This window comes from Spermophilus citellus (assembly GCF_964194105.1).
Source record: "Spermophilus citellus genome assembly, chromosome: 2".
Classification (NCBI taxonomy): domain Eukaryota; kingdom Metazoa; phylum Chordata; class Mammalia; order Rodentia; family Sciuridae; genus Spermophilus; species Spermophilus citellus.
This window is the reverse complement of record NC_138183.1, coordinates 122,710,372-122,782,460: the sequence shown is the minus strand read 5'-3', so window position 1 is coordinate 122,782,460 and position 72,089 is coordinate 122,710,372.

Here is a 72,089-nt window from a genome sequence, read left to right as displayed (position 1 = left end):
TAAATGATCTCATACTTCATCTCAAAATCCTAGAAAAAGAAGAGCAAAATAACAGCAAAAGAAGTAGAAAGCAAGAAATAATTAAAATCAGAGCTGAAATTAATGAAATTGAAACAAAAGAAACAATTGAAAAAATTGACAAAACCAAAAGTTGGTTCTTTGAAAAAATAAATAAAATTGACAGACCCTTAGCCATGCTAATGAAGAGAAGAAGAGAGAGAACCCAAATTACTAGCATACGGGATGAAAAAGGCAATATCACAACAGACACTTCAGAAATACAGAAGATAATCAGAAATTACTTTGAATCCTTATACTCCAATAAAATAGAAGATAGTGAAGGCATCAATAAATTTCTTAAGTCATATGATCTGCCCAGATTGAGTCAGGAAGATATAGACAACCTAAACAGACCAATAACAATAGAGGAAATAGAAGAAACCATCAAAAGACTACCAACCAAGAAAAGCCCAGGACCGGATGGGTATACAGCAGAATTTTACAAAACCTTTAAAGAGGAACTAACACCAATACTTTTCAAGTTATTTCAGGAAATAGAAAAAGAGGGAGAACTTCCAAATACATTCTACGAGGCCAACATCACCCTGATTCCTGAACCAGACAAAGACACTTCAAAGAAAGAAAACTACAGACCAATATCTCTAATGAACCTAGATGCAAAAATCCTCAATAAAATTCTGGCGAATCGGATTCAAAAACATATCAAAAAAATTATACACCATGATCAAGTAGGATTCATCCCTGGGATGCAAGGCTGGTTCAATATACGGAAATCAATAAATGTTATTCACCACATCAATAGACTTAAAAATAAGAACCATATGATCATCTCGATAGATGCAGAAAAGGCATTCGACAAAGTACAGCATCCCTTTATGTTCAAAACTCTAGAAAAATTAGGGATAACAGGATCATTCCTCAACATTGTTAAAGCAATCTATGATAAGCCACAGGCCAGCATCATCCTGAATGGAGAAAAATTGAAGGCATTCCCTCTAAGATCTGGTACAAGACAGGGATGCCCTCTCTCACCACTTCTGTTCAACATAGTCCTCGAAACACTGGCCAGAGCAATTAGACAGACGAAAGAAATTAAAGGCATAAAAATAGGAAAAGAAGAACTTAAATTATCACTATTTGCAGACGATATGATTCTATACCTAACAGACCCAAAAGGGTCTACAAAGAAACTATTAGAGTTAATAAATGAATTCAGCAAAGTGGCGGGATATAAAATCAACACGCATAAATCAAATGCATTCTTGTATATCAGCGACAAATCCTCTGAAACAGAAATGAGGACAACTACTCCATTCACAATATCCCCCCAAAAAATAAAATACATGGAAATCAATCTAACAAAAGAGGTGAAAGACCTATACAATGAAAACTACAGAACCCTAAAAAGAGACATAGAAGAAGACCTCAGAAGATGGAAAAATATACCCTGCTCATGGATAGGCAGAACTAACATCATCAAAATGGCGATATTACCAAAAGTTCTCTATAAGTTCAATGCTATCCCAATCAAAATCCCAACAGCATTTCTTGTAGAAATAGATAAAACAATCAGGAAATTCATATGGAATAATAAAAGACCCAGAATAGCAAAAACAATGCTAAGCAGGAAGTGTGAATCAGGCGGTATAGCGATACCAGACTTCAAACTATACTACAGAGCAATAGTAACAAAAACAGCATGGTACTGGTACCAAAACAGGCGAGTGGACCAATGGTACAGAAAAGAAGACACAGTAACCAATCCGCAAAACTACAACTATCTTATATTTGATAAAGGGGCTAAAAGCATGCAATGGAGGAAGGATAGCATCTTCAACAAATGGTGCTGGGAAAACTGGAAATCCATTTGCATCAAAATGAAACTGAATCCCTTTCTCTCGCCATGCACAAAAGTTAACTCAAAATGGATCAAGGAGCTCGATATTAAATCAGAGACACGGCGTCTGATAGAAGAAAAAGTCGGCTATGATCTACATACTGTGGGGTCAGGCCCCAAATTCCTCAATAGGACACCCCAAGCGCAAGAGTTAACAACCAGAATCAACAAATGGGACTTACTCAAACTAAGAAGTTTTCTCTCAACAAAAGAAACAATAAGAGAGATAAACAGGGAGCCTACATCCTGGGAACAAATCTTTACCCCACACACTTCAGATAGAGCCCTAATATCCAGAGTATACAAAGAACTCAAAAAATTAGATAATAAGATAACAAATAACCCAATCAACAAATGGGCCAAGGACCTGAACAGACACTTCTCAGAGGAGGACATACAATCAATCAACAAGTACATGAAAAAATGCTCAACATCGCTAGCAGTCAGAGAAATGCAAATCAAAACCACCCTAAGATACCATCTCACTCCAGTAAGATTGGCAGCCATTAAGAAATCCAACAACCACAAGTGCTGGCGAGGATGCGGGGAAATGGGTACACTTGTTCATTGTTGGTGGGACTGCAAATTGGTGCAGCCAATTTGGAAAGCAGTATGGAGATTTCTTGGAAAGTTGGGAATGGAACCACCATTTGACCCAGCTATTCCCCTCCTCGGTCTATTCCCTAAAGACCTAACAAGAGCATGCTACAGGGACACTGCTATATCGATGTTCATAGCAGCACAATTCACGATAGCAAGATTGTGGAACCAACCTAGAAGCCCTTCAATAGATGAATGGATTAAAAAAATGTGGCATTTATACACAATGGAGTATTACTCTGCAATAAGAAATGACAAAATCATAGAATTTGGAGGGAAATGGATGGCATTAGAGCAGATTATGCTAAGCGAAGCTAGCCAATCCTTAAAAAATAAATGTCAAATGTCTTCTTTGATATAAGGGGAGTAACCAAGGACAGGGTAGAGACGAAGAGCTGGAGAAGAAGAATAACATTAAACAGGGATTATAGGCGGGAGGGAAAGTGAGAGTTAAGGGAAATTGCATGGAACTGGAAGGTGAGCCTCAGGGTTATACACAATTACATATAAGAGGAAAGGAGGAGTAGGAGAAAAATTATATAAGTGGAAGAAACGATTTATAGTAGAGGGGATGGAGAGAGAGAAGGGGAGGGGAGGGGAGGGGAGGGGAGGGGAGGGGTGAGGGGACAGTGGAGAATGGGATAGACAGCAGAATACATCAGTCACTAGAAAGCCAATTTGTAAATCAATGGAAATGTAACTGATGTGACACAGCAATCTGTATACGGGGTAAAAATGGGAGTTCAAAACCCACTTGAATCAATCTGTGAAATATGGTATAATAAGAACTATGTAATGTTTTGAACAACCAACAATAAAATAATTAAAAAAAAAAAACGAGTCATAGTCCTAACCCTTATCTAAACCAAACCCTAACCCTACACCTAGCCCTAACCCTATCTCTAATTATAGTCTAACCCTAACCCGAAAACTAACCCTGATCCTGACTCTGACCCTAACACTAACCCTGGCTCTAAACATCATCATCACTGTAAACCTAACCTTAACACTAGACCTAGACCTAACTCTAACCCTATAACTAGCTGTAATAATAAACCTACTTCATATATTAACAGTAGCCTTAATCCTAGCCCTAAACTAACCCAAAACCTGCCCTTAATTCGAGTCCTAAACTTAGTTTTAACCCTAAACTTAAAACACTAACCCAAACACTAGCACTAATACTATACATAACCCTAGCCCTAACCTTAGGGCTAACCCCATCCATTACCCTAATGATAACCCTAACCCTTCTGATAACCCTAGACCTAAACCTAACCCTATACATTACACTAAACCAAACCTAAACCCCAAACCTAACCCTGTCATTACCCTAACCCAAAATCTAATACTAATTCGAGCCCTGCACCTAAACACTAACTTAACCCAAACCCTAATCCTGACCCTGATTCTAAAAATAAACCTAGATCTAAACCTGACCCTAACCATAAACCTAACCCTTACACTGGACCAAGTCATAAACCTAACACTAAATCTATCCCTAACTGTAACCCTAGACCTGACATTAGCCATAGCCCTAAAACTATTCCTAACCCTAAAACAAATCCTAGTCCTCATCGTAGCCCTAAACATAGCTTTAATCATAACCCTAAACCTAACCCCAGTTCTAACCCTATACTAACCTTCAACCTTGCCCTAAACCTAGCTATAACGACATCCTTACCCTAAACTAAAACCTAACTCTAACCCTAACCCTAATGATAACTCTTACTTATTCTTAGCCCTAGCACTAACCCTAGATTGAAATCTAACTCTAAATCTAACCCTAACTTGATGCCTAAGCCTAATCCTAAAACTAGCCCTAACCCTAGCCCTAACATAACCCTAGCTGTAATTTAGCCCTATCCCTAACCCTAACCCTAACTCTAGGCCTAAGAATAACTATAACTCTCACACTAGCCCTATCACTTGTTCTATCCCTGTCCCTTAACATAATCCTAAACCTAGGCCTAACCTCAGCCCTAACCCTAGTACTAAACCTTGCCCTATCCTTATCCCTAGCACTAACCTTAGGCAAAATGTAACTCTAAATCTAGCCCTAACCCGAAGCTTAAGCCTACCCCTAACACTAGCCCAAATCATAACACTAATTCTAAAACGAGCCCTAACCCTAGCCCTATAACAAAACCGAGCCATAGCTCTAACCCTAACCATTAACCTAAATCAAACCCTAACCTTACACCTAGACCTAACCCTAGTCCTAATTTGAGTTGGAAGCTGAACCCTAAAACTAACACTGAACCTGACACTGACCCTAACACTTCTAGCTCTAAACATCACCCTAACCCTAACCCTAACCTTAACAATAAACCTAGGACTAAAACCCTAAAACTAGTCCTAATTCTAAACCTAGTACTTACATTAGGTGTAACCCTAACCCTAGTCCTAACATAACCCAAAACCTAGCCCTAATCCAAGCCCTAACCCTAGCTTTAAACCTAACCTAACCCTAACACTAGCCCTAATTGTAACCATAACTCTAGCCTTAAACTGATCCCTTACTCTAACACTAAACCTAACCTGAATCATAAATCTAATCCTATCATAAGCCTAACCCTAATCCTGAAACTAATTGAAGCCCAAATATGAAACCTTAACCTATCCCAAACCCTAACCCAGATCTTGACACTAATAATACCCCTACTCTAAACCTGACCGTAACCCAACACTTAACCCTTAGTCAAGACGTAGCCATAAACCTGATCCTAAAACTATCTTTAACCATAATTCTGGACCTGAAATTAGCTCTAGCTGTAATTTTAGCCCTAACCATAAACACACACCTAGCCCTCATACTAGCCCTAAACCTAGCCTTATTCATAATCCTAACTCTAGCCCTAAACCTAACCCTAATTCTAACCTTCACCCTACCTCTAAACCTAGCTATAATGTCATCCCTTACACTAAATTTAAACCTAACCCTAACCCTAGGCTTAAGATAAACACAAAACCTAGCCCTAACCCTAGCCCTAATTTAGCTCTATCTCTAACCCTATCCTAACCATAGCCCTAAGACTACTCTAAATCTTGCCCTAGCCCTATCCCTAGTTCTATCCCTATCCGCTACCATAAACCTAACACTAGCCCTAACACTTGCCAAAAAGTTAGTCCCAGCCCTAACCCTAACTCTAAATCTTACCTTAAACCTAAGCCTAAGCCTAACACTAACACTAGCCCTAACCCTAATTATAATCATAAAACTAGCCCTAACCATAATCCTAGCAGTAAACCAAAACAGAGTAATAATAGCCCTAACCGTAAACCTTAACTTAAACCAAACGCTAACACTACACCTAGACCTAAACCTAGCCCTAATTCAAGTCCTAAGCCTCACCTTAAAACTAATCCTGACCCTGACTCATATTCTAACACTCACCCTAGCTCTAAACACTGCCTTAAACTCAAACCAAACACTAACATTAACAATATACCTAATTTGAGTCTTAATGCTAACCCTACAACTAACCCTGGCTCTGACTCCTATCCTAACAAGAACCGTAGCTATAAATATCACCCTAACAATAAACCTAACCCTAGCACTCAAACTACCCCTAACCTTAACCCTAAAAATAACCCTAATGGTAACCCTAGTTCTTACATTAGTCATTACCCTAATCCTAGCCCTATAGCTAACACAAAAACTAGCCCTAAAATGAGCCCTAAAGCGAGCCCTAAACCTAGTTTTAACTCTAATTCTAACCCTCACCATAGCCCTAACCCTAGATCTAAATTAACCTGTTACCCTAAATCTAAGAGTAAACCTAGACCTATCTCTAGTCTTTAGATTAACTAAAACCCTAACCCTATAAATAGTCCTAACCCTAGCCTTCATTTTAGTTCTAACACTATCCCAAACCCTAACCCTAATACTGACCCTTATTCTGACCCTAACACTAAACCTAGGTCTAACCCTAACCCCAATCCTAACCTAAAATTTACCATAATCCTTCCCTAGACCTAACTCTGAACCTAACTCTCAGGCTAGAACTAGCCATAGCTCAGAATCTAACCCTTATGCTAAACATAACCCTAAACCTAATCCTAGTTCTAACCTCACCTTAACCCTAACACAAGACTAATCCTAACCATAACCCTAGCCCTAACCTTATCTCTAACTATCCATTACCCTAAACATAACCCTTACCATCATGCTAACTCTAGGCTTAAACCTAACCCTATCACTTTCCCCAAACCTATCAATTACCCTAAACCTAACCCTATCATTATGCTAATCTTAACTCTAATGTTAATTCGAACCCTGAACCTAACCTCAAACCTAAACCAACCCTAACACTGATTGTGACCCTAATAATTCCCCTAGCTATAAACCTCTTACCTTACCAGCCCTTCCACTAGACCTAGCCATAAACTTAACCCTAAAACTATTCTAACCTTAACCCTAAACCTGATATTAACCCTAGCCATAATCCTAGCCCTAACCCTAACACAAATCCTAACCCTTATCCTATCCCTAAACATAGCCTTAATTTTATCTCTAACCCAAACCCTAGGCCTGAACCTCCCACTAATCCTAGCTCTAATCTTAGCCCTAATTTAGCCCTATCCCCAACCATAACCCTAACCCTAGCCCAAAGACTAACTCTAACTCTCACCCTAACCCTAAATCTAGTTCTAAACCTATCCCTTACTAGAACCATAATCCCAGCCCTAACCCTTGGTCTAACCCTAGCCCTATTTATAGCCCTGGTCATATCCCTAGAAATAACACTAACTCTAAATCTAACCCTAACCCGAATCCTAAAACTAAACCTAACACTAGCCCTAACACTAATGCTAATCCTAAAACAAGCTCTAACCCTAGCTCTAGCCCTAAAACAAAACCGAGTCACAGCCATAACCCTAACCCTTAAAGTAAACCAATCCCTAACCCTACACCTAGCCCTAAACATATCCCTAAGTCTAGTCCTAAGCCTAACCCAAAAACTAACCCTGACCCTGACTCTTACCCTAACACTAACCCTGGCTCTAAACATCATCATCACCATAAACCTCAACCTAACACTATACCTAGCCCTAACTCTAACCCTATAACTAGGGCTAATCATAACTCTACTTCATACATTAGCCATAGCCTTAATCATAGTCCTAACCTAACCCAAAACCTAACCTTAATCCGAGTCCTAAACCAATCTTTAACCCTAAATTTAAACCTAACCCTAACCCAAAATTAATGCAAATCCTATACATAACCCTAGCCCTAACCTTAGGTCTAAACCTATTTATTACCCTAACAATAACCCTAACACTTAAGCTAACCCTAGGCCTAACCCTAACCCTATCCATTACACTAAATCAAACCTAAACCCTAATACTAACCCTGTCATTACCCTAAACCTAAACACTAACCTAACCCAAACCCTAACACTGACCCTGACCCTAAAAATAACCCTAGATATAAACCTGAATCTTACCCTAAACCTAATACTTACACTGGAACAAGCCATAAACCTAACACTAAATCTAGCCCTAACTATAACTCTAGACCTGACATTAGCCCTAGCTCTAATACTATTCCTAACCCTAACACAAACCCTAAACCTCATCCTAGCTATAAACCTAGCCTAAATCATAACCCTAACCGTAACTAAGCCCTAGCCCTAATACTAACCCTTACCCTAGCCATAAATCTAGCCAAAACCACATCCCTTAACCTAAACGTAACCCTAACTTTTACCCTAACCCTTGTCATCACAATTGCCCTATCCTTAGCGCTAGCTTTAACACTAGATTGAAACCTAACTTTAAATCAAATCCTAACTTGATGCCTAAGCATAAAACTAGCCCTAACCCTGATGCTAATTCTAAAAATAGCCTTAACTCTAGCCCTAACACTAACCCTAGCTGTAATTTACCCTATCCCTAACCCTAACCCTAACCCTAGCACTAAGAATAACTCTAACTCTCACACGGGCCCTATGGCTCGTTCTAATCCTATCCCTTCCCATAAACCTAAACCTATCCCAAATCCTAGTCCTAACCCTTGCCCTATCCATAGCCATAGCACTAACCTTAGATAAAACCCTAATTCTAAATTTAACCCTAAACTGAAGCCTAAGCCTAAATCTGACTAGCCCTAACCCTAACACTAATCATAAAAATTTCACTAACCCTAACCCTAGGCCTAAAACCAAACTGAGCCAAAGCTCTAACCCTAACACATAACTTAAATCAAGCCCTAATCCTACACCTAAACCTAACCCAGCCCTATTTCGATTTTTAAGACAAACCCTAAAACTAACCCAGACCCTTACTTTGACCATAACACTAACCTGAGGTCTAAACATCACCCTAACCCTAAACATAAACCTAACAGTAAACCTAGCCCTAAAACACTAAAATTAGCCATAATCAAAAGCCTAGTACTTACATTAGCTGTAATCCTAACCCTAGCACTAACTTAACCCCACACCTAGTCCTAATGATAACCATAACCCTAGCCCTAAAACTGATTTCTAACTCTATCCATTACGATAACCATAACCCTAATCCTAATGCTAATTCAAGCCCTAACTTTAAACCTTAACCCACCCCAAACCCTACCCCAGAATTTGACCCTAATAATACCCCTAGCTCTAAACCTGACACTAATCCTAAACCTAACTTTACACTAGGTGTACCCATAATCTTAAACCTAAAATAATATTTTACCATAATCCTGGACCTGAAATTAGCCCTAGAACTAATCCTAGCTCTAACCCTAAAAGAAAAAAACAACCCTAGCCCTCATCCTAGGACTAAACCTAGCTTTAATCATAACCCTAACCCTAACCACAGCCCTAACCCTAATTATAACCCTCAACCTACTTCTAAACCTAGCTGTAAAGACATCCCTTACCCAAAACTTTGGCTGAACTCTAAATCCAAACTGTAAACTCTAAATATAAACTCTAACCCTCACCCTAACCCTAACCCTACCACTAACCTAACCCTAGGCGTACACTAAACACTAAACCTAACCCAAATCTTAGCCCTAATTTAGCCCTATCTCTAACTCTAACCCTAAACCTAGGCTTACACTAAATACTAAACTGAGCCCTAATCATAGCCCTAATTTAGCCCTATCTCTAACCCTAACACTAACCCTAGCTCTAAGACTAACTGTTGCCCTAGCCCTATCCCTAGTTCTAACCCTATCCCTTACCATAACCCTAAACCTAGCAATAACCCTTGCCATATCCTTAGTTCTAGTTCTAACCCTAGATCAACCCCTAATTCCAAATTTAACCCTAAACCTAAGTCTAAGCATAACACTAACACTAGTGCTAACCCTAACACTAGGACTAAAATAAAACCTAGTATGAGCCCTAACCCTAAACCTTAACTTAATCCAAATCCTAACACTATAACTAGACCTAACCCTAGCCCTAATTCGACTCCTAAACCTAACCTTAAAACCAACCCTGACCCTGACTCATATCCTAACACTCACCCTGGCTCTAAAGACTGCCCTCACCTTAAACTGAATCCTAACAGTTACCTTAGACCTAATTCGAGTCCTAAATCTAACCCTAAAACTAAGCCTGACCCTGACTCCTATCCTAACATGAACCCTAACTATAAATATCACCCTAACCTTAAACCCAATTCTAACACTAAAACTAACCCATACCTAACACTAAAAGTAACCCTAATGGTAACCCTAGTTCTTACATTAGCCATTGCCCTAACCCTAGCCCTAACCCTAACACAAAACCTAGGCCTAATCTGAGCCCTAAACCTAGCTTTAACCTTAACTCTAACCATAACCATAGCCATAACCCTAGCTCTAAACCAATCCCTTACCTAAGCAAAACCCTAAACCTAAGGGTAACCCTAGACCTATCCCTAATCCTTAGGCTAACCAAAACACTAACCCTATTAATAGCCCATACCCTTGCCCTCATTCTAGATCTAACCCTATCCAAAACCCTAAGAACAACCCTGACCCTTTTACTGACACTACCACTAATCCTAGGTCTAATCCTAACCCAAAATATACCGTAATCCTATCCCTAGACTTAATCCTGAACCTAAATCTCAGCCAAGCACAAACCATACCTCAGAACCTAACCCTTACACTAAACATAATCCTAACCTAACCCTAGTTCTAACTCTCACCCTAACCCTAAATCAAGACCCAATCCTAACCATAACCCTACCCCTAACCTTAAGTCTAACTGTATCATTACCGTAAACATAACCTTTACCCTAATGCTAACCCTAGGCCTAACCCTAAATATATCACTATCCCCAAACTCATCAATTACCCTAAACCTACCCTGAATCCTAGATCTAATCCAATCATTACCCTAACCCTAACCCTAATGCTGATTTAAGCCCTAACACTAAACTCAAAACTAAACCAAACCCTAACACTGACCCTAATAATTCCGCTACCTCTAAACCTCACTCTTACCCTATACCTAACCCTTACACTAGTCCTAGCCATAAAACTAACCCTAAAACTATCCATAAGCATAACCCTAGACCTGATATTAGCCCTAGCCATGATACTAACCCTAAGCCTAACACAAACCCTAGACCTTATCCTAGCCCTAAACATAGCCTCAATTATAACCCTAACCATAACCCTAGGCCTAACCCTAACACTAACCGTAGACCTAATCTTAGATCTAATTTAGCCCTATCCATAACCTTAACCCTAACCTAGTCCAAAGACTAACTCTAAGTCTCACCTTAGTCCTAACCCTAGTTCTAGCCCTATACTTTACTAGAAACCTAATCATAGCCCAAACCATAGGTCTAACGCTAGCCCTATTCATAGCCCTAGCAGCAACCATAGATCTAACCCTAACACTAAATCTAACTCTAACCCTTATCCTAAACCTAAACCTAACACTAGCCATAACCCTAAGGCTAGTCCTAAAACTAGAACTAACCCTAGCCCTAAAATAAAACCAAGCCATAGACCTAATCCTAACCCTTAATATAAAGTAAGCCCTAACCTTACACTTAGCCATAACTCTAGCCCTAATTCGAGATTTAAGCCAAACCCTAAAACTAACCCTGACCCTGACTCTGACTTTAACACTAACCCTAGCTCCAAACATCTCCCTAACTCTATACCTAAACCTAACAATAGACCTAGTCCTAAACATAACCCTTAAATTAGCCCTAATCACAACCCTGGTACTTACATTAGCCATAACCCTAAACTTAGCCTTAACTTAACCCAAAACCTAGCCTTATTCAGAGCACTATCCCTCGATTTAGCCCTAACCCTAACCCTATCACTAATTGTAACTATAACCCTAGCCGTAACCCTAGATTTAACTGTAACTCTAACCCAAAACCTAACCCTATCAATAATCCTAACATTGACCCTAGCTGTACCCCTATCTCTAACCCTATCCATTATCCTAAACATAACCCTCCCCCTAATGCTAAATCTGGGCCTAAATCTAACTGTATGCCTAATCCTAACCCTATCCATTACCCTAAACCTAACCTGAAACCTAAACCTAACACTATCTTTACCCTAATCCAAACTCTAATGCTAATTTGAGCCCTAACATTAAGCATTAACCTATCCAAAACACTAACATACCCCTGACCCTAATAGTACCCTTAGCACTAAACCTGACCCTAACCGTAAACCTAAACTTTACACTAGACGTAGCCATAAATCTAACCCTAAAACAATTTTTAGCTGTAACACTAGACCTGAAATTAGCCCTAGCTATAATCCTAGCTCTAAATCTATGCTTAATCCTAACATGAACCATAACCCGTGTCCTAACCCTAATTCTATTCTTCGCCCTAGCCCTAAATCTACCTATAACCTCATCCTGTACCCAAAAACTAACCATAACCCTAACCCTTGCCCTAAACCTAGGCGTAACACAAAGCCTAGTGCTAATCCTAGCCTTTATTTAATCCTATTCTAACCCTAAACCTCGCCATAAGATTAACTCTAACTCTTGCCCTAGCCATAGCCCTAGTTCTATCCTTAGCCTTAATCCTAAACATAGATCTAAGCCTGAGTCTAAATCTGAACCTAATTCTAAATTTAACTGTAATAATGAGCCTAAACCAAACTCTAACACTACCCCTAAACATAATGCTAATCCTAAAACTTGCCCTATCCCTAGCCTTAAACATAAACCAAAACCAAGCCACAGCCCAAATCCTAACCCTTAACCTAAATCAAATACTAACCCTACAACTAGCCCAGAAACTAACTCTAAAACTAACCCTGACCCTAACACTAATTCTAGCTCTAAAAATCACCCTAACTTTAAATTAACTCTAACAATATATCTAGCCTTAACCTAACCCTAAACTAGCCTTAATCATAACCCTAGTTCGTAAATTAGTCATTGTCCTAACCGTAGCCCTAACACTAACACAAATTCTACCCCTAATCCTAGCCCTAACCCTAGCTTTACCCTAATACTATCCCTAACCCTAACTCTAACACTAGTCCTAAGCCTAACTCTAACCCTATTCCTTAACCTAAGCCAAACCCTAACCCAAATGCTAACCCTAGATCTAATCCTAATTCTTAGCCTAAATTAAACCCTAACCATATTACTAATCTTAACCCTAGCCCTCATTCTACCACTAAACCTAACCCTGAACCTCATCTGACACTAACAGTAACCCTAGGTCTAAACCTGACCCTAACCTTAAATGAAATTCTAACACTAGCCCTACTGGTAACCCTTTACATATACCTAAGCCTAACACTAGACGTAGACCCAAAGCTAATAATAAATATAGCTATAACTCTAGCTCTAGACCTAAACAAAAACCTAGCACTAGCCCTAACAATAACCCTTAACCTAAACTTACCCTACCCCTAGACCTAAACCTAGTCCTAATTCTGGATCTAACCCTAACCCTAACCCAATCTCCAAAAGTGACCCTGATTCTAACACTGAACCGAGCTTTAACCCTGACACTAACCCAAAACCTAGACCTAAAACTAGATCTAGCCATAACCCTAACCCTAAAACTAGCCCTAAACATAATCCTAGTTCTTTCATTATGTATTGTCCTAAAGCTAACACATAATCTAACACAAATCTCACCCTAATCCTAGGCCTAAACTTAGCTCTAAGCATAACACTCAGCCTAACCCTAGCCCTAAACCTAGCCCTAACCTTAGCCTCGCCTTAGACCTAACCCTAGCTCAAAGCCTAACCTTTACACTAAACATAAACCTAGCTCTATCCTAAACCCTAACCCTAACCCTAGTCCTAACATTAAACCTAGCCTGAACTTTAGCTCTAACCATACCCTAACCCTAACTCTAACCCTAATTTAAACTCTATCCCTAAAACTAAACCTAAATATAATCATAAAAGTAAACCTACCCCTTTACCCAAACCTATGGATTGGGCTCTGTGTCCTCTATTCCGTACCAGTGGGCCATCCACCTGTTATGGTACCAGTACCATGCTGTTTTTGTTGTTATTGCTCTGTAGTACAGTTTGAAATCTTGTATCGCTATCCCTCCTGATTCACACTTCCTGCTTAGAATTACTTTTGCTATTCTGGGTCTTTTATTTTTCCATGTGAATTTCATGATTGCTTTATCTATTTCTACAAGAAATTCCATTGGGATTTTGATTGGCATTGCATTGAAACTATAGAGAACTTTTGGTAATATCGCCATTTTGATGATGTTAGTTCTGCCTATACATGAACAGGGTATATTTTTCCATCTTCTCAGATCTTCTTCTATTTCTCTCTTTAGGGTTCTGTAGTTTTCATTGTATAAATCTTTCACCTCTTTTGTTAGGTTGATTCCCAAGTATTTTTTTTTTTGAGGATATTGTGAATGGGGTGGTTTTCCTCATTTCCATTTCAGAAGATTTGTTGCTGATATACAGGAATGCTTTTGATTTATGTTTGTTGATTTTATATCCTGCCACTTTGCTGAATTTGTTTATTAGCTCTAGTGGTTTCTTTGTAGACCCTTGTGGGTCTTCTAGGTATAAGATCATATCGTCTGCAAACAGTGATAACTTAAGTTCTTCTTTTTCTATCTTATTGCCTTTAATTTCTTTTGTCTGTCTAATTGCTCTGGATAGTATTTTGAGAACTATATTGAATAGAAGTGGTGAGAGAAGGCAACCCTGTCTTGTTCCAGATTTTAGAGGGAATGCCTCCAGTTTTTCTCCATTTAGAATGATGCTAGCCTGAGGCTTAGCATAGATAGCTTTTACAATGTTGAGGTAAGTTCCTGTTATCCATAGTTTTTCTAGTGTTTTGAATATAAAGTGATGCTGTACTTTGTTAAATGCTTTTTCTGCGTCTATTGAGATGATCATATGGTTCTTATCTTTAAGTCTATTGATGTGGTGAATAACGTTTATTGCCATATATTGAACCAGCTTTGCATTCCAGGGATGAATCCTACTTGATCATGGTGTACAATTTTTTTTGATATGCTTTTGTATCTGATTCACCAGAATTTTATTGAAGATTTTTGCATCTAGGTTCATTAGAGATATTGGTCTGTAGTTTTCTTTCTTTGAAGTGTCTTAGTCTGGTTTTGGGATCAAGGTGATGTTGGCCTCATAGAATGAATTTGGAAGAGCTCCTTCTTTTTCTGTTTCCTGAAATAACTTGAAAAGTATTGGTATTAACTCTACTTTAAAGGTTTTGTAAAACTCCGCTGTATACCCATCTGGTCCCAGGCTTTTCTTGGTTGGAAGTCTTTTGATGGCTTCTTCTATTTCCTTCTTTGTTATTGGTCTGCTTAAATTGTGTGTATTTTCCTGACTCAATCTGGGCAAGTCATATGACTTAAGAAATTTATCGATATCTTCACTATCTTCTATTTTATGGGAATATAGGGTTTCAAAATAATTTCTAATTATCTTCTATATTTCTGTAGTGTCTGTTGTGATATTGCCTTCTTCATCCCGTATGTTAGTAATTTGAGTAATTTAAGCTAACACTCTCCCTAGCTCTAACCCTAGCTCAAACACTAACCTCTACCCTAACCTAACCATAACCCTAGCCCTAAACCTAACACTTACCCTAACCCTAAAACTTACACCAAACCACACCCTAGACCTATCCCTAAACCTAGCCCTATTCATAGACTTAATCCAAACCATAACTAGCCCTATCAGTAGCTATAAACCTATCCATTACACTAAAAATAACTCTAACCCTAATACTAACCCTAACCTGATCGCTAAACCTAACCCATCCATTACCCTAAACCTTAACTGAAACCTAAACTAAACTCTATCCATTATGCTAGCCCTAATTGATAATTTGAGCCCTAACCCTAAACCTTTAGCTAAACCAAATACTAATCCTGACTCTGACCCTGATGCTAATAATAGCCCTAGCTCTAAAGCTGACCTTTAACCTATACCTAACTCTTACACTAGACCTAACCATAACCTAACCCTAAAACTATCCTTATCATTAACCCTAGACCTGATATTAGCCCTAGACCTGGTCCTAGCCATAATCCTAACAGACCCTAGCCCTTAACTAAGTCCTAAATCTAGACTTAATCCTAAACTGAAGCATAACTCTAGGCCTAATCCTAATTTTAATCCTCACCCCAGCCCTAAAGATAGCTACAACCACACCTATTCCTCTAAACTTAACTTTAACACAAATGCTAACCCTAACTCTAGCCCAACCCCTTGGTCTATCCCCAACACTAACCCTAGCCTTATTACTAGCCCTAATTAAGCCCTAACCTAACACTAACCCTAGCCCTAATCCATTTCCATAATTTAGCCCTAAACCTAACCCTAACTCTAGCCCTAATCCTAGCCCTAATTTAGCCCTAACCCTATCACTAAACATAGCCCTAATCCTAGCCCTAATTTAGCCCTAAACCTAACCCTAACTCTAGCCCTAATTTTAGCCCTAATTTAGTCCTAATCCTATCATTAACCCTAGCCCTAATCCTAGCCCGAATTTAGCCCTATCCTAGCCCTAATCATAGTCATTATATAGCCCTAACCCTAACCCTAAGACTACTAATAAGACTAACTCTAATTCTCACCTTAGCCATTTCCCTAGTTCTAATCATATTCATTACTATAAACCTAACCCTCACCCTAAACCTAGCCCTAGCCCTAGCCCTAAACCTAGATCTAACCCTAACTCTAAATCTAACCCTAACTCTAAGCCTAAACCTCAACCTAACACTAGCCCTAACCCTGATGCTAATCCATAATCTAGCTGTAACCGTAGCCCCAGCCCTAATACAAAACCAACCTATATCCCTAAGCCTTAACCTAAACCAAACCCTAACTGTACACCCAGTACTAACTATAGCCATAATTCGAGTTCCAAACCTCACCCTAAAACTAACCCTGACTCTGACAGTGACCGTAACACTAAGCCTTGCTCTAAACACCACCCTAACCCTACACCTAACCGTAATACTAGACCTAGACTTAACCCTAACCCTAACCCTATAACTAGCACAAATTGTAACACTAGTTCATACATTAGCCATAGACCTAACCCTAGCCCTAACTAAACCCCAAACCAACCCTAATCTGAAGCTTATCCCTAGATTTAACCCTAACACTAAACCTAACCTTAACCCAGAACCTAGCCCTAAACCTTACCCTAACACTAAGCAGAATTCTAACCATTACACTAGCCCTATCACTAGCTCTAACCCTATCCATTACCCTAACCATAACCATAATTCTAATGGTCACCCTAGGCCTAACCCTAAACTTATCCCTAACCCTAACCTATTTCATTAACCTAAACCTAACCTGAACCCTAAACCTAACACTATCATTACCCTAACTCTAACCCTAATGCTAATTTGAGCCCTAATCCTAAACCTTAACCTAACCCAAACCCTAACTCTGACCCTTCCCATGATAATATACCTAGCTCTAACCTTGACCCTACCCCTAAACCTAACCTTTATACTAGACCTAGCCATAAAACTAACCCTAAAACTAACCCTAAACATAACCCTAGACCTGACATTTGCCTAGCCGTAATTCTAGCCCTAACCTCAACAAAAACAAAACCCATAACCCTAACCCTAACCCTAGCCCTAATCCTATCCATAACCCTAGCCCTAAATTTAGCTCTAACCCTTATAAATTACCCTAAACACAACCCTAATTATACTGCTAAACCTAGGCCTAAATGTAACCCTATCCCTAACCGTAACCCTATCCATTATGCTAAATCTAACCTGAACCCTAAACCAAACCCTATCATTACCCTAAACAAAACCCTAATGCTAATTTGAGCCCTAACCCTAAACCCTAACCTAAACAAAACCCTAAACCTTACCCTGACCCTAATAATACCCCTAGCTCTAACCTTGATCCTTCCCCTAAACCTAACACACTAAACATAGCCATAAACCTAACCCTAAAACTATCCCTAACCATAACCCTAGATACTATATTCGCCCTAACACTAATCCTAGTCCTAACACTAACACAAACCATAGCCCTCATCCTAGCCCTAAACCTAGCCTTAATCATAACTCTAATAAAATCCTAGCCCTAACCCTAATTCTAACCTTCACCTTAGCCTTATCCCTAGCTCTAACCCACTTGCTTATACTAAACCAAACCCAAGTCTAAAACTCACCCTAGGCCTAAACATAAACATAATCCTACCCTATTACTAGCCCTAATTAAGCCCTATACCTAACCAGACACTAAGCTTACCCATAAGACTAACTCTCACTCTCACCCTAGCCCTATTCCTACTTCTAACCCTATACCTTACCATAACCCTAATCCTAGCCACAAACCAAGACCTAAGAGTAGCCCTATCCTTAGCCCTAGACCTAATCCTAAATCTAAATCTAACTTTAACCCTAAATCTAAATCTAAACTGAACACTAACTCTAAATTTAATGCTAAGCCTAAAACTATCCCTAACCATAGCCCTAGCCCTAAAAACCCCAAGCCATAGCCCTAACTTTAAAACTTAACCTAAACCAAAACCTAACCCTACACTGATCCCTAACCCTAGCCTTAATTCGAGTCCAAACCCTAACCCTAAAACTAATCTGAACTTGAATTTGACCCTAACATTAAGTCTAGCTCTAAACTTCACCCTAATGATATACCTAATCTTACCACTAGACCTAGTCCTAACCCTAATTCTATAACTAGCCCAAATCAAAACCCTAGTCCATACATTGGCCATAACTCTAAACCTAGCTCTAACTCTAACCAAATCCTAGCCTTAATGCAAGACCTAAACCTAGCTTTAACCCTTAACTTAAACCTAACACTAGCCCTAATGCTAAACCTAAACATAGCCCTAACCCTTGCTCTAATCCTATCCCTTACCCTAAGCTAACTCTAACCCTAAAGCTAACCCTAAGCCTAGCCCTAATCCTTAGCCTAACCCAAACCCTAACCCTATTATTAGTGCTAACCTTAGCCCTCATTCTAGCTCTCAACAAAACTCAAACCTGACAATCATTCTGACCTTAATGGTAACTGTAGGTCTAAACCTGACCCTAACCCTATACTGAACCCTAAAACTAGCACTAGAAATAAACCTATTCCTAAACCTAACCCTAACACTAGCTCTATTCCTAAACCTAATCCTAAATCTAGCCATATCTCTAGCCCTAGATCTAAACAAAAACCTATCCCTATCCCTAATGATAAACCTTAACCTAACACAAACACTAACCCTACCCCTAGACCTAACTCTAGTGAAAATTCTGGGTTTAACCCAAACCTAACTATAACCCAAACACTGGCCCTGACCTTAACACTAACCCTAGCTCTAAACATCATGCTAATGCTAACCCTAACTCTAAACTTTACGTAGCCATAACACTTTCCCAAAAAGTAGCCCTAATCTTAACCCTGGTTTATACAGTAGTTATAGGCCTAACACTAGCCCCAACCTAACTCCAAACCTGGCCCTAATCTGAGCAATAACCCTATTTTTAACCCTAACCCTAAAACTAGCCCTAACCCATACCCTAACCCTATCTCTAATCCTGGCTCTTACCCTATCCATTAACTTAAGCTACTCCCTAAACCTAATGCTAACCCTATTCCTAACCCCAATCAATAGCCTAACCCAAATCCTAACCCTATTACTAGTCCAAACTCTAAAATTTGTTCTAGCTCTAGCCCTAACACAAACACAAACCCTAACCCTGACACTTATTCTGACCCTAACATTAACCATAGTACTAAACCTGACCCTAACCCAAAACCGAACACTAATCCTATACTTAAACCTAAACCTAACACTAGCCCTAGACCTAAACCTAATCCTAAATTTAGCCTGTAGCCCTAGACCTGAACAACAACATAGCCCTAGCCCTAACAATAATTTTAACCTAACCCAAACACTAAACCTACCCCTAGACATAGCCCTAGTCCTAATTCTGGCACTCTGGCACTAACTCCAACAATAACTCTAACCTGAACACTGACCCTGACCCTAACATAATCCTAGCTCAAAAGTTTACCCTAACCCAAAACCTAATCCTAACACTAGACCTAGATATAACCCTAATCCTAAAACTAGCCCTAATCATAACCCTAGCTCTTACATTACCTATGGCCCTAACCCTAGGCCTAATCTAACACAAAACCTTGCCCTAATCCTAGGCCTGATCATAGCCCTAAGTGTAACCCTATATGTAACCCTAACCCTAACACAAAGCCTCGCTTGGACTTAACCCTAGTCCAAAGACTAACCTTTACCCTTAACATAACCATAGCCCTATCCCAAAACCTATCCTAACACTAGCCCTAATCCTAACCTTAACCATAGCCCTAACCATAGCTCTAATTATATCCACTACCCTAATCCTAGCCCTAATCCTAATTATAAACCTAGCCCTAACCATAGCTCTAAATCTATCCATTATCCTAACCATAATCCTAACCCTAATGCTAAAGTTGGCTTAACCCTAACCCTATCACAATCCCTAAACCTATCCATTATCCTAAAACTAACCTTAACCCTAATCCTAAGCTTATTCATTACCCTAACCCTAACTCTAACCCTAATGCTAATTCGAGCCCTAAACCTAAACCTTAACTTAAATCAAACCTTAAGCTATACACTGACACTAATAATACAGATATCTGTAAACTTGAACTTTGCCTTAAATCTAACCCTTACACTAGACCTAACCTTAAACATAACCCGAAACCTATCCCTAACTGTAACCCTAGACCTGATGTTAGCCCTAGTCCTAATCCTAGTCCTAACCCTAATATGAACACTAGCTTTCATCCTAGACCAAAACCTAGCCTTAATCATAACCTAACCTAATTCTAACCCTTTCCCTAGCCCTGAACCTAGTTATAACCTCATGGCTTACCCTAAACCAAACCCAAACCCTACAAGTAACCCTAACCCTAATCTTAACCTTAGAACTAAACCTAACACTAACCCTAGCCTTAATTCTAAACCTAACCCTAACTCTAGCTTTAAGACTAACTATAACTCTCGCCCTAGCCCTAGCTCTAATTCTAACCCTATCACTTACTGTAATCTTATTCCTAGCCCTAAGCCTGGAATAACCCTAGTTCTAACCTTACACCTTGCCCTAACCCTAGATCTAAGCCTAACTCTAAATCTAACCCTAATTCTACAACTAAACCTAACCCTAATACTAGCCCTAATGCTAATGCTAATCCTAAAATTCACCCTAACCATAGGCTTAACCTTAAATAAAAATTGAGTCATAACACTAACCATAAACTTTTACCTCAACCAAACCCTAAACTTCCAGCTAGCCCTAAGCCTAGCCCTATTTTGAGTACTAAGCTTAACCCTAACAATACTCCTGAACCTGTCTCTGACATGAACACCAACCCTACCTCTAAGCATTACCTTATACCTAAACCTTACCCTAACACTAGACCTAGTCCTAACTCTAATTCTAATCATAACCCTAGATAATACATTAGAAGTAACCTTAAACCTAATGCTAACCAAAACGTAGCCAAAATCTGAGACCTAAACCTAGCTTTCACCCTAAACCTACCCTAACACTAGCCCTAACCCTAACTCAAACCCTAGCTCTAACCCTAGCTCTAACCTTATCCTTTACTCTAGCCAAAACCTAGACTAATGCTAACCCTAGTCCTAAAACTGATCCTTAGTCTAACCCAAACCCTAACCCTATTACTAGTCCTAAACATAGCCCTCATTCTTATTATAACCATAACCCAAATCCTAACCCTAACCCTGACCCTTATTTTGACCCTGAACCTAAACCAAACACTAACACCAGCCCTACCCATAACCCTATATCTAAACCTAACCCTAACACTAGCCCTAGATTAATCCTAATCCTAAATCTAGCCATATCTTTAATGAATACCTAAACAAAAACCTAGCCCTAGCTTTAATGATAAGACTTAATCTAATCCAAACACTAACCTTACCTCTAGACCTAACCAATCCTAATTCTGGCTCTAGCCCTAACCCTAATCCTAATCCAAACACAGACCCTGACATTAACACAAACCCTAGCTATAAAACGGACCGTAACCAAAACCTAAACCTAACACTAGAACTAATCATAGCCGTAAACATTACCCTCACATTATCATAGCACTAAAACTAGCTCAAAACCTAACACAAAACCTAGCCCTACTCCTAGGCCTAAATCTGGCCCAAAGCATAACCCTATCCCTAACCTAACCTTATCCCTTATGCTAAGCCTAACTCTCACGTTAATCCTAACCCTCACCTTAGACCTAACCCTAGATAAAACCCAAAGTGAACCCTAAGCATAACTCTAGTCCTATCCCTAAACCTAATCCTAATCCTAGCCCTAGTCATAATGTTAACACTAGCACTAATACTATCTCTAAAATTAGCCATAACCCTAAACCGAAACTTAACCCTAATGATAACTCTAGCTTTAATCCTAATTGTAATCCTAATCCTAGACCTACCCTATTCCTAACCCTCATCGTAGCCTTAACTCTAGATAAAACCCTAACCCTTACTCTAACAATAACCCTAAACCTAAAACTAACCTTTACCCTAACCTGACACCTAAACCTATGCATTACCCTACCTCTAATGATAATATTAGCCCTAACCCTAACACTAACCCTAAAACTAAAACTACGCTTAATCCTAACCTGACATCTAACCCTATCTATTAACCTAACTCTAAACATAACCTTAGCCCTAACCCTAACACTAACTCTAACCTTAACCATAAATCTAACTCTAGACAAAATCCTAAACCTAAACCTCACCCTAGCACTAACCCTAGCTCAAAACATAACCTGTACCCTAAACTTATCACAAACCCTAACCCTAGTCCTATACCTAACAATAACCCTAACTCTAGCCCTAATCCTATCCAAAACCCTAGCCCTAACCCCAGCTCTAATGCTATTCATTTCCCTAAAAATAACCCTAACCCAAATACTAACCCTAGGCCTACCCCTAACCATATCACTAACACTTGCTGAGAGCCATAGCCAAGTAGGAATGACACATGGCATTTTTGGTTGAAAGGTGACCCCAGCAAGCCATTGAGATGATAATGATTATGTTAAGATCTCCATTCAATTGGAGATTATACACCTGCTGTCTGCCTAGACCTGCTACTTTGGAGCTCTCGCAGGACTTGTTTGGGCAAGTGCGGTAGGAGGGATTTCTGGAGCAGGGATTTCCTGTTGATGTAGTGTGTCCCAGGAGAAGGCTGCATGCATGGCATTGGCGGGAGGTTTGGAAATAAAGCTTGTTTCTGCTTGAGTGGCTCGTGATTTTGTGCCCAGCCAGAGTGAGGCATTTGGCGGCCCATGCGTGGAACGCCTGAAGCTCAGAGGTAAGTGAAATTGCTCGCCCCTGAGGGAAGGCGAGAGAATGGGTGACCATTTCAAAAAACAATGTGTTCTGGTTTGATTTATTTTGTCTTTGTTTCAAGCTGCCTATCCGTAGAACATTCTCAGGCAAACTGGGAAAAATGGTTGGCTCAAGGTTTGAAGTTGTTCGGCCCTCAGGAAGAGAAAATTGATACAACGATTTTTTGTTCTGTTTTTGTTTCATTCTGTTTTGGTTTTGTTTTCTGTTTTCTTGTTGGGTTGCGTTATCTTTATAGTAGATTAGAAATTAGTAAAAAAACAAACCAAAAGAGTCTTAAGTAAATTGTTAGAGGTTCAGATCATGGAGAAAGACATTTTAGATCAAGCAAAAGAGAAGGACTCTCGAGCTAGTCAGACAGAGGAAGAAAATTTAAAGGAAATGAGGCTATTAGGAAAAAAGCTACAACAGGAGGTGACTACTAACACTGTTCTATCACCAGAGGGTGTAATTCAACCAACAGCTCCATCTATAGAGACAGCTGAGTGGCCCTCAACCCTCATAGTTGATAGATGGAATCCTGAGACAGGACAAAGATTAGCATGCCCTGTACTTGAGCAGGCAGGAGGGCAGTGAATTCACCATGCTCTAGATTTCGAAACAGTGAAGCAGTTAAAGGAGGCTGTAACAACCTATGGTCCCCAAGCACCCTTCACTGTAAGCATGGTCAAATCCATTACCAACTTGGACATGACGCCAGTAGATCGGGCTAGCATGTGGAAATCTGTGCTAAATGGAGGACAACATTTGTTATGGAAGGTTGCCAATGAGGAATTTTGCACGGAGACAGTTAGGCGAAATGCAGCAGCTGGTTACCATCAAAGAAATCTAGATATGTTGTTAGGAAAAGGACCTTATGAGGGTCAACGGCAACAAATTGAATTTGATTCTGCTATATAAGCACAAATTGCTGCAGACGCAGTTAGGGCATGGAAGACTTTACAAGGACACAGAGATTTACAAGGTCAATTATCTAAGGTAATACAGAGAGCTAATGAACCTTACGCTGAATTTGTAGATAGGCTTATTCAAACAGCTGCCAGAGTTTTTTGCGATACAGAACAAGAAATGCCATTAATAAAACAACTGGCTTATGACCAAGCAGATCATTGCTGCAGAGAGATTATTAGACAATAGAAACATGAAGATTTAAACACATATATTAAATTATGTAGAGACATTAATGAACAAGGGCAAGTCTTGGCAGCTGCAGTACAACAGGCTTTAGATGCCAGGCCAAAAACATGCTACAATTGTGAACAAACAGGACATTTTAAAAGGAATTGCTCAATAGAAAAACAGTTTAACAAAACTAGGTATCAAAGGAATACAATACTGGGTATTTGCCCATGATGCCGTAGAGGGAGACATTGGGCTAATGAACGCCATTCTCAAACCACCATAGAGGGTACTCCCTTACCAAAAAAACGGAAAAGGACCAGGTGTTAACCCACAATATCATGGAGAAAGGCATCAGGCTCCATTGCCAAAAAAAACAGACTGGGGGGCCCAATTCTCCGGGGCCCACAACCAGAAATATACAGGGCAGTGGAGGAACCCAACAACACCATCAGGGTAGTGCCCAGGACACATTATCCATTAAATCCCTCATCAAACAAACCAGAGGGAGTGCAGGGTTGGACATCTGCACCTCTGCCAGAGCAGTACTAACTCCAGAAATGGAAGTTCAAATCATTCCCTCAGGAGTAAAAGGACCTCTTCTCCAAGGAACAGTAGACTTATTATTGGGATGCACTTCTTCTACACTAAAAGGACTTATGATAAGTCCTGGGGTAATTGATCCGATTATGTAGGTGAAATAAAAATTATAGCTAGTTCTCCAAGAGGTATATCAGTAATTTCACCAGGAGATAGAATAGCACAGTTGTTAATAATACCCAGCCTGCATGATAAATTTCCAGTTATACTGTAGAAAGAGGTTCCAGGGGATTAGGATCCACAGGTGTAGATTGGGCTTTGCTGTCTTTAAATTTAGATTCTCGCCCAATGCTAAAACTGAATATTCAAACACATGAATTTAATGGGCTACTGGACACAGGTGCAGACCTTAGCATCATATCTTGTCAAGAATGGCCAAAACATTGGCCATTACAACAAGCCACTCAAACGATTCGAGGCCTAGTAGTGGCAACTAATCCCCATAGAAATGCAATGGTATTAGATTGGAAGGATCCTGAAGGATGTGAAGGAACTATACAGCCATATGTATTGGATAATCTTCCTATAAATTTATGGGGACGAGATGTCCTAGATCAATTAGGTTTGACATTCACAAATAACATCAATCCTAATGCGCCCACTAATAGGGCTAGATAAGGTTTTAGGAAAGAAAAAAGATTAGAAGAACAAGAACAGGATATACCAGCACCAATTCAAATAGATCAAGGAATAAATAGACATGGATTGGGTTTTCAGAAGGGGCCACTGAGACAATCAAAATTACTTGGAAATCAGAAAGACCAGTATGGGTTCCTCAGTGGCCCCTGACTAAAGAAAAGATACAAGTAGCCCATGACCTGGTCAAACAACAATTAGCAGAGGGACATATACAACCTTCCATATCTCCTCATAATACTCCCATTTTGTCATCAAAAATAAATCTGGTAAATGGAGATTATTGCAAGATTTAAGAGCCATTAATAATGAGATGGTTATTATGGGACCTGCTCAATCGGGGATTCCCCAATTGTCTGCTTTGCCAAAAACCTGGCATGTTTTAGCTATAGATATTAAAGACTGTTTTTTTTTTTTTTTTCCAATTCCAATTCATTCTGAGGATAGTCCACGTTTTGCATTTACTATCCCTACACTGAATCATGTAGGTCCTGGTCAGAGATATAAATGGAAAGTCCTCCCTCAAGAGATGGCTAACAGCCCAACTATGTGTCAAATTTATGTTAACAAAGCAATTCAGCCACTTAGAAATCAAAATCCTGAACTACAAATATTTCACTATATGGATGATGTATTATTAGCACATAAAGATAAAAACACATTGCTGGAATATTATGCCACACTTACAAATTTATTAAAAATTATAATCTAGAGATAGCAATAGATAAAGTACAAATAAATTTTCCAATTAATTATTTAGGAGTTCTATTATCCTCAACCATGGTCCATCCACCAAAAATTCAAATACGAGTAGATCAACTCAAATCACTTAACAACTTTCAAAAGTTTTTGGGAGACATAAATTGGATAAGTCCTTATCAAGGCATACCAACAGGATAGTTGGGATCTTTATTTTATATCCTAGAAAGTCCATCAGGTCCAAATTCACCCCGCATGTTAACGCCTGAAGCAAGAAAGGCATTAAAAATTATTGAAACATATATGAAAAATATGCATTTGGATAGAATTGATATAAGTTTGCCTTTATTATTTATTTTACTACCAACAAATTTATTCCTACAGGAGTATTTGGCAAGAAGGTCCATTATTGTGGATACATTTATCTTATTCTCCTAACACTATTCTTACTAGGTATCCTGAGCCTGTAGGACAATTAATACTAAAAGGAATAAAAGCAGCAAAGGGAGTGTTTGGAATTTCTCCCAATAAAATTATTACTCCATATACTATGGATCAAATTGCTGAGGTAGCTAATGAGTTAAATACTTGAGCAATAATCATGTATAAATTCAATGTTTCATTTGATAATCACTTACCATCTAATCCTTTAATATCATTTTGGTCTTCACATCCTGTAGTTTTTTTCAAAAATGACAAGAAAAACACCTATCATGAATGCTCCAAATATATTCACTGATGAGTCAAATAATGGTACAGTAGCAGTAGTTACCCCTGATCAAACTTTTACATTTTTAGTACCCAAACCATCAGCTCAAAAGGTAGAGCTTAATGCAGTAATTCAAGCTTTTTTGATGTTTAAAAATTCTGTATTTAATTTATTTTTTATAGTCAGTATACAGTTAATGCTATAGTATCCCTTAAAGATGCTGGTAGGATTTCCCCTTCCTCTACTGTTTTCTCTTTGTTTTCCACTATACAAAGTCTAATCTGGTACAGAAAAGCTACATTCTTTATAGGACATATCAGGGCACATACAGATTTCCTGGAGCCCTTAGTTTGGGCAATAATTTCGCAGAGAAAACTACACATGACATACATATTTTCTCTACACTAGATGAAGCTACATATTTTCATAAAAGTTTCCAAGTCAATGCTAATACTTTACAAAAGCACTTTAAAATAACTAAGGAACAAGCCATACATATAATAAAACAATGTCAAAATTGTGTGACCTTTTTACCACAAGTTAATCTTGAAGTCAATTCTAGAGGACTGATACCTAACCATATTTGGCAAATGGATGTCACACAATTGCAAGAATTTGGAAAATTAAAATATTTGCATGTTACAGTTGATGCTTCTTTTGGATTTTCGATGGGCTCCCTTCATGCTGGAGAAAAACCTAAAGATATTATTGCTCATTGCTTACAAAATTTTGCCACTGTGGGCATTCCAAAACAGTTAAAAACAGATAATGGTCCTGGTTATACTTCTACCTCTTTTAAACAATTTTGCTCATCATTTGGCTTTACTCACATAACAGGAATTCCATACAATATGCAGGGACTAGGCATAGTTGAAAGAGCTCAACAAACTGTTAAAATGTACTTATTAAAGCAAAAAGAGAGAATTGGAAAGGGGTATATTTCCCCCAAAGATACCCTCAAAATAACCCTTTTTACTCTAAACATTTTAAATTTGGATTCATCAGGGCTTAGTGCTGCAGAAAGGCATATGTATCCAAAAAATGTACATAAGCCTAAGCTACTTTGGAAGGATATTCTAACAGGACAATGGAAAGGTCCTGCTCCAGTGATTGTCTGGAGTTGGGGTTCTGTTTGTGTGTTCCCACAGGGAGAATAGCAGCTGATTTGGATTCCAGAGAGACTAACCAAAGCGATTTCTACAGACCAAAAAGAATATGATTTGACTCAAATCCATTACAGCTTATATCCAGAGCTCCAGCTTGGCTATTCTTACACCTGCGCCAGTGATTAACCAGGATGCTATTTTATTATTGCATTTTTTCCACATCATAAAGTTCTATTTTATTTTTTTAGCTCATACAGACCTAGGTTTATATTTTTCTGATCAGTTTTATTTTTTGACTGTGGAGTTTTTAAACATTGCAATGGAGATTTCACCTGTGTAAAGCTACAAGGCCTTTACTATTGTCTTATGTGTTGTACATTTGTGTGCACACTTGTGTTTTTTGTTGTATGTCTGTGTGTGCGTATGTCATTATATCATATGTGAGGAGGGCTCATGAAAAAATGAATCCGAATTTTTTTTATTCACGTGATTTTAATGGTTTAATTTAAATTGGGTAAACATCTGTTGAGGATTGTTTTAATATGTGTACAAATAAGGAGGTAAACAAATCTGTTTGTTTACTTTCACCTTTCCTTTTCATTATATTTAATAATTCTGTTCAGGATAATGTAAATTGTTCAGAAAATTGTTTTTTTAGTACCAGTTGGAATGTTACATAATTTTTTTAGCCATAATTGCCAGAATTCCTATCTTCATCCCAGTGCCAGTGAAGACAGTGATGAAACCAAACTACAGCTTCTTCTATAGCTATCACAGTAAACTGTATAAACTGATGCATCAATGAATAATAACTCAACAAGTAATGCTCATGCAAGGAGTTGATTTATTTTGGGAGGAAATGGACATATTGATAGATTCCTCCACTTTGAACTGCTTGCAGAATTTGCCTGGACTATGTACCACTTGTATACATTGTGAACTCTCTGTTGGTACAGCAAATTGTGGTAATGCTGGAGTATCTTTGTTGATGGTGTCACCGGTGGTACAATTTTTCTTTTTTTTTTAATTTTATTTTTTGTATTGGTTGTTCACAACATTACAAAGCTCTTGACATATCATATTTCATACATTAGATTGAAGTGGGTTATGAACCCCCAATTTTACCCCAAATGCAGATTGCAGAATCACGTCGGTTACACATCCACGATTTTACATAATGCCCAATCAGTAATTGTTGTATTATGCTACCTTTCCTATCCCCTACTATACCCCCTTCCCCTCCCCTCCCATCTTCTCTCTCTACCCCATCTACTGTAATTCATTTCTCTCCTTGTTTATTTTTCCATTCCCCTCACAACCTCTTATATGTAATTTTGTATAGCAATGAGGGTCTCCCTTCATTTCCATGCAATTTCCCTTTTCTCTCCCTTTCCTTCCCATCTCATGTCTCTGTTTAATGTTAATCTTTTCTTCCTGCTCTTCCTCCCTGCTCTGTTCATAGTTGCTCTCATTATATCAAAGAAGACATTTGGTATTTGTTTTTAGGGTTTGGCTAGCTTCACTAAGCATAATCTGCTCTAGTGCCATCCATTTCCCTGCAAATTCTATGATTTTGTCATTTTTTATTGCTGCATAGTACTCCATTGTGTATAGATGCCACATTTTTTTTTATCCATTCATCTATTGAAGGGCATCTGGGTTGGTTCCACAGTCTAGCTATTGTGAATTGTGCTGCTATGAACATCGATGTGGCAGTATCCCTGTAGCATGCTCTTTTAAGGTCTTCAGGGAATAGTCCGAGAAGGGCAATAGCAGGGTCAAATGGTGGTTCCATTCCCATCTTTCCAAAATTGGCCGCACCAATTTGCAGTCCCACCAGCAATGTACAAGTGTACCCTTTTCTCCACATCCTCACCAGCACTTGTTGTTGTTTGACGTCATAGTGGCTGCCAATCTTATTGGAGTGAGATGGTATCTTAGGGTGGTTTTGATTTGCATTTCTCTGACTGCTAGAGATGGTGAGCATTTTTTCATGTACTTGTTGATTGATTGTATATCCTCCTAGACAATAAGATAACAAATAACCCAATCAACAAATGGGCCAAGGACCTGAACAGACCGGTGGTACAATTTTTCAAAGGAGCTATCACTTGGCTTGCTGTCATGGCATTTCTGTATCCTCCTCCCTTCTGCTATAGATGGTCTAAAATTTGGGGGCCAACAGAGGTGAGGCAAAGAACCTCAGCCCCCACTGGCACCAAGTCCAAATTTGGGCGCCAACATAGGTGAGGCAAAGATCCTCAACCCCCCCACTGGTGCATAGGCCTATCCACAAGTATGGATGTATGCTGGACCAGTAGTCAGTGACAGGTATGAACCAATTGCAGTGGTACCAACCTAAGACAGGAGGCTGACACCTAGAGGTCAGCTCATCCGATGACGGGTAAGGACAATATGTTGTATTGGACAACCTAACAGGCATGGTCCGTAAGTCACAATCCTTGTTGTTTAATTAAACAGAGGGGGGAGATACTGAGAGCCACAGCCAAGTAGGAATGACACATGGCATTTTTGGTTGAAAGGTGACCCCAGCAAGCCATTGAGATGATAATGATTATGTTAAGATCTGCATTCAATTGGAGATTATACCCCTGCTGTCTGCCTACACCTGCTACTTTGGAGCTCTCGCAGGACTCTGTGAGAGTCCCATTGTTTGGGCAAGTGTGGTAGGAGGGATTTCTGGAGGAGGGATTTCCTGTTGGTGTAGTGTGTCCCAGGAGAAGGCTGCATGCGTGGCATTGGCGGGAGGTTTGGAAATAAAGCTTGTTCCTGCTTGTGTGGCTCGTGTTTTTGTGCCCAGCCAGACTGCGACAAACCCTTACCCTACCAATTACCCTAATCTTAACCTGAATACTAAACCTAAACCTATCCATAAACCTAATCCTAATTCTAACCCTAATGCTAATTTGATCCCTAACCCTAATAATTAGCCTAACACAAACTCAAAACCTGACTCTGTCCCTAAAATACGCCTTACTCTTAACCTATTCCTTACCCCAAACCTAACATCAGACCGAGGGATGAAACTAACCCTATAACTATATCCCTAGCCATAATCCTAAACCTGACATTATCCCTATCCCTAAAACTTGTGCTAACCCTAATACATACCCTATCCCTCATCCTAACCACAAATTTAGCCTTAATCCTAACACAAACCTAACCCTAGGTGTAACCTAATTCTAATCATTGCCCTAGGACTAAACCAAGCTATAACCCCATCCCTTCCCCTAAACCTAACCCTAAACCTATTCCTAAACATAGCCCTAACACTAGGCCTAACACTAACACCAATCCTGGACATATTGCTAGCCCAAATTTAGCCCTAAACTTAACCTTAATTCTAGCCTTAGAGCTAACTCTAACTATCTCCCTAGCTCTATTCCTAGTTCTAACCCTATCGCTTACCATAACCCAAACACTAGACCTAACCTTAGCCTAACCCTAACCCTAGCCATAGCCCTAACCCTACGATTAACCATAACTCTAAATATACCCCTAAACCTAAACTCACCCTATCACTAGGAATAACACTAACATTAATCGTAAAACTACACTTAACTTTAGCCTTAGCCCTAAAACATAACAAGCCATAGCACTAACCCTAAATCTTAACCTAAACCAAATCCTAACCATACATCTAGCCATAAGCCTAACCGTAATTCGAGTCCTATCCCCAACCCTAAAAGTAACCCTGAACCTGACTCTGAACCTAACAGTAACCCTAGCTCAAAACATCACCCTGAATTTAACCTAACCATAAAACTAGACTTAGCCCTAACCATAACCCTAAAATTAGCCCTAATCACAACCCTAGTTCTTACATTAGCTGTATCCCTAAGACTAGCCACAATGTAACCCAAAATCTAGCCCTAATGTGAACCCAAGCCCTAGCTTTAACCCTAACTCTAAACCTAATCCAAGTCCCAAACCTTACCCTAAACCTAACCCTAACTTTAATCCTTGCACAAACCCTAACACTAAACATAACCCTAGTCCTAACCCTAGCTCTAACCCTATCCATTACCTAACCCTAACCCTAACCCTAATCCTAACAATAATGCTAACCCTTGGCCTAACCCTAACACATTTGCTAACCCTAACCTATCCATTACCCTAAACATAACTCTAACCCTAAACCTGACCAAACACTAAACCTTGACGTAATATTAACCCTAAAACTAGCCCTAAATGTAACCCTAGTTCTTACATTATCCTTAGCCCTAAAGCTAACTCAAAACCTAGCCTAACCCTAATCCAAGCTCTAACCTAGCTTTAAACCTAACCCTAAATCTAACCCTAATCCTAACCTTAACTCTAACCCCAGTCCTAACACTAGCACTAACCCTATCCTTTACCCTAAGCCAAACTCTAATCCTAAAGCTACTCTAGTCCTAAACCTAATTCTTAGCCTAACTGAAAACTTAACTCTATTACTAGTCCTAACCCTAACCCTCAATGTAGCTCTATCACTATCCCAAACCCTAATCCTAAACCTAACACTAACAATAGGTCTAAACCCTAACCCTAAACCGATGCCTAATATTGGCACAACCTGTATCCCTGTACCTAATCCTAACCCTAATGCTAGACCTAGACCTACACTTAATTCTTTATATATTGATAAATCCTGGTATAGCCCTAAACAAAACTTAGTCTTAGCTCTAATAATAACCCTTAACCTAACCCAAACACTAACCCTACCCCTAAGCAAACCCTAGTCTTCATGCTGGCCCTAACAATAAACCTAACACTAACCCAAACACTGATCCTTACCCTAACACAAACCCTAGCTCTAAACCTTATCCTAACAACAAAAACAACAACAAAACCATAACCCTAACACTAGACCTAGCCATATCACTAACCTTGAAATTAGTCATCACCATAGGCCAAAACCTACTTCTAACTCTATCCATTACCCTAACCCTAACCCTAACCCTAATGCTAACCCTACCCCTAACCCTCACACTGACTCTTAACCCTAATCCTCATCCTAGTTTAAACACTAGCTCAATCCCTAACCCTTAAACTTAAACTAGCACTAACACTAATCTATGGTCTAAACCTAAATGTAACCTTAACCCTACCCTTAATCCTAACCTTAATCCTATTCCTAACCCTAGCTCTAAACCTACATATTACCCTAATTCAAAATCTAAACTTAATTATAACCCTAGCCCTAACCCTAGCTCTAACCCTACCCATTATCCTAACCCTAACCCTAACCCTGATGATAACCCTAGCCCTTACCCTAAATCTACCCTAACCCTAACCCAAGACATAACCATAAACCTAACCCTTGCCATAGAGCTAACCCTTGCTCAAACCCTAAACATTACTCTAAACCTAACCCTAAATGTATTCCTAACCCTAATTTTAAGCTGAAACCTAACCTTACCCCTAACCCAATCATGACATCAAACCCTATTCAATACCCTAAACCTAATGATAACCGTAGCCCTAACCTTAAAACTAACCTTGACCCTAACCATACTATAACCTAGATCTAACCCTAAACCTAACCCTTGCCCTAGTGCTAACCCAAGCTCAAACTCTAAACCATATCCTAAACCTAAACCTTACCCTAACCCTAGGCCTAACCCTAACTTTAGCCCTAATACTAACCCTAGCCCTAGCCCTAAATCTATTCATTTCCCTAAGCACAACCACAACCCTAAGGCTAACCCTAGGCCTAACCCTAACTCTTTTGCTAACTCTAACCTTATTTATTAACCTGCACCTAACTTGAACCCTAAACCTACACCTATCATTACCCTAACGAAACCCTAATGCTAATTAAAGCTTAAACCTAAACCCTAACCTAAACCAAACACAAAACCTAATTCTAACCCTAATAATACCCCTAGGTCTAAACCTGACCCTTACCCTAAATCGAGCCCTTACACTAGACCTAGCCATAAATCTAACCCTCAATCTATCCCTAATGTAAGCCTAGACATGACACTAGCCCTAGTGCTAATACTTGCCATAACCTTTAAACAAACCCTAGCCCTCATCCTAGCCCTAAACCTAGCCTTATTACTAAACCAAACCATAATCATAGCCCTAACCGAAATTCTAACCTTCAACCTAGCCCTAAAACTAGCTCTAACCCCATCCCTTCCCCTAAACCTAACCCTATCCCTAAACCTAAACCTAAGCCTAAAACTAGGCCTAACCATAACACAAACGCTAGACTAATCCTAGCCCTAATGTAGCCCTAAACCTAACCTAACCCTAGACCTAAGACTAACTCTAACTCTCGCTCTAGTCCTATTTTTAGCTCTAGCCCTATCTCTTAACATAATCCTATCACTTGCCTTTACATTAGCCCTAAACCTAGCCCTAGCTCTAATCCTATATCTAACCCTAACTCTAAATCTAACCCTAATCTTAAGCTAAAGCTCTCATTAACACAAGTCATAACACTAATGCTAATCCTAAAACTAGCCCTAACCTAGCCCTACAAAATGACTGAATCATAGCCCTAAACCTAACCTTTAACATAAACCAAACACTAAGCCTACCCCTAGCCCTAAACCTAGCTCTAATTTGAGCCCTATCCCTAACCCTAAAACAAACACTGACTCTTACTCTGACCCTAACACTAACCTTAGCTCTAAACACCACTAAAAACCTAAACCTAAACCTAACCCTAGACTTAGCCCTAACCCCAACACTAAAACTAGTTCTAATCATAACCCTAGTTTTTACATTGGCTGTAGCCCTAAACCTAGCCAAAACCTAACCCAAAACCTATCCCTAATTGGAGCCTTAACAATACCTTTAACCCTAATTATAACCCTAATTCTAACCCTAACCCTTACCCTGAACATAATCCTAACCCTAACCCTTTCCATAACCCAAAACCTAACCCTAGACTTAATCCTAACCATAAACCTAGCCCTGAATCTAGCTGTAACCCTATCCATTACCCTAATCCTCATCCTAACCCTAATGCTAACCCTAGGATAGCCCTAAACCTATTCCTAACACTAAACCCATGCATTACCCTAAACCTAACCTGAATCCTAAACCTAACCACATCCATAAACCTAATCCTAACCTTAATAATTTTAACCCTAAAACTATCTCTAACCATAACCCTAGACCTGACATTAGCGCTAGTCCTAATGAAGCCCTAACCCTAAAACAAACTCTAGCCCTAATCCTAGCCCTAATCATAGCCTTAATCCCAACCCTAACCCTAACCATAAACCTAACCCTAATTTTAATCCTTGCCCTAGTTCTAAAGCTAGTTATAACATCATACCTAACCATAACCATAACCCTAGACATAAACCGAGGCTCCACCTTAATACTAACCCTAGCTCTAATCCTAGCCCTAATTAAACCCTAATTCTAACCCTAAATCTAACCCTAAAACTAAGACTAACTCTAACTCTTGCCCTAGCCCTATCCCTATTTCTAACCCTATCCCTTATGATAACTCAAACTCTAGCCCTAACACTAGCCCTAACCTTCGCTGTAGCCCTAAACCTAGATCTAACTCTAACTCTAAATCTAACCCTAACCCTAAGTGCTGCACCTTTCCCCTGACTCAGGCAATAGCAAGGCCCTACCGAAGAGGATGGCGCAAGGCGTCCATCCTCTGGAGGAGCACAGTATATTTCTGGGAATGGGCTGGTTTGTTTTTGTATTCCTTTAATAAGTATAGTTGAGACTTCTCATATGACCATTAAGTATGAAGGAAAAAACATGACTTTCCCAATTAATGCAACTTCTTCTAAAGAATAGATCTGTTTGCTCTAAATGCGATGATTCATCTGTGGGGCATAAATTGTTAAAGATTAATAAAAAAAAAACTCTCTGTATTCCTGTCAAGGAAGTTTTTGAGAAATTAAATTAAAATCTAGAGAAGAATAATTAATGTTAAGAAGACAGATTAGTGCTTAGTACTGAGCAACATGTTCTTGTTCCTGTGGACAATGGTTTGTGCTCTTACTCTTGTTTGATTAAAAGTAATAACAAGTTAACCACTCGCTGTAACCATGGCACTGATTCCAATCAGTAAGTCAAGAAAGAATAGTCAGGGCTGGGGATGTGGCTCAAACGGTAGCGCGCTCGCCTGGCATGCGTGCGGCCCGGGTTCGATCCTCAGCACCACATACCAACAAAGATGTTGTGTCCGCCGAGAACTAAAAAAAATAAATATTAAAAATTCTCTCTCACTCTCTCTCCTCTCTCACTCTCTCTTTAAAAAAAAAAAAGAAAGAATAGTCAAGTTATAGGCCAATAATCTGGGACATTTCTAGGTATTATGAAAAGTTAACTAAGCAGAAACAGCTCAAAGCAAAACACAAACTGAAAGTAAAAATGCTTGCTTATGCATAAGCCAAGATAGATTCTTCTATTCTAATTGTAGCTACGTAATATTTTGTTTTTTTGAATAAGGATTCCTGTTTTGTAACCACAAAGTACTGTGAGCCTGCAAAAATGAAAATTATATATGATCAACGTCCCAAGTAAAAATTGGGGTTCAGCACATTCACTTGGTGTCTGTGTTGTTTCTCCACTGCACTTTCATTGACTCCTCACCATCCGTTCATCTCCTGAGAAACCCTGTTGGAGCTGGACTGTGACACCTAAGTCTAAACCACACCCTAACACAGGCTCTAACCCTAACACTAATTTAAAAACTAGCCCTAACTCTAGTCCTAGCCCTCAAGCAAAACTGAGCCACAGCACTGACCCTAATCCTTAACCTAAACCAAACCCTAACACTACAAGTAGCCCTAACCCTAGCCCTAATTCGAGTCCTAACCTTAACACTAGAACTAATACTAACCCTGACTCTGACCTTAACACTAACCCTAGCTCTACACATCACCCTATCCCTAAACCTAATCCTAACACTAGACCTTGCCCTAAACCTAACCCTAAAACTAGCCCTAATCATAATCCCAGTTCTTAAATTAGTCATAGCCCTAAACCTAACACAAAACCTAGCCATAATCAAAGGCCTAACCCTGGCCCTAACCCTAACCCTATCCCTAGTCCTAATCCTAGCTCTAACCCTATTTCTTATAATTAGTCAAACCCTCACCCTATTGCTATCCTAGTCCTAACACTAATTCTATGCCTATCCCAAACCCTAACTCTATTACTAGTCCTAACACTAGCCCTCATTCTAGCTCTAAACTTAACCCAAACCCTAACCCAAACGCTGACCCTTATTCTTTCCCTAACACAAACCTAGGTTTAAACCTGACCCTAACCCTTATCCAAAACCTAACACTAGCCCTACCAGTAACCCTAACCCTAAACCTAACATTAACACTAGCCGTAGACATAAACTTAATCCTAAATTTAGCCATAACCCTAGCCTTAGCCCTAGCAATATCCCTTAAGCTAAACCAAACACTAACTCTATCCCTAGACCTAACCCTAGTCCTCATTCTGGACCTAACCCTAAACCTAATGCTAACCTGAACCCTGACACTTATTCTAACAAAAACCATAACTCTACACCTTATCCTAACCCCAAAACTGACCCTAACACTAGACAAACTCTAAATCTAACCATAACCATAACTCTAGCTCTTAAATTACCCATATACCTAACACTAGCCCTAAACCTCACAAAAAAACCTAGCCCTAATTACAGCCCTAAATCTAAACCTAAACATAACTCTAACCCTAAACCTGGCCGTAACCCTAACCCTAAACCTAACCCTCATTCTTGCCTTAACCCTAGCTCAAACCCTAAAACTTACCCTAAAAATAAACCTTGCCCAAACCCTAAACCTCACCTTAACTCTAGCCCTAATCCTAACTGTAACCATAGCCCAAACCCAGGCTCTAACTCTATCCATTACACTAACCATAACCCTAAAACTAATGCTAACCCTAGCCCTAAAGCTAACCCTAAACCTACCCAGCCCAGACTGTAACCCTAACCCTCGCCTTATTCCTAAATCTAGCTCAATCCTTAACCCTTACACTTAACCTAACCCTAACACTAACCCAAGGCCTAACACTAACGCTAACCCCAACCCTACTCCTAACCTTAACCTTAGCCCTAACCCTAGCTCAAACTTTACCCATTACCCTAAACATACAATTAACCCTAAAGATAACACTAGACCTAAAGCTAAACCTACCCTAACCCTAAGCATAAACCTAACCCTACAACAGTGAACCTAAACCTAACCCTAAATATAAGCTAGCTCAAACCCTAACACTAATCCTAAACCTAAACCTAACACTAACCTACACCTAACTCTAGCCCTAGCCCTATGCCTTACCCTGAGCAAAACCTTAACCCTAATGGTAACCCTAGACCTATCCCTAATCCTTAGGCTAACCAAATCCTAATCCTATAAATAGTTCTTAATGCTAGATCTCATTCTAGCTCTAACACTATCCCAAACCCAAACCCTAACCCTGACTCTTATTTTGACAATAACATAAATCCTAGGTGTAAACCTGACCCTAACCCTAAACCAAACCCTAAGACTAGCCATACTTGTAACCTTATACCTAAACCTAATCCTACCACTAGCTCTAGCCATAAACCTAATCCTAAATCTAGCTGAACTCCAGCTCTAGAAATAAACAAAATCCTGTCCCAAGCCCTAACAGAAACCTTTACCTAACCCAAACACTAACTCTACCCTAGACATTAACCTAATCCTAATTCTGGCTTGACCCTAACTTTAATTCTAACCCAAACACTGACCCTGCCTTTACACTAAACCTACCTCTAAACCAGAAACTAATCAAAACCTAAATCTAATTCCAGACCAAGCCATAATCCTACCCCTAAAACTAGCCTTAATCATAACGCTAAATCTTACATTACCCATAGCCCTAACCCTAGGCCTAAACTTAACACTAAACATAGAGCTAATTTTAGGCCTAAACCTAGCCCTAAGCATAACCCTAACCCCAACACTAGCTTTATACCTAACCCTAGCCTTCGCCTTAGTCCTAAGATAGCTCAAAGCCCAACTCTTACCCTAAACATAAAACTTGACCTATCGCTAACTCTCAACCTAAACATAGCCCAAGTCCTAGACTTAACCTAGTCCTAAACCTAGCTCTAAACATCCCCATTACCCTAACCCTAAACCTAACCTTATTGATAAGCCTGGCCCAAACCCTAATGTTAACCCTAACCCTAACTGGAAAACTAACCATAGATATAACCCTAAAATTAACACTCAGCATAGCCCTAAATCTAGATTAAATCATAAACCTAACCATAAACCTAAACATAACCATAGTTCTAATCCTAACCCTATCACGAATTCTAACTCTAAACCAAAATCTAAACTTAACCTAACCCTATCCATTACCTTACCCTAACCCTAACGTTAATGATAACCCTAGACCTAACCCTAAACCTACCATAATTCTATCCCTAGACCTAACCCTAAACCTAGCCCTAACACTAGCTCAAAAACTAACCTTTATGCTAAACATAACCCTAAACCTAACCCTAGCCCTAGTTCTAACACTAACTCTAACCTTAACTCAAGGCATATTCCTAACCATAACTCTAGTTCTAACCTAAGCTCTAACCCTATCAATTACCCTAACCATAACTCTTACCCTAATGCTAACATTAAGCCTAACCCCAGCCCTATCACTAATGCTAACTGTATCAATTACCCTAAACCAAACCTGAACCTTAAAACAAACCCTAATTATACCCTAACCCTAATGCTAATTTGAGCCATACACCTAAATCCTTACCTAAACCAAATCCTAATCCTAATAAATCCCTGAGTTCTAAACCTGACCCTTATCCTAAACCTAACCCTTATACTAAACCTAACCCTTATACTAGACGTAGCCATAAGCCCAACATTAAAACTATCTTTAAACATAACCCTAGACCTGATATTAGCCCTAGAACCAATCCTAGCCCTGAATCTAAAACAAACACTAGCCTCATCCTAGCCCTAAACCTAGCCATAATCATAACCCTAAATCCACTCTAACCCTAACCCTAACTCTAAAACTCACCCTACATCTATACCTAGCTATAATGTCATTCTTTATCCTAAAATTAAACCTAACCCTATCCCTATGGCTAGGCCTAAGCTGAAGTAACCCTAGCCCTAATCCTAGTCCTAATTTAACTTTATCCCAAACCCTAAGTGTAATTTTAGCACTAACACTAACTCTAACTCTCACACTAGCCCTATTCCTAGTTCTAACCCTATCCCTTACCATAATTCTAACCCTGGCCCTAACACTTGCCCTATCCTTAATCCTAGCCTAATCCTAAATCTGAACATAATTATAAATGTAATCCTAACCCTAAGTCTAAGCCTAACACTAAACACTAGCCCTAACCCTAATAATAATTGTAAAACTAGCCCTAAACCTAACACTAGGACTAAAACAAAACGGAGCAATAGAACTAACCCTAAACCTTAACTTAAACAAAACCCTAAACTACTACCAGAACTAATCCTAGCCCTAATGGAGCCCTAACCCTAACCTTAAAACTAACCCTGACCCTGACTCATATCCTAACACTCACTCTAAGTCTAAACATGATGCTAACCTTAAATCGATCCCTAACAGTAAACCTAGCCTTAATTTGAGTCCTAACTCAAACCCTAAAACTAACCATGACCCTGACTCCTATCCTAAAAATAACTTTAGCTCTAAATATCATCCTAACATTAAATCTAAAACTAACACTAGAACTACCCCTAATCCTAACCCTAAAGGTAATCCTAATTGTAACCCTGGTTCTTACATTACAGGTTGCCCTCACCCTAGCTCTAACACTAACACAAAATCTAGCCCTAATCTGAGCCCTACACCTAGCTTTGTCCCTAACTCTAACCCTAACCTTACTCCTAACACTAGCTCTAACCCTATCCCTAACCCTAAGCAAAACCCTAACCCTAATAGTAACCCTAGACCTAACCCTAATCCTCAGCCTAATCAAAACTCTCATAATATTAATAGTCCTAACCCTAGCCCTCATTCTAGCTCTAACCCTATCCCAAACCTTAACCCTAACCCTGACCCTTATTCTGACCATAACACTAACCTAGGTCTAAACCTGACCCCAATGCTAGACCAAACCATAATACTAGCCCTACCAGTAACCTTATACCTAAACCACACCCTATCACTAGCCCTAGACCTAAACCTAATCCTAAATCTAGACTCAACTCTAGCTGTAGACCTAAACAAAATCCTAGTTATAGTCCTAACAATAACCCTTTACTTAATGCAAAGACTAACCCTACCACTAGACATAAGCCTAGTCACAATTATGGCTTTAATCTTAACTCTAACTCTAACCTGAACACTGACCCTGCCTTTAAGACTAAACCTATCTCTAAATCTTACCCTAACTAAGAACCTAAACCTAACACTAGACATAGCCATAACACCCTAGAGCTAACCCTAATCATAATCCTAGCTCTTACATTACCCATAAACCAAACTCTATGTCTGAACCTAACACAAAACATAGAGCGAATTCTAGGCCTAAATATAGCCCTAAGAATAAACCCAACCCTTACCCTAGCCCTAACCCTAAACCTAACCCTAAACCTAACCCTAGCCTTAGTCTTAAACCTCACTCAAAACCTAACCCTTACCATAAATATAATATTAGACCTATACCTTACTCTAAACCCTAGCCCTAGCCCTAACCCTAAACTTAACCCTATCCTTAAAACTAGCTCTAAACCTACACCTTACCTAAACCTACAACTAACTGTATTGGTAACCCTAGCCTTAACCCTAACCATAACCCTAACCCTAACCAGAAAATTAATAATAGTCCTAACCCTAAAACTTACACTCGCCATAGCCATAACCCTAGCTTAAAACCTAATCTGTACCATAAACCTAAACATAACCATAGCCTTCACATTAATTCTAAAACTAAACCTAACCCTAAACCTAAATCTAAACCTACATCTAACCATATCCATTATCCTAATCCTTATCGTAACCCTAATGTAACCTTAGCCCTAACCTTAACCTTAACCCTAAACCTACTATAATCCTGTCCCTAGACCTAAGGCTAAACCTAATACTCTACTGAAACCCTAGCACTAACATGAGCTCAAACCCTAGCCCTTACCCTAAACATAACCCTACCCCAAACCCTAACCCTAATCCTAGCCCTCATCCTAACCATAACCATAGCCCAAACTCTAGCTCTAACTCTATCCATTACCAAAACATAACCCTAAACCTAATGCTAAACCTAGCCCTAACCCTAACTCTAACCCTAATTATAACTCTATCCCTAGCCCTGATTCTAACCTGAAGCTTCAACCTAGCCCTAACATTTACTCTATCCCTGACCCTTACCCTTAACCTAACCGTAAGAAAATTATAAGCCTAACCTAAACTTAACCCTAACCCTAGCCATAATCCTAAACTTAAAACTAGACAAAACCTTAGCTCTAAACCCACCAATTACCCTAACCCTAACCATAAACATCATGATAACCTTATCCCTAAACCTAAACCAAGTCTAACCCTAACTGTAAACCTAACCCTAGACCTAACCATAAACCTAACCCTTGCTGTAGTCCTAACCTTAGCTCAAACTCTAACAATTATGCTTAACTTAACACTAACCCTAGTCTTAAACCTAAACCTAACCCTAACCCTAACCCAATATCTATACCATTCCATTACCTTAACCCTAATGATAACCCTAATCCTAACCGTAGAACTAATCCTAAACCTAACCCTTTCCTTTGCACTAACCCTAGCTCAAACCCTAACTCATACCCAAAACATAACCCTAGCCTTAACCCTAACCCTAACCCTAACTCTAGCCCTAATCCTAAACATAACCCTTGCCTTAACCCTAGCTCTAACCCTATCCATTACCCTAATGATAACCATAAACCTAATGCTAAACCTAGGCCTAACCCTAACCCTATCCATTACCCTACACCTAACCTGAGCCCTAAACGTAACCTGAAACCTAAACTTAATCTTATTCATTAATCTAACCCTAACTCAAACCTAATGCTAATTTGAGCCATAACCCTAAACCTCAACCTAACCCAAACCCAAAACGTGACTCCGACTAATATATTACCCCTAACTCTCAACTTGAACCTTACCCTAAACCTAACTCTGACACTAGATCTAGCCATAAATCTTACTGGAAAACTATCCCTAACCATAACCCTAGTCCTGATATTAGACCTAGCCCTAATTCTTGCCATAACCCTAACACAAAATGTAGCCCTCATCCTAGCCTTATACCTAGTCTTGATCCTAACCTGAACCCTAACACTAGCCCTATACCTAATTTTATCCCTTGCCCTAGTTCTGAACCTTGCTATATCCCCATCCTTTCCCCAAAATCTAAACCTAACTCTACCTCTAGTCTTAACCCTTACACTAATCCTAGACCTGATCCTAGCCCTAATTTTGCCCTAACCCTACCACTAGCATTAAGTCTAACTCTAACTCTCGCCGTAGCCCTATTCCTGGATCTAACCCTATCCCTTACCATAACCCTAACACTTTCCCTAACCTCAGCCCTAACACTACCCCTAGCCCTAACCTTAGAACTAACCATAACTCTAAGTCCAACCCTAAATCTAAGCTTAAACCTCACACTAGCACTAGCCCTAACAATAACACTAATCCTAAAACTAGTCCTAATATAGTTCAAGGCCTAAAACAAAACCGGACCATAGCCCTAACCCTAACCCTTAACCTAAAACAAAACCTAATCCTACACCTAGCCATAACCTTAGTCTTAATTCCAGTCCTAACCTAACCCTAAAACTATCCTTGACCCTGACTCTGACATTACACTAACCCTACCTCTAACAACACCCTAAAAGTAGAGCTAACCCTAAAACTAGAACTAGCCCTACCTGTAACCCTAAAAGTAGCCCTAATCATAACTCTAGTTTTTACATTAGCCATAGCCCTAATCCTAGCTCTAAACTAACCCAAAACCTATCCCTAAACTGAGCCCTACACCACGTTTTAACACTAACCCTAGCTCTAAGCACTACCCTAAACATAACACTAGCTCTAAAACTGGCCCTAACCATAAACCTAACCCTAGACTTAATCCTAACCATAATCCTAGCCCTAACTCTAGCTCTAACCCTATCCATTACCCTAAACATAACCCTAAACCTAATGCTAACCCTAGCCCTAAACTTAACACTAATCCTAAACCTAGACCTGACACTAACCCTAACCATCACCCTAGGCCTAACCATAGCTCAAACCCTAACACTTACCTAAACCTAACTCTAACACTAACCCTAGGCCTAACCCTAACCCTAGCCCTAATCCTAATCATAACCCTAGCTCTAAAACTATTACCCTAAACATAAGCCTAACCCAAACATAGCCCTAAACATAGCTCTAATCCTACCCATTACCCTATCCCTAGTTATAAACGTCATGATAACACTAGCCCTAACCCAAAACCTACACTAACCCTTACTGTAAACCTAACCCTAGACTTAACCATAAACCTAACCCTTGCTGTAGTCCTAATCCTAGCTCAAACCCTAAGAGTTATGCTAAACCTAACACTAACCCTAGTCTTAAACCTAATCTAAACCTATCCATTTAGGCCTAACCCTAAATCTATAGCTAACACTAACAGTATCCTTACCTAAACCTAACCTAAATACTAAATCTAACCCTATCAATTACTCTAACCCTAACCCTAACAGAAACTCTGAGCAAGACACTGACTCTAATAACACACCTAGCTCTAAACCTGACCCTTATCCCAAACATAACCCTTAAACTAGTCCTAGCAATAAACCTAGACCTGTACATTATCCCTAACCATAACAGTATCCCTAACCATAACCCTAGACCTGATATTAGAACTCTACCTAATACTTGCCTTAAAACTAACACAAACCCAATCCCTCATCCTAGCCCTAAAACTAGCATTAATCCTAACCTGAACCCTACCCCTAGCCCAAACCCTAATTTCAAACCTCGCCCTAGTTCGGAACCTAGGCATAACCACATCCTTTCCCCTAACCCTAACCCTAACAATATCACTAACACTAACCCTAGACCTAACCCTAGGCCTAATCCTAACACTAACCATAGCTCTAATCCTAGCCCTAATTTATTGCTAACTACAATCCTAACTCTAACCCTAGCCCTAAGACTAACCCTAACTCTAGCCCTAGACCTATATCTAGTACCAACCTTATTTATTGCCTAACCCTAACACTAGCCCTAATCTTAGTCCTAACCATAGCCATAGTCCTAAACCTAGAACTAAACCTAACTCTAAATCTAAACCTAACTCTGAACCTAAAACTCACCCTAACAGTAGCCCTAACCCTAAATCTAATTTGAAATCTAGCCCTAACCCTAGCCATAGCCCACAAACAAAATCAAGCTATACCCTAATCCTAACCCTTAACCTAAACCAAATCCTAATGCTACACCTAGTCCTAACCCTATCCCTACAACTAATACTGACTCTGACTCTGACCCTAAAACTAACCCTACCTCTAAACATCACCCTAACCCTAAACCTAACCCAAACACTAGACCTATCCCTAATCCTAACCCTAAAACTAATGCTAACTGTAAAGCTAGTTTTTACATTAGCCACAGCCCTAACTCCAACACAATACCTAGCACTAATTTGAGCTTCAACCCTAGCTTTAACACTAATCCTAACCCTAACCCTAACACTATCCCAAACCCTAGCTCTAAACCTATTTCTTACCGTAAGCCAAACTCTCACCCCAATGCTACCCTAGTTCTAACCCTAATCCTTAGCTTTCCCCAAACACTAACTCTATTACTAGTCCAAACCCTAGTCCTCATTCTGTCTCTAACCCTAACCCAAAGCCTAAGCCTAAACCTTACCCTTATTCTGACCCTAACACTAACCCTAGGTCAAAGCCTGACCTTAACACTAAACCAAACCCTAGCCCTACCAGTAAACCTATACCTACAACTAACCATAACACTAGCATTAGACCTAAACTTATTCCTAAATATAGCCATAACTCTAGCCCTAGTTGTGAACAGAAACCTAGCCCTAGCCCTAAAATAACCATTAACCTAACACAAAGGCTAACCATAGCCCTAGATCTAACCCTAGTTCTAATTCTGGCCCTAACCATAAACCCAATGCTAACCCGAACACTAACACTTACCCTAACACAAACCCTAGCTCTAAACCTTATCCTAACCCAAAACTTACACAAAACACTAGACATATCTATAACCCTAACCCAAAAAAACTAGCCATAACCATACCCTAGTCTTACATTACCCATAGCCCTAACACTAGCCATAAACCTCACACAAAACCTAGCCCTAATACAAGCCCTAAACCTAGACCTAAACATAATCTTAACCCTAACCTAGCACAAAACCTAAACCTAATGCTTGCCCTAGCCCTAACACTAGCTCACACTCTAACCTTTACTTTAAAGATAACCCTAGCTCTAACTTTAACCCTAACCCTATTACGAATCCTAAGTGTAACCATAGCCCAAATCCTAGCTTTAACTTTATCCATTACCTTAAACATATCCCTAAACCTAATTCTAACCCTAACCCTAACCCTAACACTAACCCTAACCATAGCCCAGATTATAACCTTAACCCACACCCTAGACCTAACGCTAGCTCAAACCCTAACCCTTACCCTAAACTGAACCCTAACACTAACCCTAGGAGTAAGCCACACCCTAGCCCTAATCCTAACCTTAACCTAAGCCCTAACACTAGCACTAAACCAATTCATTATTCTAAATATAAGCCTAACCCAAATGCTAACCCTAGGCCTGACCCTAACCCTATCCCTAACACTAACCCTATACATTACTATAAACCTAACGTGAACTGTAAACCTAACTCTATCCATTACTCTAACCCTAACCCTAACCCTAATGCTAATTTGTGCCCTAACCTTAAACCTTAACCCAAACCAAACCCTAACCCATACTCTGACCCTAATAATAACCTAACTCTATTCCTGACCCCTACACTATACCTAACCCTTACACTAGACCTAGCCATAAATCTATCCCTAACACTATCCCTAACCATAACCGTAGACCTGACATTTTCCCTAGCCCTAATCCTAGCCCTAACACTAACACAAACCCTAGCCCTCATCCTAGCCCTAAATCTAGACTTAATCCTAACCCTCACCCTCACCCTCAACCTAGCCCTATCCCTAAATATAACCCTCACCCTAGCACTGAACCTAGCTATATAACCCCATCCCTTCCCCTAAAACTAAACCTAACCCTAGCCATAGGCCATAGGCCTAAACCTAACACTAATCATAGCACTAATCCTAGCCCTATTAGAACCCTAATCTTAACCTACCCCTAAACCTTGCCCTAAGACTAACTCTAACTCATACCCTAGCTCTATTTCTATTTATAACCCTATTCATTACCATAACCCTCACAATAGCCGTAACCCTAGATCTAACCATAACTCAAATCTAACCCTAATTTTAAGCGTAAACATCATTCTACAACTAGCTCTAACATTATTGCTAATCCTAAAACTAGCCCTAATCCATCCCTAGCCCTAAAACAGAACCGAGCCATTGCTCTAACCCTAAATCTTAACCTAAACCAAACCCTAACCCATAACTAGCCATAACCCAAGCTCTAATTCGAGTCTTAGGCCTAAAACTAACCCTCACCCTGACTCATATCCAAACACAAACCCTAGCTCTAAATATCACCCTAAACCTAAAACTAATGCTAACACTAGACCTAGCCGAAACCCTAAGCCTAAAAATAACCCTAATCATAACCCTAATTCTTACATTGGCCTTAGCCAAACTCTAGCCCTAACTCTAACACAAAAATAGCCCTAATCTGAGCCCTAAAACTAAATTTCACCCTTACCCTAACCCTAAAACTAGCCCTAATTCTAACTCTAATCCTAATCCTAACCCTAACCCTAGCTCTAATCCTATCCATTACCCTAAGCCAAACCCTATTCATAAGGCTAACTCTAGTCCTAATCCTAATCCTTAGCTGAACCCAAACAATAACCCTATTACTAGTCCTAACACGAGCCCTCATTCTATATATAACATTAATCCCAAACCTCACTCTAACCTTCACCCTTATTCTGACCCTAACACTAATTATAGGTATAAACCTGACCCTAAACCGAAACTGAAACCTGTAAACTTATACCCAAACCTAACCCTAACACTAGCCCTAGACCTAAACCTAATCCTAAATCTAGCTATTTCAATAGCCCTTGACCTAAACAAAAACTTAGTGCTAGCCCTAACGATAACCCTTAACGTAAACCAAATACCAATCATACCACTAGACCTAACCCTAGTCCTATTCTGGTTTCACCCTAACCCTAACTTTAACCTGAACACTGGCCCTGATACTAATATTAAACCTAGCTTTAAACCTGACCCTAACTCCAAACCTAAACTTAACACTATAACTAGCCATAACCCTAACCCTAAAACTAGCTCTAAACAGAAACCTAGATCTTACATTAAAAATAGCAATAACCCTAGGCCTAAACCCAACACAAAACTTAAATAACCCTAACCCTAATCGAGGCCTAAACCTACCCTAAGCATAACCCTCACCCTAACCCTAACCCTAGTCCTAACCCTAACCGTAACCCTCACCTTAGTCCTAATCCTAGCTCAAAGCCTAACCCTTAGCCTAAACATAACCCTAGCACTATCCCTAACCATAACCCTAACGGTAGCCCTACTCCTAACCTTAACCCTAGACCTAACACTCACTCTAACCCTAGCCATTACCCTAACTCTAACCCTAATCCTAATGATTACCCTATCCCCAACCCTAACTGAAACCCTAACCTAAACCATAAACCTAACCCTAGACCTAAGCCTAAACCTAAAACTTGCCATAGCCTTAACCCTAAATCAAACCCTAACTCTTACCCTAAAACCAACAGTAAACCTAGACCTAAAGCGAAACTTAAACCTAAACCTAACCTTAACCATAAAGCTAACCTTATATCTAACCCAATCTATTACCCTAAACCTAATCCTAACCCTAATGAAAACCCTAGCCCTAACCATAAACCTAAGCCTGACCATATCACTAAAAATAACCCTCCACCTAGATATAACCCTAGCTCCAAACCTAATCTTTACCCTAAATATAACCCTAACCCTAACCCTAAGCTAGGGTTACTAGCCTTAACCAAAAACCTAACCTAATTCTAGCCCTAATCCTAACGTAACTCTAGACCTAACCATAGATCTAAACCTATATATTTTCCTTTTGATAATCATAATGCTAACCCTAGGCATAACCCTAACCCTTTTGCTAATCCTAAAGCTCTCCATTGCCCTAAACCTACCTTGAAACCAAAACTTAATCCAGTCAATTACCCATACCCTAACTCTAACCCTAATTCTCATTTGAGCCTTATCCCTAAACCTTAAGCTAAAACAAACCCTAAACCTGATCCTGACTCTTACCCAAAGCCTAACATTTACAATAGACATAGACACAAACCTGACCCTAAATCTACCCCAAACTGTAACACTAGACCTGACATTAGCCCTAGACCTAATTCTAGACCTAACCCTACAACAAAACCTACCCCTCATTCTAGCCCTTAACCTAGCCTTGATCATAACCCTAACCCTAACACTAGCCCTAACTCTAATTTTTACCCTCACCCTACCTCCAAACCAAGCTATAACATCATATCTTACCCTAAAGTTAACTATAACCCCAGCCCTAACAGTAGACCTAAGCTGAACACTAACCCTAGCCCTAATCCTAGCCCTAATTTAGCCCTATCCATAAAACTAACCAAAACCCTAGGCCTAAGTCTAACTCTAACTCTCACCCTATCCCTAGCACTAGTTCTAACCCTATCTGTTACCATAACCATAACCCTAGCCCTAACCCTTTCCCTATAGTTAGACCTAGCCCTAATCCTAGATCAAACGCTAAATCCAGTTTTAACCATAACCCAAAGCCTAAGCCTAACACTAACACTAGCCCTAACCCTAATGCTAAACTTAGAACTAGCTCAAACCCTAAACGTAGGACTAAAACAAAAGTGAGTAACAGCCCTAATCCTAAACCTTAACTTAAACCAAACCCTAACACTACACCTAGACATAACCCTAGCCCTAATTGGAGTCCTAACCCTAACCTTAAAACTTACCCTGACCCTGACTCATATCCTAACACTGACCCATGCTCTAAAGACCACCCTAAACTTAAACCGAATCCTAACAGTAACCCTATCACTAATTCAAGTTATAACCCTAACCTTAAAGCTAACCCTGACACTGATTGATATCCTAACAGTCACCCTAGCTCTAAATACAGCCCTCACCTAAAACTGAACACTAACAGTAAGCCTAGCCCTTATTTGAGTCCTAACCCTAACCCTAAAACTAAACCTGATTCTGACTCATATCCTAATAATAACTCTAGCTCTACATATTACCTTGTACCTAAACCTAACACTAGACCTACCCCTAACCCTAACCCTAAAACTAACCCTAATTGTAACCCTGGCTCTTACATTAGCCAATGCCCAAATCTAGCTCTAATCCTAACACAAAAACTAGCCCTATTCTGAGCTCTAAACCTATATTTAATCCTAACCCTAACCCTAACTCTAGCATTAAACCTAGCTCTAAGGCTATCCCTTTTTAAAAATTTTTATTGTTGTTTGTTCAAAACATTACATAGTTCTTGACATATCATATTTCACACATTTGATTCAAGTGGGTTATGAACTCCCATTATTACCCCATATACAGATTGCAGAATCACATTGGTTATACTTCCACTGTTTTACATATTGCGATACTAGTGTATGTTGTATTCTGCTGCCTTTCCTATCCTCTACTATCCCCCCTCCCCTCCCCTCCCCTCCCATCTTCTCTCTCTACCCCATTTACTGTAATTCATTTCTCCCCCTTGTTTTTTTCCCTTTCCCCTCACTTCCTCTTTTATGTAATTTTGTATAACAAGAAGGGTCTCCTTCCATTTCCATGCAATTACCCTTCTCTCTCCCATTCCCTCCCACTCTCCTCCATGTTTAATGTTAATCTTCTTCTCATGCTCTTCCTCCCTATTCTGTTCTTAGTTGCTCTCCGTATATCAAAGAAGACATTTGGCATTTGTTTTTTAGGGATTGGCTAGCTTCACTTAGCATAATCTGCTCTAATGCCATCCATTTTTCTGCAAATTTCATGATTTTGACATTTTTTAGTGCAGAGTAATACTCCATTGTGTATAAATGTCACATTTTTTATCCTTTCATCTATTGAAGGGCATCTAGGTTGGTTCCACAGTCTAGCTATTTTGAATTGTGCTGCTATGAACATCGATGTAGCAGTGTCCCTGTAGTATGCTCTTTTTAGGTCTTTAGGGAATAGACTGAGAAGGGGAATAGCTGGGTAAAATGGTGGTTTCATTCCCAATTTTACAAGAAATCTCCATACTGCTTTTCAAATTATCCGGACCAATTTGCAGTCCCACCGGTAATGTACAAGTGAACACTTTTCCCCACATCCTCACCATCACTTGTTGTTGTTGACTTCATAATGGCTGCCAATCTTACTTGAGTGAGATGGTATCTTAGGGTGGTTTTGATTTGCATTTCTCTGACTGTTAGACATGGTGAGCATTTTTTCATGTACTTGTTGATTGATTGTATACCCTCCTCTGAGAAGTGTCTGTTCAGGTTCTTGGCCCATTTGTTGATTGGGTTATTTGTTTTCTTATTGTTTAATTTTTTGAGTTCTTTGTATACTCTGGATATTAGGGATCTATCTGAAGTGAGAGAAGTAAAAATTTGTTCCCAGGATGTAGGCTCCCTACTTACCTCTCTTACTGCTTTTCTTGCTGAGAAAAATCTTTTTAGTTTGAGTAAGTCCCATTTATTGATTATAGTTATTAACTCTTGTGCTACAGGTGTCCTATTAAGGAATTTGGAGACCAACCCCACAATATGTAGATCGGAGCCAACTTTTTCTTCTATCAGACGCAGTGTCTCTGATTTGATATCAAGCTCCTTGATCCATTTTGAGTTAACTTTTGTGCATGGTGAGAGAAAGGGATTCAGTTTCATTTTGTTGCATATAGATTTCCAGTTTTCCCAGCACCATTTGTTGAAGATGCTATTCTTCCTCCATTGCATGCTTTTAGCCCCTTTATCAAATATAAAATAGTTGTAATTTTGTGGATTGGTCTCTTTGTCCTCTATTCTGTACCATTATTCCACCCACCTGTTTTGGTACCAGTACCATGCTGTTTTTGTTACTATTGCTCTGTAGTATAGTTTGAAGTCTGGAATCATTATACCGCCTGATTTACACTTCCTGCTTAGAATTGTTTTTTTTTCTATTCTGGGTCTTTTATTTTTCCATATGAATTTCATTATTGCTTTATCTATTTCTACAAGAAATGCCATTGGGATTTTGATTGGCATTGCATTAAACCTATAGAGAACTTTTGGTAATATCACAATTTTGATGTTGTCAGTTCTGCCTATCCATGAACAGGGTATATTTTTCCATCTTCTCAGATCTTCTTCTATTTCTCTCTTTAGGGTTCTGTAGTTTTCATTGTATAATTCTTTCACCTCTTTTGTTAGCTTGATTCCCAAGTATTTTATATTTTTTGAGGATATTGTGAATGGGGTGGTTTTCCTCATTTCCATTTCAGAAGATTTGTTGCTGATATACAGGAATGACTTTGATTTATGCATGTTGATTTTATATCCTGCCACTTTGTTGAATTCATTTATTAGTTCTAGTAGTTTGTTTGTAGACCCTTTTGGGTCTTCTAGGTATAAGATCATATCATCCACAAATAATGATAACTTAAGTTCTTCTTTTCCTATTTTTATGCCTTTAATTTCTTTCATCTGTCTAATTGCTCTGGCCAGTGTTTCGAGAACTATGTTGAACAGAAGTGGTGAGAGAGGGCATCACTGTCTTGTTCCAGATTTTTGAGGGAATGCCTTCAACTTTTCTCCATTCAGAATGATGCTAGCCTGAGGCTTAGCATAGATAGCTTTTACAATATTGAGGTATGTTCCTGTTATCCCCAGTTTTTCTAGAGTTTTGAATATAATGGGATGCTGTACTTTGTAGAATGCTTTTTTTGCATCTATCACGATGATCATATGGTTCTTATTTTTAAGTCTATTGATGTGGTGAATAACATTTATTGATTTCCATATATTGAACCAGCCTTGCATCAGAGTGATGAATCCTACTTGATCATGATGCATGATCTTTTTATATGTGTATGTATCCAATTTGCCAGAATTTTATTGAGTATTTTTGCATCTATGTTCATTAGAGATATTGGTCTGTAGTTTCTTTCTCTGAAGTGTCTTTGTCTGGTTTAGGAATCAGGGTGATTTGGGACTCATAGAATGAATTTGGAAGTTCCCCCTCTTTTTCTATTTCCTGGTATAGCTTGAAAAGTATTAGTATTAGTTCTTCTTTAAAGGTTTTGTAAAACTCTGCTGTATACCCATCCAGTCCTGGGCTTTTCATAGTTGGTTGTCTTTTGATGGCTTCTTCTATTTCCTCAATTGATATTGGTCTGTTTAGGTTGTATATATCCTTCTGACTCAATCTGGGCAGATCATATGGCTTAAGAAATTTATTGATGCCTTCACTATCTTCTGTTTTATTGGAGTGTAAGGATTCTAAATATTTTCTAATTATCTTCTGTATTTCTGAAGTGTCTGTTGTGATATTGCCTTTTTCATCCCGTATGCTAATAATTTGAGTTCTCTCTCTTCTTCTCTTCATTAGCATGGCTAAGGGTCTGTGGATCTTATTTATTTTTTCAAAGAACCAACTTTTAGTTTTGTCAATTTTTTCAATTGTTTCTTTTGTTTCAATTTCATTGATTTCAGCTCTGATTTTAATTATTTCTTGCCTTCTACTACTTTTGCTGTTGTTTTGCTCTTCTTTTAATAGGGTTTTGAGATGTAAGATCATTTATTTGTTTTTTTTTTTTCTATTTTTAAGGAATGAACTCCAAGCAATGAATTTTCCTCTTAGAACTGCTTTCATGGTGTCCCATAGATTCTGATATGTTGTGTCTGTGTTTTCATTTATCTCTAAGAATGTTTTAATTTCCTTCTTGATGTCTTCTATAACCCATTGATCATTCAGTAACCTATTGTTCATTCTCCAAGTGATGCATGATTTTTCCTTCCTTCTTTTATTGTTGATTTCCAGTTTCATTCCATTATCATCAGATGGGATGCATGGTATTATCTCTACTCCTTTATAATTTCTAAGAGTTGCCCTGTGACATAATATATGATCTATTTTTTAGAAGGATCCATGTGCTGCTGAGAAAAAAGTGTAAATACTTGATGTTGGGTAGTATATTCTATATATGTCAATTAAGTCTAGGTTATTAATTTTATTATTGTGTTCTATAGTTTCTTTATTCAACTTTTGTTTGGAAGACCTGTGCAGTGGTGAGAGAGGTGTGTTGAAGTCTCCCATAATTATTTTATGGTGGTCTTTTAGACTCTTGAACTTGAGAAGAGTTTGTTTGATGAACATAGCTACACATTTTTTGGGGCATATATATTTATGATTGTTATGTTTTTTTGGTGTATGGTTCCCTTGAGCAGTATGTAGTGTCCTTCTCTATCCTTTTTTATTAACTTTGGCTTGAAATCTATTTTATTTGATATGAGTAAGGATTCTCCTGCTTGTTTCCGAGGTCCATATGAGTGATATGATTTTTCCCAACCTTTCACCTTAAGTCTATGTATGTCTTTTCCTATCAAATGCGTCTTCTGTAGGCAGCATATTGTTGAATCTTTTTTTTTTTTTGATGCATTCTACTAGCCTGTGTCTCTTGATTGGTAAGTTTAAGCCATTAACATTTAGGGTTATTATTGAGATGTGGATTGTTCTTCCAGACATATTTGTTTATTTATTTACTTAACATGGTTTGTTTTTCTCTTTGATTATTTTTTCCTTTTACTGTACTACCTCCCGCTGTTGGTTTTCATTGTTATTTTCCATTTCCTCTTCCTGTAATGTTTTGAGAGGATGTTTTGAAGAGCTGGTTTTCTAGCTGTAAATTCTTTTAACTTTTGTTTATCATGGAAGGTTTTAATTTCATCTTCCATCCTGAAGCATAATTTCGCTGGATACACAATCCTTGGTTGGAACCCATTTTCTTTCAGCGTTTGAAATTTCTTGTTCCAGGATCTTCTAGCTTTCAGAGTCTGTGTTGAAAGATCAGCTGTTATCCTGATCGATTTAACCCTAAATGTAATCTTCTTCAGCTTTTAAAATTCTCTCCTTATTCTGTATGTTGGGCATCTTCATTATAATGTGTTTAGATGTGGATCTCTTATGATATTGCACATTCAGCATCCTGTATGCTTCTAGGATTTGGGATTCTGTTTCATTCTTCAAATTTGGGAAGTTTTCTCGTATTATTTCATTGAAGAGATTGCTCATTTCTTTGGTTTGGACCTCTATATCTTCCTGTATCCCAATAATTATTATGTTTGGTCTCTTTATGTTATCCCATATTTCTTGGATGTTCTTCTCATGGTTTCTTAACAGTCTCGCTGAGCCGTCTATGTTCTTTTCAAGTTGAAATACTTTGTCTTCATTGTCTGATGTTCTATCTTCTAAGTGTTCTACTCTGCTGGTAGTACTCTCATTTGAGCTTTTAATTTGGTTTATTGCTTCCTCCATTTCTAGGATTTCTGTTTGTTTTTTATAACCTCTATCTCCCTGTATAGTTGATCTTTTGCTTCTTGGATTTGTTTATGTAATTCATTGTCGAAGTGATCTTTCATTGTCTGATTTTGCTGTCTAATGTCTTCCTTGAGACTCCAGATCATCTGAAGCATGTAAATCCTGAATTCTTTATCTGACATTCCATCTGCTGCAGATATTACCTCTTGTAAAGTTGAGTTCACTTGCATTGCTTGTTGTCCTTTCTTTCCTTGTCTTTTCATACTGCTTGCACTTCTTTCTGCTTTGTGAAACTGTTGTGCTATTGAATTTTCCCCATATATATTTATATTGCTCTTGCATGGTTGCAAAGTCTCCCTTTTGTGGAGAAAGACAATGTTAACAGTTGTCAATATCAATAGTACATCATCTAAGCACATGTTTTCCTTATTACTACATTTATAGCTAGACTCTATGTCTACAAATGTTGGTTTCAATTTTCATTTACAAATATGGTCATTAGTTTCATGAAAGGCATACTGTTTCTGGTACCTTGATGAAAACTGAATTTCAGGTGTAGGATATTATGTTTATGGGGAAAGGAGTGAGGGTATGGGGTTAATCTAACTTAGTAACTTTGTAGAGCTCTAACCAATAGATGGATAATTTATGGAAAAATGTATAGATTCAAATTCCTTTCTATATTTATAAGATTACCCTACTTATGAATAGTAAAATTTAGGGTGTTGCAAGTGGGATAGAGGGAGTAAGAGGGAGAAAACAATAAAGAAATAAAAAGGGGGGAGGGAGGTGGGGCATATGCAATTCCTATGTAGTATATTATTCTGGTGATTCAGTTATTAAAGACCTTTTTCATGCACAATCTTTGGTTTCACATATGTTGAGGTTGCGAGGACCCAAGGGGGAAGGGTAGAGGAGACTGCGTGAATGGCTGAAAAGAGAGAGAGAAGAGAGAAAAAGAAAGAAAAAAAAATGTCTCTCAGAACTCTGTTTTCATTTCTTCCAGTTGGTGGTGTTGTCTATTCCTAGCTTGAGTCTCTGGGTTCAGGATGGTGGTGGTAGTCAGTGTGAGAGGACTTGAGCTTCCACCTGTGGCCTCTCTACTCTTATTCTCTGAGATGTAAACCAGGTGCCTGATCCGCTGCAGAACTGCGCTGGTAGCCACGCTAACCAGTGGTAGGTTTTAAGGGTTGGTGGGATTTTCCAAGATGAGTTCCATCAGTTTTTCTCATAAGGTGTTTGATGATGTGGGGGGCGTTGGGGAAACCTTATGTTTGTCAAGAGCTTGGTCAGGTGACCGCATGGGCGGGCAGCAGGGCCCCTCCTCCAGTTGGAGTGGTCTGTCTACCACAACGGTGGGATGCTGGGCTCCTCCAACTGGGGAGGTCTGTCTACTGTGCAGTCGGGCTGCTGAGCCCCTTCTCCGGGTCGCGGGGTCTGCCTACTGTGCAGGCGCAGGTGGCAGCTGGGCCCCTCCTCCAATTGGGGTGGTTTGTCTACCACGCCGGTGGGCTGCTGGGCCACTTCTACGGGTCAGGCAGTCCGCCAACTGCTCAGGCAGGGGACTGGGTTTCTCTTCAAGCTGAGGTGGTCTGTCTACCACGCAGGCGGGCCGCTGGGACCCTTCTCTCAGTCGTGTTGTCTGCCTATCGTGCCGGCGGTGGCTGGGCCCCGCCTTCACTTGGGGTGGTCTGACTACCACGTCAGCGGGCCGCTGGACCCCTTCTCCAAGTCACGTGGTCTGCCTACTGTGCAGGCACAGGCAGCAGCTGGGCCCCTCCTCCAATTGGGGTGGTCTGTCTCCTACATAGGTGGGCCGCTGGACACCTTCTCCGGGTCGTGCAGTCTGCCTACCGTGCAGGCGCAGGTGGCAGCTGGACCCCTTCTCCAATTGTGGTGTTCTGTCTACCGCGCAGGCCAGTGGCTGGGCCCTTTCTCCAGGTTGCATGTTCTGCCTACCATGCAGGTGCAGGCGGTGGTTGGGCCCCTCTTCCAATAGGGGTGATCTGTCTACTGTGCCACTGGGCCGCTGGGCTCCTTCTCCGGGTGGCACATTCTGCCCACCATGGAGGCACAGGCAGTGGCTGGGCCCCTCCTCCTATTGGGGTGTTCTGTCTACAGCGTTGATGGGCTGCTGGGCCCCTTCTCCAGATTGCATGGTCTGCCTCCCATGCAGGCGCAGGCAGCGGCTGGGTCCGTCCTCCAATTGAGGTGATTTGTCTACCGCGTCAGTGGGCCGCTGGGCCCCTTCCTTAAGGCTATCACTTAACCTAAGAAAAACCCTAACCCTAATGGTAACCTTAGACCTATTTCTAATCCTTAGGCTAACCAAAACCCTAACCCAATTAATAGTCTAACCCTAGCCCTCATTCTAGCTCTAACCCTATCCCAAACCCTAAAACTAATGCTGACCCTTATTTTGACCCTAAAACTAAGCCTAAGTTTAAAGCTGACCCTAACCCTAGACCAAACACTAACACTAGCCCTAGACCTAAACTAAATCCAAAATCTAGTCTTAACTCTAGCCCTAGGCCTAAACATAAACCTAGCCCTAGCCCTAACAATAATCCTCAACATAACTCAAACACTAACCCTACACCTAGACCTAAACATAGTCTGATTTCTGACTGTAACTCTAACACTAACTCTAACCCAAACACTGACCCTGCCTTTAGAGTAAACCTATCTCTAAATCTGTTCCTACTTGAAAATCTAAACCTAACACTAGACTTAGCCATAACCCTAACCCTACAACTATCCCTCAACATAACCCTAGCTCTTACATTACACATAGCCCTAACCCTAGGCCTGAACCTAACACAAAACCTAGAGCTAATCCTAGGCCTAAATCAAGACTTAAGCATAACCTAACCCTAACCCTAGCCCTAACCTAATCTTTGCCTTAGTCCAAACCTAGCTCAAAGCCTAAACATTGCTCTAAACATAAACCTACACCTATCCCTCAATTTAATCTAACACTAGCTTTAGTCCTAACCTTAACCCTAGCCCTAAACCTAACTTGAAACCTACCCATTACTCTAAACCTAAACCTAAGCTTATTGATAATCCTAGGCTTAATGCTAAACCTAAGCCTAACTGGAAAAGTAACCCTAGACCTAATCTTAAACCTCATACTTGCCATAGACCTAACCCTAGCTCAAATCCTAACCCTTACTATAAACCTAAACATAACCGTAGCGCTAACTCTAAGCCTAAAGCTCAATATATGGTTAAACATAGCCCTAAATCTACATCTAATCGTATACATTACCCTAAACCTAACCCTATCCCTAATGATGTCACTAGCTCTAATCCTAATCCTATGAGTACTATAATCTTATCCCTAGAAGTAACCCTAAACCTAACCCTCACCCTAGCCCTAACCCTAGCTCAAAATGTAACCCTTAAGCTAAACATAAACGTAAGCCTAACCCTCATTTTAATCCTAACCCTAACCCTAATTCAAGACCTATTCCTAACCATAAACCCAGCCCTAAACTTAGCTCTAATCCTATCCATTATACTAACCATAACCCTTACTCTAACGCAAATGCTAGGCCTAACCTTAACCCTATCACTAACCCTAACCCTATCAATTACCCAAAACCTAATGTGAACTCTAAACAAAACTCTATCATTACCCAACCCACACCCTAGTGCTAATTCACACCCTAATCCCAAACCCTAACCTCAACTCTAACACTGACCCTGACCCTAATAAATCTCCTAGCTTTAAGCTTATTTTAACACTAAACCTAACCCTTACTTAGCCATAACCCTAATCCTAAAACTATCCCCAAATATAACCTTAGACCTGGCATTAGCCATAACCCTAATCCTACCCCTAAACCTACCACAAACCCTAGCCCTTATCCTAGCCCTAAACCTAGCCTTAATCCTGACCCTAAACCTAATATTAGGCCCAACATCAAAACGAACCCTAGCCCTAATCTTAGCCCTAATTTAGTCCTATTCCTAACCCTAGCCCTAAGACTAACTTTAACTTTCACCTTATCCCCATCCCTAGTTCTAACCCTATCCCTTACCGGAACCCTAATCCTAGCCCTAACCCTAGCCCTAACCCTAGCCCTAACCCTAGCCCTATCATTAGCTCTAGCCCTAACTTAGATATATTTTAACTCTAAATCAAACCCTAATGCTAACCTAACCATAACCCTAACCCTAACTCTAAATCTAACTTTAATCATAGCCCTAAAACAAAACTGAGCCATAGCCCTAACCCTAAACCTTAACCTAAACCAAACCCTAACCTTAACCCTAACCTTAGCTCTAATTCTAGTTTTAAGCTGAAAATTAAAAATAACACTGACCCTGACTCTGACCATAATATGAACCCTAAACATCACCCTAACCCTAAGTTTAAACCTAACACTAGACTTACCACTAACCCTAACCCTAAATTTAACCCTAATTGTAACCTTGGTACTTACATTAGGCTTACCCGTAACCCTAGCACTAACTTAACCCAAAACCTAGCCCTAATCAAAGCCCTAACTCGAGTTTTAAACCTAACCCTAATTCTAACCCGAGCCCTAATCAAAACAATAAACCTAGCCCTAACCCTAGCTCTAACCCTATCCAGTGCTGTAACCATAACCCTACACCTAAACCTAACACTAACCCTAAGCCTAAACCTATGCATTATTCTAAACCAAACCTAAATCCTAAACCTCACCCTAACACTAACACTAACACTAACCATAATGCTAATTCAAGCCCTAACTTTAAAATATAACCTATCCCAAAATTCTAACTCAGACCTTGACCCTAATAATACCCCTATCTTTAAATCTGACCCTAACCCTAAACCTAACCTTTCCATTACATGTAGCCATGAACCTAACCCTAAAAATATCTTTAATCATAAACCTACAACTGATACTAGCCCTAGCCCTAATCATAGCCCTAATCCTGAAATAAACCATAGCCCTCATCCTAGTCCCAAACCTAGCCTTAATCCTAACCCTAACCCTAACCATAGCCCTAACCCTAATTCTCACCCTCACCCTATCTCTAAACGTAGCTATAACGCCATTCCTTACCCTAAACTTAACCCTAACCCTAACCCTAACGCTAGGCCTAAGGTGAAAACTAACCATAGCCCTAATTCTGGCCCTAATTTAAACTTATCCATAACCCTAACCCTAACCCTAGCCCTAAGACTAACGCTAACTCTCACACCAGCCTTATCCCTACTTTTAACCCTATCATTACCATAATCCTAACCCTAGCCCTAAACCTAGCCATAACAATTGCCTAATCCTTATTTCTAGTCATAATCATAGATCTAACCCTAACGCTAAATCTAACCCTAACACTAAGCCTAAACCTAACATTAACACAAGCCTTAGCCCTAAAGCTAATCATAAAACTAGCCCTAACCCTAACCCTTGCAGAAAAACAAAACCTAAAAATACCCCTAACCCTGAACCTTAACTTTAACCAAACCTTAACACTACACCTAGACCTAACCCTAGCAGTAATTTGAGTCCTAATCTTAACCTTAATACTATCCTTAACTCTGACTCATATCCTAACACTCACCCTAGCTCTAAACACCACCCTAACCATAAACTGAACCCTTATAGTAACCGTAGCCTTAATTCAAGTCCTAACCCTAACCCTAAAACTTAACCAGACCCTGACTATTATTAACCTAACACTAACACTAGCTCTAAATTTCACCCTAACCTTAAACCTAATACTAACACTAGAGGTTTAACCCCAACCATAACCCTAAAACCCTAGTTCTTATATTAGCCATTGCTCTAACCCTAGCCATAACACTAACACAAAACTAGCCCTAATCTGAGCCCTAAACCTAGATTTAACCCTAACCCTAGGCATAATCCTAGCTCTAATCCTATCCCTTACCCTACACCAAACCCTAAACCTAATCCTAATCCTTAATTTAACCCAATCCCTAACCCTATTAATAGTCCTAACCCTAGTCCTCATTCTAGCTCTAACCATAAGCCAAACCCTAACCCTAACCCTGAAACTTTTCTGACCCTAACACTAATCATAGTTTGAAAATTGAACCTAACCCTAAACCAAAGTTTAACACTAGCCCTACTGGTAACCTTATAACAAAACCTAACCCTAACACTAGCCCTAGACCTAAACCTAATTCTAATCTATCCATAACTCTAGCCCTATAAATAAAAAAAAAAACTAGCCCTAGCCCTAATAATAACCCTTAGCCTAAATCCAAACACTAACCCTTCTCTTAGACTTAACCCTAATCCTAATTCTGGATTTCCCATTAACCATAACCCTAACCTGAACACTGACACTGACGCTAACACTAAACCTAGCTCTAAACATAACCCTAACCCTAAATCTGAACCTAAAACTATACTTAGCTCTAACATTAACCCTAAAACTATCCCTAATCCTAACAAAGTTCTTACATTTACCATAGCCATAACCTATTGCAAAACCTAGCCCTAACCCAAGCCCTACCCTAGCTTTCAACCTAAAGCTAACCATAACACTAACCTTAGCCCAAAACCTAAACCTAAGCCTAATTCTAGACCTAACCCTAAGCATAACACTAGCCCTATCACTAGCTCTAACCTTATCAATTAACCTAATAAAAACCTTAACGCTTCTGCTAACCCTAGGCCGAACCCTAATCCTATCCCTAACACTAACCCTATCCATTATCCTACACCTAACCTGAAATCTAAACCTAAAACCATCATTAAACTATCCCTAACCATAATGGTAACTTGAGCCTTAATCCTAAACCTTAATCTAATAAAAACTGTAACCCTGACCTTGACCTTAATAATACCCATAGCTCTAAACCTGTCCCTAACAAGAAACCTGATCCTTAAAATAGACACAGCTATAAACCTAACCCTAAAACTCTCCCTAACTGTAACCCTAGACCTGACATTAGCCCTAGCTCTAATCCTAGTCTTAATCGTAACACAAACCTTAGATCACATCCTAGCCATAAACCTTGCTTTAAACATAAACCTAAGGCTAATCATAACCCTAATTCTAATCCTTACCCTAGTCCTAAAAGTAGCTATAACCCCATCCCTTAACCTAAACCTAACCCTAGCCCTAAACTAACAGTAGCCCTAGCCCTAAACCTAGGCCTAACCCTAACACAAACCCTAGTCCTAATCCCAGCCCTAATTTAACCCTATCCCTAACCCAACACTAACCCTAGCCCTAAGACTAACTCAAACTCTCGCCCAAGCCTTATACCTAGTTCTAACCCTATCCCTTACCATCACCCTATACATAGCCCTAAACTGTGCCCTAATCCTAGCCCTATCATTAGCCCTAGCTCAAAGCCTAGATCTAAACCTAACTCTAAATCTAACCCTAAACCTAAGCGTACACCTCACACTAACACTAGCCCTAATCCTAACATTAATTCTAAACCTAGCCCTAACTCTACTCCTAGCCCTAAAACAAAACCGAATCATAATACTAACCCTAACAATTAACCTAAATCAAACCCTAACCCTACAACTAGCCCTAATCCTATCTCTATTTCTAGTCCTAACCCTAACCTAAAAACTAATCCGGACCCTGACTCTGACCCTAACATTAAACCTAGCTCTAAACATCATTGTAACCATAAACTTAACCATAACACTAGATGTATCCCTAACTCTGACCTATCACTTGCTCTAATCATAATGCTACTTTGTACATTAACCAAAGCCTTAACCCTAGCCCTAACCTAACCCCAAAACTAGCCTTAATGTGAGTCCTAAACTTAGTTTTTTTTAATATTTATTTTTCAGTTTTCGGTACACACAACACCTTTATTTTATTGGTATGTGGTGCTCAGGATTGAACCCAGTGCCCTGCACATACAGGGGAGCAGGCTACTTATTGATCCACATTCCCAGTCACTAAACCTAGCTTTAACCCTAAACATAAATATAACCCTAAACCAAACAAAAGCCCTAATCCTATACATAACCCTTCCCCTAATCTTAGGTCTAACCCTATCCATTACCCTAATGATACCCCATTTTGCTAACCCTAGGCCTAACTCTAACCCTATTCATTACACAAAACCACACCTAAACCCTCACCCTAACCCAAACAAAAGCTCTAATCCTATACATAACCCTACCTCTAATTTTAGGTCGAACCCTATCCATTATCCTAATGATAGCTCTTATGCTAAACCTAGGCCTAACTCTAACCCATTCCATTAAACCAAACCACACCTAAACCCTAAACCTAACCCTTTCATTACCTTAACTAGAAACCCTAATGATAATTCAAGCCCTAAACCTAAAAGCTAACCTAACTCAAACCCTCACCTTGATCCTGACCCTAATAATAACCCTAGCTCTAAAATTGTCCCTTAGTATAAACCTAACCCCTACACTCTACCAAGCATTAAACCTAACACTAAATCTATCCCTCACTGTAACCCTAGACCTGATATTAGCCCTAACACTAATACTATCCCTAACCCTAACACAAATATTTGCCCTCATCCTAGCCCTAAACCTAGCTTTAATAATAACCTTAAAACTAACCCTAGCCCTAACCATAATACTAATCCTTTCCCTAGCCCTCAACCTACCTATAACCCAATACCTTAACCTAAATGTAATCCTAACTCTAACCCTAACCCAAGGCCTAAACCTAACACTAACACTAGCTCTAATTTAGCTCTATTCCTAACCCTAACCCTAACCCTAGCCCTAAGACTAACTCTAACTCTCATACTAGCCCTATCACTAGTTTTAACCCTATGCCTTACCATAATCCTATACCTAACCCAAACCTTACTCCTAACCCTTGCCCTATTCTTAGCCCTAGCCTTAATAATAGATCAAAACCTAACTCTAAATCTAACTGTAACCCGAAGCCTAAGCCTAACTATTATAAATACATGTATATTTAGACTCTGTGTCTACAGATGTTGGCTTCAATTATTATTTAGAATATAGTCATTAGTTTCATAAAGGCATACCATTTCTGGTGGTGTATAGAGAACTAAGGGTCAGGGGTAGGATGCTATGTTGAGGGGGAAAGGGATGAGGGTATGTGATTAATCTAACTTAGCAACTTTGGAGGAGAACTCATGAATAGACGGGGAATTTATGGAAGAAGGTATATATTAAAACTCCTTATCTGTATTCATAAAATTACCAATGTATAAATAGTAAAAGTTAGGAGGCTGAAAGTGGGATAGAGGGAGAAAGAAAAAGGAAGAAAAAATAACAAGGAAAAAAGAGAAGGAGAAAGAAAATAAGAGCAAATAAAGAGGTGGTGAGTGGGCCCTATGCAATTGCTCTATATTATAGCATTCTAGTGATTCAGTGCTTAAAGTCCAATTTCATGGAAAGTACTTGGTTTCACATATGTTGAGGTTGTGAGGACGAGAGAGGGAAGGGTAGAGGAGAATGGATGAGAAGAGCAAAAAAAGAAAAGTAAAAAGTCTCTCAGAACTCTTTTTTTTTTCTTGCAGTAGGTGGAATTGTTCATTCCTAGCTTGAGTCTCTGTGCTCAGGGTGGTGGAGGTAGCCAGGATGAGAGGGCTTGAGCTTCTACCTGGAGCCTCCCTACTCTTAGTCTCTGAATTGGAAACCAGGTGCCTATACAGTTGCTATTCTGCATTGACAGCTACACCCCCCAAAAGGTTGTGAGAAAAATCTAGAGTTATCACAGCTGGAAGAAGGGGAGTTGAAAATCAGTTACCTGATAAGTTTCAGAACCAAGCTGGTAGCCACACCCACTGATAGATGGCAAGTAAGGTTTTGCAAGATGGATTCCATCTATTTCCCATGTATGGTGTTTGGTGAGGTGGGTGGTTCTGGAGTGACCTTGTGCTGTTTCCAGAGCTTGGTCTGGTGACCCGACCTGCAAGTAAAGCCTCTGTGTTCTGTCCTGCCTTCCATCTGTGCAGAGAGCGCTTGTGTGGCTGAGACTGCTGTCTGTGCCCAGAGAAGCTGCACAGCCCAGCCTTCCATCTGCACCAAGAGCATCCATGCAGCTCTAGTTTTCTTCAAATTTCTATGATAATGGGCAGGATTCATCTTTTACCTAGCCTTACTATGCTCCACAGGTTTGGGCCTTATCAGTTCAATGGTTCGCTGTCAGGAAGAGTTTGTATTTTAAGGTTTCCCTTCATTATGGCTTGTTGATGTGAATGAAAATTGAGCTGGAAATCAAACAGGGTTGGCAGGAGGTGCTTGAAACTTCACACAATCAATTCTCAGTGGGCACTCTCTGGTTTCTTTCTTTTGAAGGTAGGCCAAAGATGAAGCATGTAAAAGAAACTGTATCCTAGAGCCCTTAAGGAGAAAACAGAGAAACATGTATGTACTGAAATAAGTCTCCCAACAATTTGATCAGATTTCTTTGATACTACATAGTATTCATCTTTTAGCTTGCTCCACTGGGCTCCCCAAGTTTAGCACTTCTAGGATCAATGGTTCTCTAAACAGGTAAGTGTTAGTGTTATGGTTAGAGTTAGGGCTAGCTTTAGAGCTAGTGTTAGGGTTAGAGTTTGTTTTGTTCAAATTTCTTTGATTCTGGGAAGATTTATCTTTTTACCTAGCCTTACTATGTGCCCCAGTTTGGGGCCTTTTTGGTTCAATGCTTCACTGTTGGTAATAGTTTATTTTTAATGCCTCACTTCATTTTGACCTATATAGGTAAATGAATGGAGCTGGAAATCAGAAGGTTTGTGCTAGCTGGTTGAAACTTCAGATACTCATCAGTTGTCTGTGGGCACTCTCTGGTTTCTTCCTTGTAAAAGTAGCAATAAGCTGAAGCATGAAAAACAAGCTTATCCAAGAGCACTTTAGGAGAAAACAGGGCAATATGCAAGTACTGATATACCTCCCCCAATTATTTGGTCAATTTTCTTTGATACTGTGCAGGATTCATCTGTAAGCTTACCCCACTAGTCTCCCCAAGTTTAAAACTCTCATGATCAATGATTAGGTTAGGGTTGGGTTAGTTCTAGTGTTAGAGTTAGAGTGAGTTTTGTTCAAATTCATTTGATACTTGGCATAATTTGTCTTTTACCTAGCCTTACAATTTTTCCCAGGTATGGGGATTATCCCTTCTATGGTTTGCTGTCAGGAACAGATTGTAATTTAAGGTTTCCTTCATTTTGATCTATACGGGTAAATGGAAATGGAACCTGAAATCAAACAGGGCTTGGTGATCGCTGCTTAAAACTGCACACACTCAATCAGTTCTATGTGGGCACACTGCTTTCTTCCTTGTGAGAGTTTCTCAAAGCTGAAGCATGCAAAAACATATTTATCCAAAAGTACTGTAGGAGACAACAGGGAAATATACATGTACTGAACTACCTCCCCAAATTATTTGGTCACATTTCATTGATACTGCACAAGATTCATCTGTTAGCTTGCCTCACTAGGCTCCCTTAATTTGGGACTTCTATGATAAAAGGTTCTCTAAACAGATTAGGGTTAGATTTATGGTTAGGGTAAGGGCTAGGTTTAAACCTAGTGTTAGGATTAGAGTCCGTTTTGTTCATGTATCTTTGATACTGGGCAGGATTCATCTTTTACCTATCCTCACAATGTTCCCAGGTTGGGGCCTTCTTGTTTCAATGGTTCGCTGTCAGGAACTGTTTGTATTTTAAGGTTTCACTTTATTTTGAACTATTTTGTTCAAGAGAAATGGAGCATGAAATCAAACAAGGTTGGTGAAACTGCTTGAAACTGCACACACTCAATCGGTTCTCTGTGGGTACTCTCTGGTTTGTTCCTTGTGAATATTGCCCTCAGCTGAAACATGCAAAGCAACTTTATCCCAGAGCGCATTTGGAGAAATCAAGGAAATATGCATGTACTGAAACACTTCTTCCAATTATTTGCTCAGATTTCTTTGATTCTGTGCAGGATTCATCTGTTAGCTTGCCCCTCTAGGCTCTCTTAGTTTGGGACTTCTATGATCAAAGGTTCTCTAAACAGGCTAGGGCGAGCTGTAGGGTTAGGATTAAGGATAGATCTAGTGTTAAGTTTAAAGTAGTTTTGTTCAAATTTCTTTGATACTAGGAAGGATTTATCTTTTACCTAGCCTTACTATGTTCTTCATGTTTGGGCCTTCTAACTTCACTGGTTTGCTGTCAGTATTTCAGTTTTTATTTTAAGGTTTTACTTCATGTTGACCTATATGGTTGAATGGAAATGGAGCTGGAAATCAAACAGGGTTTTTGCTAGCTGCTTGAAACATCACACACTCAATCAGTTCTCTGTGAGGATGCTCTGATTTTATCCTTGTGAAAGTATCCCAAAGATGAAGCATGCAAAAACAACACTATGCGAGAACATTTTAGGAGACAACAGGAAAATATGCATGTACTGAACTATCTCCCCCAATCATTTGGTCAGATTTTTTGATACTGGGCAGAATTCATCTGATAGCTTGCCCCACTCTGCTCCTCAACTTTTAGAATTCTATGATCAAAGGTTCTCTAAACAGGTTAGGTTAGAGTTAGGTCTAGTGTTAGGGTTAGAGGTTGTCTTGTTCAAATTTCTTTGATACTGGGCAGGATAAATTTTTACTTAGCCTTACTATGTTCCCCCAGTTTCAGCTTTCTCGGTTCAATTATTTGCTCCAGGAACAATTTGTATTTTATGGATTCACTTCGTTTTGACCTACATGATTAATTGGACATGGAGCTGGAAATCAAACAAGGTTGGTGCTAAGTGCTTGAAACTTCACACACTCAATCAATTCTCTGTGGGCACTCTCTGGTTTGTTCCTTGTAAAATTAATAATAAGCTGAAGCATGTAATACAAATTTATCTGAGAGCACTTTAGGAGAAAACAGGGAAATATGCATGTACTGAAATAGCTCCCCCAATTATTTTGTCAGATTTCTTTGAAACTGCCCATGATTCATCTGTAATCTTGCCCCACTAGAATCCCCAATTTTGAAACTTCTATGATTAAAGATTCTCGAAACAGATTAGGTTTAGGGTTAGACTTAGTTTATGACTAGGTTTAGACCTGTTGTTAGGGTTAGAGTTAGTTTTTTTTTTTTTTTTAATTCTATGATACTGGGCAGGATTAACCTTTTTTTCTTATTTTTAATATACTCCACATGTTTGGGCCTTCTATGTAAAAGGGTTTTCAATCAGGAACAGTTTCAATTTTCATGTTTCTCTTTATTTTGCCCTATAGGGGTGAATGGGAATGAAGCTGGAAATCAAACAGTGTTTGTGATAGCTGCTTGTAACTTCACACACTCAATCAGTTCTCAGTGAGCATTCTCTGGTTTGTTTCCTGTGAAATATCCCTAAGCTGAAATAGAAAGAAACAACTTTATCTCTTGAGTGTTTTAGGAGCAAGCAAAATACACATGTACTGAAAGATCTTCAAAATTTTTTTAGTCAGTTTACTTTGATACTGTAAAGTATTCATCTTTGACCAACCTTAGTAGGCTCCCCAAGTTTGGGCCTTCAAGGTTCAATGGTTCAGTATCAGGAACAGTTTGAATTTTTAGTTTTCACTTCATTATGGCCTATAGTTGTGGATTGAAATGGAACTGGAAATGAAACACAGTTGGTGCTAGCTGCTTGAAACTTCACACACTCAATCACTTCACTGTGGGCATGCTCTGGTTTGTTCCTTGTGAAAGTACCTTAAGCTGAAGCATGAAAAAACAATTTATCCAAAAGCACTTTAGGAGCAAACAGGGAAAATAGGCATGTACTGAAACACCTTCCCCAATTATTGGTCAGAATTTTTGATACTGGGCAGGATTCATCTGTTACCTTTCCCTACTATGCACCCCAAGTTTTTTACTTTTACGATCAAGCTCTATAAACAGGAAAGGCTTAGTTTTAGGATTAGTGTTAGGGCTAGGGTTAGAACTAATGTTAAGGTTAGAGTTAGTTTTGTTCATATTTCTTTGGTACCAGTCAGGATTAATCTTTTACCTATCATTACTATGTTTCCCAGGTTGGGCCTTCTCAGTACAAGTTTCACTGTCAGAAACAGTTTGTGTTTTAAGGTTTCACTTCATCTTGACTTCTATGGGTTAGGTTTAGGGTTAGTGTTAATGTTAGGGCTATGGCTTGTTTTTTTTAGGGATAGGGCTAGGGTTAGGGCTAGATTTTGAATTAGTGTCAGGGTTAGGACTAGTCTTAGAGTGAGATTGTGGCTTGGGTTTGGGGTTAGATTTAGAGTTAGGGTTAAATCCAGTTTTATGCCTATGGCTAGGGTTAGTGGTATGGTAAGGGATAGGGTTAGAACTAGGGAAATAACTAGGATGAGACTTAGATTTAGATTTTGGACTAGGCTTAGGGTTAGGGTTAAAGCTAAAATAGGGCTCGGATTAGGGCTATGGTTAGAATTAGGGTTAGGCCTAGGGGTAGGGCTAGGTTTAGAATTAGGATTCGGGTTAGGATTAAGTTTTGGGGAATGGGTGGGTTTATAGCTAGCTTTAGGGTTAGGCAGAGGGTTAGAAATTGTATTAATGCTAGGGTTAGTGTAATTGTTAGGATTAAGGCTAGGTTTAGGGCTAGAGTTTCTGTTAGGTTCAGGGCTAGAACTAGGGCTAGGGCTAATGTCAAGTCTAGGGTTATGATTAAGGATAGTTTTAGGGTTAGGTTATGGCTAGGTGTAGTGTCAGAGCTATGTTTAGGGTAGGGGTCAGGTTTAGAGCTAGGGGATTATTAGGTTTAGGGTCAGGGTTAGCATTTGGTTTTGGTCAAAGTTTAGGTTTAGAGCTTGAATTAGTGTTAGGTTTAGGCTTAGGGTTTAGGGTAATGAATAGGTTTAGGTTTAGGTTCCAGTTAAGTTTTATAGTAATGGATGGGTTAGGTTTAGCAATAGGGTTAAGGTTCGCATTAGATTAGGGTTATGTTTAGTATAATGGATAGATTTAGAGCTAGGTTTAGGGCTAAATTATGGTTTGGGTTAAGTCTAAAATTAGAGTTAGGTTTAGGGATAGGTCTAGGATTTGGTTTATGGTAAGTGTTAGGTTTAGGGCCAAGGATATGGTTAGGTTAGGGTAAGGGGTACTGTTTGAGTTAGGGTATTGGCTAGGGTGAGGGTTAAGTTTATGTTCAGGTCTAGGGATATGTTTATGGTTAGGGTTTGGTTTAGGGCTTGGCTTCTGGCTAGAGTTTTCATTACAGTTAGGGTTAGGTTTTGGGTAATGGATAATGTTAGATTTAGGGTTACGGTTAGGGTTAGGGTTAGGGTTTGGATTAGGGCTAGTCTTAGGATTAGTTTTAGTGTAAGGCTTAATATTTCTGCTAGGGTTAGGGCTATGGTAGGTTTATGTTTAGGTTTTGGGATACGTTTATGTTTAGGATTAGGTTTAGTGTTAGGGATTGGGTTATAATTGGGGTAATTGACAGGGTTAGAACTAAAGTTTGAGCTAGGATTAAGGTTAGGATAAGAGCTAGGTTAGGGTTATGGTTTAGGATAGGACTAGGGTACTGTTTAGCATAAGGGTTTGGCTTTGAGCTAGGATTAGGTATAAGGCAAGTGTTAGTGTTAGGGTTAGGGCTAGGGTTAAGGTTAGGGTTATGCTTAGGGCTAAGTTTAGGCCTAGGATTATGGCTAGGTTTTGTGTTAGGTTTAGGGCTAGGGTTAGGACTATGGTTAGGGTTAGGGCTACTGTTAGGGTTAAGATTAGGGTTAAAATATGGTTAGGGCTAGGGTTATGTTTAGGGCTAGTATTAGGGTTAGGGTTTTGGCTAGGTCTTGGGTTAGGGTCAGGTTTAGAGATAGTTTAATATTAGTGTCAGGGTCAGTGTTCCTAATAGGAATAGGGTTAGGGTTAGAGCCAGGATTAGGACTAGTGTTAAGTCAATGGGTAGGGTAAGTGTTTAGTTTAGGTTAAGGGTTATTGTTAGGGCTAGAGCTAGGATTTTGTTTAGGTCTAGGGCTAGAATTATAGCTATATTTAAGATTAGTTTTGGGTCTAGATCTATGTTTTGGTTAGGTATACCTATAGTCTTACCAGTAGGGCTAGTGTTAGAGTTTGGTTTAGGGTTAGGGTTAGGTTTAGACCTAGGGTTACTCTTAGGATCAGAATAAGGGTCAGGGTTAGGCTTAGAACTAGAATGAGGGCTAGGGTTAGGACTAGTAATACTGTTAGTGTTTAAGTTA